The 72,089-nt window shown below is 42.4% G+C and overlaps 1 protein-coding gene across 2 annotated transcripts; it reads left to right on the top strand.

Annotated features, from left to right (window-relative positions):
• Positions 1-21,777: 21,777 nt before the first annotated feature.
• psmd5 (proteasome 26S subunit, non-ATPase 5) lies at positions 21,778-57,356 on the top strand. 2 transcript variants are annotated; one of them, XM_060841118.1, is made up of 11 exons: positions 21,778-21,968; positions 33,485-33,629; positions 34,373-34,486; positions 35,680-35,808; positions 42,158-42,267; positions 43,655-43,797; positions 47,477-47,668; positions 51,075-51,184; positions 52,631-52,687; positions 55,206-55,346; positions 56,666-57,356. In XM_060841118.1, exons 1-11 carry the CDS (start codon positions 21,793-21,795, stop codon positions 56,918-56,920), a joined length of 1,572 nt encoding a protein of 523 aa, XP_060697101.1. In that variant the 5' UTR covers positions 21,778-21,792; the 3' UTR covers positions 56,921-57,356. The 2 variants fall into 2 exon arrangements, with proteins under 2 accessions (XP_060697101.1, XP_060697102.1); XM_060841119.1 differs by lacking the exon at positions 52,631-52,687.
• Positions 57,357-72,089: the final 14,733 nt, after the last annotated feature.

Here is a 72,089-nt window from a genome sequence, read left to right as displayed (position 1 = left end):
GTAGGGATTCTCTGTGGATTCATTCAACTCAAAGATGAGTAAGTTCAGGGAAGAGAAAATTTGGAGCATGTAAAAAGTTGAATTCTGTCAATAATTCAACAACTGCTTACCTTCTTCACTCTTTCCTTTTCAAAATCTTTGTAAGCTTGATCAAGTTCTTTGATTAATTTTCTCCTATGCAGTGATTGGTTCAAAGCAGCTTCCCATAATTCCTGGAGATTCTACAAACAGAAGTTTGGACAAACTAAGATAAGTTGGGTGCCTTTTTTTAAAATTTCATATCCGGAAAGTCACGGAGAGAGAAGAAACGACACACAACAGGTTAAATCTTGTGCTGTTCCTGGATGTGGGAAGCAAAGTGGACAAGAAAGGTCAAAAATCAAGTTCCAAACAGAGAGATGTTGTGGAAGAAATTATAGACAGCTACAAAGATCCAGCAGCACTGGATTCAATAGATCTGACAGCAAGGAGTGGCATGGTGGCTCAATGGTTAGGGGGTTGGGGGTGGGGCGAAACTGAGGTTCCTAAAGATAGGCATCAGGAAGTCATTTTGCAATATTTGCATGACATGCATGCTCATTAAAAGGTCAGCTTGCTAGAATTAAATTCCCCCATCCAGTTAAGATCCGTGCAAGCAAACAACACTGACTGCCCAATTCCCAACTGCATATAACAGGCATGCAGCAAAAAGAGCACTGCAGTTGCTGGACTTTGAATTGACTCTTGCTACTTTGTTGTCTTTGGGAAGTGTTCATCTATGCCAAGCCATATTGAGATCAGGTCGGTTAGTCTAAAATGAATAGGGCATAAAGGACGACCAAGGGAGAGAAGCAGGTGTGCGATGGTCACAGGTCAGGGGCAGGTCAAGGGTGGACGTCTGTCTGGCCAAGGGAGGCTGGCTGGCATCCCACTCCAGGAGCTCAAACGATGCTCCTGATTTGCAGGGAATGATGACCTACATCTGTGTCCATAATTACAGCGCCAAGACTTTCAGACTCTGAAGGTAACAGTGGGCGTGTCAACTTCCTGTCTGATCCGAACACAACACGTGGTATCCACCCCATGCATAGCTGACAGATTTGAAAAGGAGAACATCCAAAAGTCATAAAGCAGGAAGTCATTATTCCACTGGCATTAAGTCATTACAAACAGGAAAGGACATTGAAGATAAACAAAGAGCTATTTACAGAATGTACTTGGAACAAAGCCTGTGGATACATTGGGAATCCTTTGTCTATCTGCTCCCCTTTCCCATCAATCCTCTTTCTACCATAGATGTATATTTTCCAGTGAGAGTCCATTCGACTACTCCAGATGCCCTTTCTCACCCATGCCACATGCTGGTGGTGGTTAGGGCAAAATTCTGAGCACCTTGAACCATCAGCATCACCACCGACCGCTGGAGGCGCCATTCCACATGCACATGTCACCAGCTGAGACAAAAGCCAACATTGTACCTAAGCAAGACACACTCTCTTTTAAGCCTGATGCTGAACTTTGACTATATAGTGGAAGCACCTGCTCAAAGTGTAGATTGTGAAAATAATACATATTTAATTAAAGATGTGACTGAATGATAAATACAGGCATGGTGGATTACTTCCCATTGTGTTGAATTGCCCTCGGTAAGAAGTAAAGCTTTGACAAACTACCATCCTACCCTGAGTAAGGAAAAGGGCAGGGGGAGGGGAATAAACCAACCAGAATTTGAAAAGGATTTTGTGTTTGGATATCAAGCAAACACAGGAATGGGCCTGACTATGATGCCTTCCATGATTTAATATATTCTTAAAACAACAGTCACAAATAAAATGAAGTCACAAAGTTTGTTTAAAATAGTCAAAGACCTTCCTTTTATAAGAAGGTCAGCTATCCTCCCTTGTTGCAAGTCCACTAGAACTGGAAGTGAGATGATTCGTGTGTGTGTGTGCGTGTGTGTGTGTGTGTGCGCGTGTGTGTGCGCGTGTGTGTGCGCGCGTGTGTGTGTGCGCGTGTGTGTGTGTGTGTTCACTAACCCCTTTTTAAATTGGAGACAGTCAATCTCAAACTATGACTGTAGATTTCCCATGAGCCAGTTATGAGTAACAGAGACAGGGGATATATAATAACAGATCATTCGTTTCAATAAAAGATTTCCATATAGCACAACCTACGATGTACTGTGAGGAATTTCATACCCTATTGTAAGGAATTGAACGAACTGAATTTGCCATTAGATTGCAAGAATTGCAATGCAAGTTCATCAAAATAATTTTTCCTTTAACATAGAACAAAATATATTGACATGTGTACAAAAGAAAATTGAAGTGATACAAAATGCTTTGAGAACTGTAGCTCTAAAATGAATATATGAATCTCTGTGGGTTTTTTCCCCCAGATCATATATGAATAATTTTACAGCAACAGATCACATCATTATTCACTTGCTAACATTTAGCAGCTGCCAACTAATTACAAACAGCAGAGAAATCCTCAGGGAAGTGAAGTCTACCATAACCACTATGTTTTCCAACAGTAATCAGCATACTAACAGGAAAACTTCACAAGGTTAAGTGCTTCATTTAATTTGATATTATTGGTTGCTGGCAGAGCGGAAAGCACAACTTATATTTACATTGAACCCAAAATATTCCAAGGCGGTTCACAAAAACATTATAAAGCAAAATATGATGCTGAGTTGTCCAACCAAACATTTGGTCAAATGGCCAAAGGTTTACTGAAAAAAATCATACAATCCCTACCATGCGCAAGCAGGCCATCCAGCCCATCAAGCCCATACTGACCCTCTGAAGGGTGTCCATTCACACATTTCCCCCAACCCCCTCACCCTATCCCTTTAACCATGTGTCTCCCCTAGGTAATCCACCTAGTCTGCATATCCCTGGACACCATTGGCAATTTAGCATTGGCAATCCAAATAACCTACACATCTTTGGGCTGTGTCTTAAAGAAGAAATACAAGGTAGAGAGCTAGAGAAGTAGAGGGAGACAATTCCAGAGGTTGGGGCCAGGCAACTGAAGACATGGCCACTATCAGTGCAGCCATTAATATTGAGGATGCAAAAGGGGTCAGAATATTTCACATTATTATGGGGTTGGAAAAACATTTCAGAGATAGGGAAGGTGAAGCACAGTGGGATTTAGGAACAAGGGCAACAATTTTAACTCACTTGATGAAGAGTCAAAGTGGGTCAGTTAGCACAGGGTTCTTAACAAAGGTGACTTGGTATCAGATAAGAAATGGGTAGCAATGTGTTGAATAACCTTGAATTGATAACATGTAGACTTTTGGAGACCAGACTGAAGTGTGTTAAAATAGTCAAGTCTAGAATAACAAAGGTGGCCAGGTGCTGACAGGTGGGACTAGATTGGATTGTGATATCTGGTTGGCATGGACAAGTTGGACCAAGGGGTCTGTTTTCGTGCTGTACATTTCTATGACTCTATTTCAGCAGTAGATGAACTGCAGCAGGTTGTTGGGTGATGTTACAGATGCTGAAAAAGGCAATCTTGTTTATATTGTAATACTAGGTATAAAGTTCATCTCTAGGATCAAATGTGACACCAAAGTTGCAAACGGAGTGATTCAATCTCATACAATTGCCAGGAAGAGGGATAGAATCAGTTGCTGGCACAGAGTTTGGAATACTGGTCTGAAACAATGCATTGAAGAATGTAACTGTGAAACTCAAGCCTTTGTTACCTCTAAACTTGACTATTTTAACACACTCCAGTCTGGTCTCCAAAAGTCTACATGTTATCAATTCAAGGTTATCCAACACATTGCTGCCCAGTTTTTATCTGACACCAAGTCACCTTTGTTAAGAGCCCTGTGCTAACTGACCCACTTTGGCTCTTGGTCAAGTGATGTCTTGAGTTAAAATTATTGCCCTTGTTCCTAAGTCCAACTGTACTTCACCTTCCCTATCTCTGAATTTCTTTTCCAACCCAACAATAGTGCAAAATATTCTGACCTCTTTTGCATCCTCAATATTAATGGCTGCACTGATAGTGGCCATGTCTTCTGTTGCCTGGCCCCAAACTCTGGAAATGTCTCCCTCTATTTCTCTACCTTACATTTCTTCTTAAAGCCACAGCTCAAAGCCACATACTTCCACATTAGATTAGATTCTCTAAAGTATGGAAACAGGTCCTTCAGCCCACTCCGACCCTCCAAAGAGTAACACACCCAGACCCATTCTTCTGCATTTACCCCGGACTAATGCACCTATCACTCTGGGCAATTTAGCATGGCCAATCCACCTGACCTGCACACCTTTGGACTGTGGGAGGAAACCGGAGCACCTGGGGGAAACCCACGCAGACACAGGGAGAATGTGCAACCTCCACATAGACAGACACCCGAGGCTGGAATCGAACCCAGGTCACTGGTGCTGTGAGGCAGCAGTGCTAACCACTGAGCCACCGTGCCATTGCTGAAGAAGTGTGTTGTTTGCCCAGGTACACTTAAGGTCTTCTATGTCTAAGACCAGGAGTACAGATTGAGTACAGATAGCAAGATCATTATTTACCTTGATAACTATGCTTACTTTCGATAGCTTAGTTTTCTATAAGTTGGGCCTTCTAAATAGGGGGTGCATTTGTTAGGCTTTTTGTTGTTTCCTGACACTGGCACGTCAGCGTAATAATCCCTAATAAATCCATTACTTTCTCTCACCTTGACCATTCCCACATTTGAAGCTTTCACCTCCACTCATCTTAAGTGCAAGGAATGGAGACTGCAGATATCATGGACAACTGATTTAGCCTCCACCACCAAATTTAGCATGACCACATTAACAGCAAACAGATAACACTTTTGTCTCTCAAAACTGCTATTTCAAGGTCATCCTGGAATGCAAAGATAATCCCTGGCAACTTTTCTTTTCTGCAAACTGTCTTCAAAATCCCTTCTCCTGTCTCCTCCACTCTCATGTCTAATAGGAGGTGCAAGGAGATCATGATTGTTTTTGTCATTGCTAAGATGAAGCAATTGATCAGGTACTTCTGCCCCTTCCCTTCTACCCCAGCCAACTGGACCTCTAAAGATCCTCCCAGCCATAGCGAAGACCTTACATATTTCCTTAATTTTTCTTCTATCTCCTTAACATTTATTAGAAAAAGATATTTGAAGGTTTCAGCACTCCTTGGTTTGGCAAGAAAGCACTAATTCTGCACCGAAGATAGAACACTTTACGTAACTTTCAAACTGCTGCATGATCCCTCTTGTTGACTATAAAATGGCATTAGAAATGAAGAAAGCTTAGAACGGTACCTCAAATGATGCAGAAATATCTGTGATATTTTCTGTCTTTGACCACAGTTCCTGAATGCTTTGGTAAGACTTCTCCATTTCTTGCAGTAGGTACTCTGCAGCTCCAGTAAATCGCTTTTCCAACTCCTGGGACAGTCAAATGTAAAGATTACTTCCGCCCTCAAAATATGTATAAGAAAATCACTACATTCAGGGTCAAAGGTGAGATGTTGGGACTACACATGTGAAAATATCCACAGAAGAGTAATAATGATCAGCTGCAGTTATTGGTAAATGAGTCAATCTGTTGTCAAGCTGTCATTGGCCTGGTTGTCACAAATGATTCACTGATTGGAACAGACTTTTATGTTTAAATGATTCTTCTAGTTCATTCTAGAGTTAGTTACAGTTACTTACACAGCTATGATAAAAGCTATTTTCTAAGTTTTTTCCCAATTCACTGACATCTGCGCTCTCCAAATCCCAACCATCAAGCTAATGCCTCTCCACTTATCAAGTCATTTCTGTAGTTATTAACCAACACAACCATACAGTGGCACTTCAGCGCAATAGTACCTAATAAAACCATTATTTTCTCTCACCTTGACCATTCCCACATTTGAAGCCTTCACCTCCACTTATCTGAAGTCCAAGGAATGCAGACTGGAACAGATATCTTGAACAACTGATTTAGCTGGCCACCACAAATTTAGCATGACCACATGAATAACAAACAGATAATTCTTTTGTCTCTCAAAACTGCTATTTCAAGGTCATCCTGGAAGGCAAAGATAATCCCTGGCAACTTTTCTTTTCTGCAAACTGCCTTCAAAACCCCTTCTTCTTGTCTCCTCCACTCTCACCTCTAACAAGAAGTGCAAGGAGATCATGATTTGATTTTGTTATTGCTAAGATGAAGCAACTGATCAGATACGTCTGCCACTTCCCTTCTACCCCAGCCAACTGGACCTCTAAAGATTCTGATGAAGGGCTTTTGCCCGAAATGTCGATTTTACTGCTCCTCGGATGCTGCCTGAACTGCTGTGCTTTTCCAGCACCACTCTGATCTAGACTCTGGCTTCCAGCATCTGCAGTCATTGTTTTTACCCTCTAAAGATCCTCCCAGCCATAGTGAAGACTTTACGTATTTCCCTAATTTTTCTCCTACCTCCTTTCTCCAAGTACATCTTGTCTAAGGAACCCTCCTCAATGTAAACTATTTCCTCTGTTTGGGAACTAACCACATCTCCACTACACTGCTCCTCCTCTTATGTCAACCAACCCTAAGAACATAAGGAACAAGAGCAGAAGTCAGCTCTATTATTTTTTGAATCTGCTCAGCCATTCAATGATATCATGAATAATCTTTTGCCTTAACTCTTTTCCTGCCTGATTCCCATATATATGATGCACTGAGAGAACAAACACTAGATTCGCTCAGCCATAAATACCCTTGACCCTGCCATCCTTGTAAACCCATCTCCAACCTCCCTTTCCTATCTTTGTCACCTCCCAAATCTGTGCCTATGTTTCCCCAAACATGCTGTTTGAATTACTCAAATCAGTTTTCCGCCCAGCTGTCATGGTTCCAAAAGAGTTTTATCAATGTTTCAGATGACATTCTATTTCACAGAATCACTGAATGATGACTACAGTCGGTTCTGCTAATAACATGGTAGTTCCATTCTCGTGCAACCCCATGTTATAAGAAAATGGTGTAATAGCAGCATGGGGCCTGAATCGTGTTATAACCATACACACTTTAAAAGTGTGTACTTTACAAACAGTGTTACCAATTCGTCAATCCTGTATAATGAACTCAACATACCCTTCCTTTCCTCTCTGCCGTCTTTGACATGGTTGACGACACTATTCTCTCTCAACTGCGAGAGTCTGCACTCTCCAGATTCTATTTTTATCCAAAATTGGATAATCCAAAAATTGAAAAATAGAAAATGCCACCGGTTTGGCAGCAGCTCCGAAGGAAAGAAAGCAAGATTAACATTTCAAGTTTGACATGATTCTTCATCAGCCTGCAGACTGATATTAATTCTGTTTCTCTCTCTGCAGATGCTGCCAAACCTGCTGAATTTATCCAATATTTTCCATTTTTATTTCAGATTTCCAGCAGCTGCAGTATTTTGCTTTTATTCCATTCTTACCTCCATACCCATAACTAAAATGTCATTTGTGATGGCATCGCTTTCCTTATTTGGGATCATAAGAGTATATGAATGGAAAATAAAAGGAACACACACCTTATCAATGGATTTATCTCAACAATATGCTACATGTCAGATCCCTATCACATACAGTATTAATCTGCTTTCCTAATGGAAAGAATAAAGAAATTGTTACCATACCCTGCTGATAGCAGCCAGTTCTTCTTCTAACTTCATTACTGCTGTCTCATGGTTTTGCTGCTTATTAGCAAGCAGATAGTGAATAATGTTGGAGCCTATCTTTGCAGGAACTGTCGTTTAAAAGATAAAAGACCATGTAACAACAAAACATTGTAAACATAATATCTTGCACGATATTTGTGGTTTATTCTTTTATAGAAAAGAGTTGATTTCAAAATGACTCATGACAAATAATTCAGTCATGTTGAAATGTAGTTATGCGTCAGAAATAAGAGAGAAGAAAAAAACGTGTGGAACTTACTCATCCACAGAATACTAGTTTTGAATTAATGTATCACTGAAATGAATGCAACTAATGGGTTCAAGAAACAGTTGGATAAAATTCCAGAAAGTGGGAATTGAAGGATATGGTGAAAAGTAAGGTTAGTTTTTCAGTAAGTTATGAGATGTAAAAGCCTTTCCATGTTGCTAAAAATATTATCTTCACAAAATTTCTTCTAATTTTAGTGTGCAATGACACTTTGTAATTGCTGTAGAGGTCCATGTATCGATCCACATGCTTTGTCATTTTGCATCAAATAAATCAGCTCAGTGAGAGGTCTTCTGCATTTTTTGAACTGTATTGATTATTGTAAGGTTGGATTATATCATTTCAATTACCTCCTTACCTCCGACAAATTCAAATTCAGTTCTTTAGGAAGGGCATTTTCAATTCCAGATGAGAGGCCAATAGGCTGCCTGCCCAGGAGCTATGTGGAAGGTCTGATCTGTCTTAAAATTCTATCAGCCTGCAGCTCATCTGAAAAGAATGGGCAGAGGCCACTCTCTTGTTTTGGGCCAATGAGGATTGAGGAGCCTGGAATCATAGTCGTGAAGTTTCTGGGTGTAGGGAAGGGGGCAATGTGGCAGAGTTGGACCAAACTTGCTTGCAGGATGAGCACTGAAGGATAAGTCTTACAGTCATCTTGCAGGACCTTCACTGGGTGCCTGCCAGCTTTTGTTGAACAACCATCACATGTAATAGGAAGCTAATTTGGACATTAATAAGACAGTAATTTGATTACTTTTATGAATTGGAGTCAGGTCAAGACAACTATTAAATAGCATTAAAATAGCCATGGGCTGGAAAGCTAGAGCATTCTTTTATATTAAAAGCACACACTGCACTGTGCCCCTGTGAAGATAGTGGTGGTAGTATCACAGCATCATAGAATTTTTGTGATGCAGAAGGAAGCCATTCACCCTGTCATTGTCAGAAACAGGGTAGTACACCATAACCTGTCATTTTCAGGTCATCATCCTGTTTCTATTACACAGGAGATGTCAATTTCTCCCGCAAGAAATGAAAAGCGATGGCAATAGTATGACACTATCACAGTTGAAAATCACACAACACCAGGTTATAGTCCAACAGGTTAAATTAGAAGCACTAGCTTTCGTAGCGCTGCACCTTCATCTGATAAAGGAGCAGCGCTCCGAAAGCTAGTGCTTCAATTAAACCTGTTGGACTATAACCTGGTGTTGTGTGATTTTTTTAACTTTGTGCACCCCATCTCCAAATCATGACACTATCACAGCACCTTCAGGATGCAATGAAAAGAAGTGAAAAACTAGCTATGAATTGTGAATTTCCTTCCTATCGAGACAAGTCTTCTATGTAAATACTGAATGACAATAGGGTCAAGTTTAGTATAACAGCAGACTGAAGGTCCTACATTCAGTGTTCATCTGTGCAATTACTGGCTTGTTACAACACTGTTTCAGGATCTCTAAGCTAAGGAAAAGGGAAAGCAGTCAGTTTTCCTGCTCAGGTTGGTCCTTCTTTGTAAGTCAGTCTGTGGACATCAAGTGAGAATAGAATCAGGCTCACCCTCTATGTCCACTCAGAAAAATGGCATACTGACTTAATTGTCTGGACACAAACATTAAGAATGCTGTTTGGGTGAAGAAATGCCAACATCAGTGGAAGAGCTTTTCTCTTGAAAATGCCTTTAGGGACTGAGGGGGAGAAAATTGGGGAAATGCCCATTTAAATTTCAGAATGCATTACATCAAAACATACTTACCAACCACGTCGGGAAGACCTTTCACCTCTCTCACTGCATTGTTCTTTTCGACAACTTCTTTAGGCTTAATGGTTGAAAGGACTGCATTTCTGCAATATCAGAAAGTGTGAATAATCTTTCCCAAAGCAAAATAAGTTACAATTGATAATGATAATAAAAATGAGCAAATATTAATCTGTTTCAAAAACCTGTCAATTTATAAAATAATTAATTTTGCCACTGTGAATTCTCCAGAAGTTTTGATACCTTGTTTTTCCTCCTATGTTTGCATAGTTTGCAATCAGTACCTATGCCGACTACTGTGTATTTAAGTTAGTGTCAACATTTTGTGGGAAAAAGAGAATGACAAAAAAGTTGGGAACCCAGATTAGGGAGACTGGATGCCGTCATGATCCTTATTCTGCCCAGAAACATTAACTTGTTTCTCACTCCATGATGCCTGAGCTGCTGGAGTATTTCCAGCACTTTTCATTTTTATTCCTCACTGGAAATGATTGACATCGCTGGTATGGACCATATCAGGTTCAGTAGCACAAACGCCTACTACTCTGTCATCTGCGGCTGCTTACAGTCAAAGCTCACAGGCTTGAGCCAAGAATTGGAATATTCCTACCTATAAAATCATACCTTAGTCTGAATTTGTGATTCTGAGAGAAATGAGGACAAGGAGGAAAAATGGAAAAATCATGAAAGTGGAAGGTGTTTCAGGCTAAAATTCAAATTTCATTAGATTAATAATCAGTGTGTCTCATGGAATCAACATATCTACTATCTGTAAGGCTAAAAGTTGTAATTATATAGCGCTGAGGGACAAAAACAGAAATTGCTGGAAAAGCTCACCAGATCTGGCAGAAATCAAAGTTAATGTTTCAGGTCAAGTGACTCTTCCTTAGTTCCATATAAAAACATATAAGACCAGCTATGATCTTATTGAATGGGGTAACAGACTTGAAGGACCAAAGACTTACTCTTGCTTCTAAGTCCCATGTTCCTGTTCCCTAAATAATATTGACAGGCCATCTAAGCCATTGTGTCAATTGCTGCTTTGTCTTCATTTGATGTTATCTGTTGCTGTTGGTGTCAACAAATGCAGATGGTCTCCATCAAAATTAAACTATCAGTCAAAGTGACAGACTGAGATTGACTCTATACTGTTACCTGTGTAGCACTGGATTTTCAGTGATGCCATCATTTAATAATCCTTCCATCCATGTACGCTGACGAGCTGAGAGAATGTGTCCTGTTGGTGTGTCCAAATGTCGAACAATGGGAATTCCCCCACTGTCAAGGGGAACTCCATGTTGCTGGGACTTTCTTCTTGCTTCCCCCAGTGTACGAACAAGTTGAACCTTTATAGAGGTAAAGATTGTTATAAATTGAAATGCACTTCGAGGTATGCAGGAATTGATACAATATCAAAAATAATTTTCTTCATGTTAAACAGGCTAATGATGATTTTAAGATTTGTTAGGATCAAGAAAAGAGATATTGTACTGCAATATGTTCTACTTTAGGACCCCAACTTCACTAGCTTTCTGTTGCAGACACCAACTATTCAATATTCTCTAACTGAAATTCAGAAGACATAGCATAATAACACAGAGGATGGAATTTAATGCCCTTCCCCAAGGTGAGTTTGTTGGCAAGATGGCATTTAACATGGTAGGAGGAAGGCAGGTGGAGACCCCTGCTTGTCTATGCCTTGGTTATAACCAGGGAAAGCCTTCCCACCCTAACATCAATTCAAGCCCTGAAGTGGGCAATTAAAGCTCATTTAAGTATTTTTAAAAACCTATTTGCTCGTGAGATGTGGTTAGATTAGATTACTTACATTAGATTAGATTACTTACAGTGTGGAAACAGGCCCTTCGGCCCAACAAGTCCACACCGACCCGCCGAAGCGCAACCTACCCATACCCCTACATTTACCCCTTGCCTAACACTACGGGCAATTTAGCATGGCCAATTCACCTGACCCGCACATCTTTGGACTGTGGGAGGAAACCGGAGCACCTGGAGGAAACCCACGCAGACACGGGGAGAACGTGCAAACTCCACACAGTCAGTCGCCTGAGTCGGGAATTGAACCCGGGTCTCAAGCGCTGTGAGGCAGCAGTGCTAACCACTGTGCCAACGTGCCGCCAGCAGCATTTATTGCCCGTCCCTAGTTGCCCGTGAGAAGGTGGGGTTGAGCTGCCTTCTTGAACTGCTGCAGTCCACATGCTATGACCCACAATGCCCTTAGGGAGGGAATTCCAGGAATTTGACCTAAAGACAGTGAAGGAATGGTCAGATTGGTGAGTGGCCTGGGGGTGAATTTGCAGGTGGTGGTGATCACCCATATCAGCTGCACTTGTCCTTTAAGCAGAAGCGGTCATGTGCTTGGAAGGTGCTGTCTATGGATCTTTGGTCAATTTCTGCAGTCCATCTTGTAGCTTGTACACACTGCTGCTAATCTGATTGAAGATTTGTAGCTCGGGTATCCGTTGTTGTGGTTCTGCTCGCCGGGCTGGAAGTTTTTGCTGCAAACGTTTTGTTCCCTGGCTAGGGAACATCATCAGTGCTGTTGGAGCCTCGTGTGAAGCGCTGCTTTGATGTTTCTTCCAGTATTTGTATTGGTTTGTTCTTGCCGCTTCCGGGTGTCAGTTTCAGCTGCAGTGATTTGTATGTGGGGTCCAGGTCGATGTGTCTGTTGATGGATGTTCTTGCCGTTTCCGGGTGTCAGTTTCAGCTGTAGTGGTTTGTATATGGTGTCCAGGTCAATGTGTCTGTTGATGGAGTTTGGGGATGAATGCCATGCTTCTAGGAATTCTCTGGCTGTTCTCTGTCTGGCTTGTCCTATGATAGTGGTGTTTTCCCAGTCAAATTCATGTTGCTGGTTGTCTGAGTGTATGGCTACTAGAGATAGCTGGTCGTGTCGTTTTGTGGCTAGCTGATGTTCATGGATGCGGATTGTTAGCTGTCTTCCTGTTTGTCCTATGTAGTGTTTTGTGCAGTCCTTGCATACTAAGTATCACTACCAAGGACACCAGCATACAAACTGGCCAAAGAACTACAACAAAAACTGAAACACCTAGTCAGCGGATCCAAACACTCCATACAATCAACACAGGAATTCTTGGACGTCATCAGGAATACACACATAGACAAAGAAGAAACCATGGTATCATTCAACGTGACGGCACTGTTCACTTCAATTGACAAAACCCTAGCCAGAGAAACAATAGCCAACCTACTGGACATACATAACAGAACACAGGAGGCCGAACCTATCAACAAGGACGGCATACTTAAACTACTGGACCTGTGCCTCACCACACACTTTACATTCAACAATCAGATATACGAACAAATCAACGGAACACCCATGGGATCACCAATCTCGGGACTCATAGCAGAGGCAGTTATGCAAAGGTTAGAACATACAGCCATACCACAAATCCAACCCAAACTCTGGATCAGATATGTTGATGACACCTTTGTAATCATCAAAAACACAGATATAGAAAAAACACACCGAATCATCAACGCCACACTCACAGGAATCCGATTCACACGAGAAGTGGAAAAGGATAGCCAACTCCCATTCCTAGACGTGTTAGTAGAGAGAACACCCAACGGAGAATTCACCACAAGGGTACACAGGAAACCAACACACACAGACCAAGTCTTATAAACTATGAAAGTAACCACCCCAAACACACACAAACGAAGCTGCATCAGGACACTATTCAAAAGGGCCACAACACACTGCAGTACACCAGAACTGCGAAAAGAGGAAGAGGAACATCTATACAAGGTATTCGCCAAAAACGGATACCCACGCAACTTTATCACCAGATGCCTAAGAGATAGACCGAGGAACGAGGACATGCCACAACCAAAAGGACTAGCCACTCTACCATACGTCAGGAGCATCTCAGAACTGACAGCCAGACTACTGCGACCCTTAGGACTCATAACAGCACACAAGCCAACATCCACGCTCAGACAACAACTCACTAGAACAAAGGACCCAATACCCAGCATGAGCCAAACTAACGTAGTTTACAAAATACCATGCAAGGACTGCACAAAACACTATATAGGACAAACAGGAAGACAGCTAACAATCCGCATCCATGAACATCAGCTAGCCACAAAACGACACGACCAGCTATCTCTAGTAGCCATACACTCAGACAACCAGCAACATGAATTTGACTGGGAAAACACCACTATCATAGGACAAGCCAGACAGAGAACAGCCAGAGAATTCCTAGAAGCATGGCATTCATCCCCAAACTCCATCAACAGACACATTGACCTGGACACCATATACAAACCACTACAGCTGAAACTGACACCCGGAAACGGCAAGAACATCCATCAACAGACACATCGACCTGGACCCCACATACAAATCACTGCAGCTGAAACTGACACCCGGAAGCGGCAAGAACAAACCAATACAAATACCAGAAGAAACATCAAAGCAGCGCTTCACACGAGGCTCCAACAGCACTGATGATGTTCCCTAGCCAGGGAACGAAACGTTTGCAGCAAAAACTTCCAGCCCGGCGAGCAGAACCACAACAACTGCTGCTAATGAGCAATGGTCAAGAAGAGAGTGGATGTTTATAGATGTAGTGCTGATCAAGTGGGCTACTTTGTCCTTGATGGTGTCAAGCTTCTTGAGTTTTGCTGGAACTGCATCCAACCAGGCAAGTGTGGAGTATTCCATCACACTCCTGACTAGCACCTTGTAGATTAGCGTGGTTCTGGAAAAGCACAGCAGGTCAGGCAACATCCGAGGAGCAGAAAACTAATGTTTCAGGCAAAAGGAATTCCTGATGAAGGGTTTTTTGACCAAAACATTGATTTTTCTGCTCCTTGGATGCTGCCTGACCTGCGGTGCTTTTCCAGCACCACTCTAATCTTGACCCTGATCTCCAGCATCTGCAGTACTCACTTTCACCTAGTGCCTTGTAGATGCCAGATAGGCCTTAGGAAGCCAGGAGTTGAGTTACTTACCGCAGTATTCCTAGCCTCTGGCCTACTCTTGTAGCCACAGTGTTCATGTGAGTACAGTTGAGTTTCTAGTCAATGGTAACCACAAGAATGTTGACAATCAGGGAATTCAGTGATTGTAAAACCACTGGTGGTGGTGGTTAGTTTGACTTTTTTTGGGTTCTGAAGAAGGGTTACTGGACCCAAAACATTAATTCTGTTTTCTCTCCACAGATGCTGCCTGACCTGCTGTGTTTTACCAGCAATTTCTGTTTTTGTTTCTGATTTCCAGCATCCATAGTTCTTTGATTTTATGGTCTCTAATTGGAGATGGTCACTGCCTGGCATATATGTGGCATGAATGTCACTTACCACTTGTCAGCCGAAGCATGGATATCTCAATCTGCTACATCCTGTGTTCTCCCTGTGGCAGATGGGAGACTCACAGTGCAGGAACTCTGAAAAGATTTACAAGCTTACAGGCGAGGGAGGAGGTCTCACGCAAAGGCATGACCAAGCCTGGAACTGGAACTGGAAAAGTGATGTGCACTGACAGCCTACCCACTGTCCTTCCTGTCAGACTCGCTGCTTCATCCCTTATGAGTACCATCCCATTACTCCCAAATCCCACATTAAGACAACTGTGTCGGAGTGATCCTGGGCCTCAGATGAGTGCATTACCAGCACCTAACACCACTCCCCTGGTGATGCTGATGAGCAATGCTCAATTCCTCTGATTGGATGCCAGCTCTTGGGGTAATTTGCTCTGAGTCCTTGCTCAAGGGGAAGGTCTGTTGACACTTAATTTTGTTGGACCTTCCCCAAAGGAGGTGACAGTGGGGAGCTCCAGCTGTGCTGCCCTTCACTGGGCAAGACGTTTTTCTCCAATAAACACTGTTGATAGTCTTTACAGCACAGGGACAGGCCATTCAGCCCAATGAGCACATCCCAGCTTCACATGAGCCTCTTCCCACCCTTCTTCATCCGATTCCCATCAACATATGTTTCTATTTCTTTCTCCCTCATCTGTCTGTCTTGTTTTCCTTAAACACTGTTCAACTCAGCCACTTTTTGAGTATAAAGTTCCACATTCTATCCACAACGACTTATAGACATAATCCTTACTGTAATGAAATATCCTGAGGCAGATAAAAATAACCAAAAACAACTTTACTAAAATGTATAACAACCAATTTTAGATGATTATTGTGCAAGGGTATGTGGAAAAAGCAAGAAATGTAATGATGGTCATGATGCTCCTTTAAGGAGCTGGACACGATGGGTCCCATGGCTTCCTTCTGTGCTATAACGCTTCTGATAAACAGTATAATGCCAATGCCAAAACGATTTTGAATATCTGATATTGGTATTAGCCAATGAGGCTGATCATTGTTAAAGTCCTTATGTCTTTACCTCAGCATCAAAGATTTGCCTGTAGACTTTTCCACTGGGTACAACACGGACTTCACCCATGATGAAATGGAGCAGTATTTAGTCATTTAGAATGATTCAGGCAAGAAAGTAATTTGTTTCTAAAAGGGAGGAAAGGCATATTATTAAAGAGGACTCTAAATTTAGAGGCAGGTTCAATTGTGTTCATTGTGCTGGCAAAAACAATACACTGTGCTAACATTTCATCAATTTTACATCTGGACCCATCCCCACAAAATAATCACAGCATCAACAGCACAGAGGTTTGTTAGTTCACCATATACACAACTTTATGAATGAACTGGGAGATCCATTCCCTGCTGAAGTTCAGGTCTGAGGCACACAAGTCGGATGACCCTGACTGTACAGGAAATCCAGGTATGACCTTTGCTGAGAGGCAAGAACAAACTAAGGTTGAGACCCAGACCAACCACATGGACACCTGTCATTTGTTGCAAAGCTTACATGACATGATGGGCTACAAAGTGAAGTCAAACACAATCGCAGGCAACAGTACATCCCTACCTGACAAGCTTAAGGCACTCTACTCTTGCTTTAAACAGAAGGCTAGTCCCAACAGCCTCACTGTCGCTTGCACCCACGGTCACTGCTGCAGATGTTAAATCAGTGTGAACCCATGTAAAGGAACTGGCCTGGATAGAAACCCCGCTGTGCACTTAGATCTGTGCACACTGCTGGCAGGGGTATTCACAGACATCTTTAATCTCTCCTTACTACAATCTAAGGTCCTCAATTGCTTCAAGAAGACCACCATCATCCCAGTGCCAAAGAAGACTCATGCAGTGTGCCTCAATGATACTGCACGTTAGCTCTGATGTCTATAATTATGAAGAGCTTTGAGAGGTTAGTCATGGCTCACATCGACTCCAGTCTCCCAAATTGCCTTGATCCTTTGTGATTCACCTACCAGCCCAACAGATATGATCTCCCTAGCCCTATACTTATCTCTGGAATATCTAGGTAACAAAGATACCTATCTTATGCTCGTATCTATTGACTACAGTTCTACCTTTAACACCGTAATTCCAAACAACCCATCTCTAAACTCCAAAACCTAGGTGTCAGCTCCCCACTCTGCAACTGGATCCTTGACTTCCCATGGACTGCAATCAGTAAAAGTAGGTAATAACATCTCCTCTGCCATAATCCTCAACACCAGTGCTCTGCAAAGCTGCGTACTCAGCTTCCTATTATATTCCATATATACACACCACTGCGTGACCAGATTCTGCCCCAACTCCACTTACAGATATGTTGACGACACCACCAATGTAGGTCTACTCTCAGACAATGACAAGACAGAATACAGGGAAGCGACTAAGTGCTTAGCAGCATGGTGAAAAGACAACAACCCCTCCATCAATGTCAGCAAAACCAAGGAGCAGAGTGGAGGGCACACCCTTGTTTGCATCAATGGCGCTGAGGTGGAGATGGTTGACAGCTTCAAGTTCCTAGGAGTGATGATCACCAACAACCTAACCTGGACCACCCATGTCGACATGACGGTCAAGGAAGCACAACAATACCTCTATCTCCTCAAGAAGTTAAGGAAATTCAGCATGTTCACAAGGAATGACTCTTATCAATTTTTATGGATGCACTGTAGAAAACAACCTAATGGATTTATTACAGCGTGGTACAGCAATTGCTGTTCCCAAGACTGCAAGAGTGTCATGAACACAGACCAATCCATCAGGCAAACCAGCCCTCCATCCACTGACTCCGCCTATACTTCCTGCTACCTCGGGAAAGCAACCAACAGAATCAAACATCCCTCCCTCCTGGTTTTACTCAAGCTGCACCTTCTTCCGTTAGGCAGAAGATACAAAAGTTTGAATACATGTGTGAACAGATTCAAGAACACCTTCTTCCCCGCTATTACCAGACTTTTGAATGGACATCTCAAATGTTAATTGTGATCTCTCTCTCTGCGGCTGTAACACTGCACTCTGTTCTGCTCCCCTGATGCATTTTGTGTGGAATGATTTGCCTGTATAGCTCGCAAAATAACACTCTTCACTGTTTCTTGGACATTTGACAACAATAAATCAATCAAACAATTTTAATGCACTGATTTGTCGGCAGGTTTTCAAGTTGGGATCTGTGGATCTGTGAGCGTCAACGAGGTTATCATCCTAAAGATTGCAATTTCTGTAGACTAATTTCACCTGATTGACAATCCAGCCACCCACAAATCCAGAAAGAGAGGATGTCTTTAGGGTGGGGGATATCTGAATGCCTACCTGAACTGGGCTGTTACTGTTACTTTACATTTATCTTGCATACACCACATCAATCTTAATAGAGACAATACACCATATGTATATAACAGCAACAGTACACATCAAACTCTTTTTAAAATGTATGCAAAACATAAGGATAGCCAAACATCTCCAGTTGATCAGGTAGACAGTGGTCATGTTACTGGTAATCTAGGTAGGTCCAGGTAGGTTTTGTGGCACAGTGGGTCATGTCCCTACTTTTTTTTGTGTTTTTTTTTGTTTTCTTTTTCCTTTACCCCCTAACTGCGGTAGTGCTTATTTTTCCCCAGCACACATGTCGGTGTGTGCAGCTGTAGGAAAACCAACAGGTGTACAAACCTTTATGTCCCTACTCTGTATCCAGAAGCTCTGGGTTCAAGTCCCACTCTAGGACTTTATGGTCATGGCATGTGCATTCATGATGTGGTCAAACAGGATAATTATCAATCTGCAAATCCTCAGCTATGACTGATGGTAAGAGTGAGAGGGTCTCCTGGTCAGATAGAACTGTGTATTAACGCAATAGGCACCATGTGTTAAAAATGACTTTGTCACAGACTGTTCTCTAAAGTCGATCTTAACCTTGGTTCAGCCAATTAGAGGAATAAAATGTAAGTGAACATGGCAAATATGACAAGACTAACAACTTCAGCTACTGCTCCCTAATGGGAATCTTACGTGATTCTAGAATTATGATCTGCTATGAATATCCCAGCCTTGCCTGAAACAGCAGAGCCAAGCAACTTTTAAAGCAGAGAAACTCCCAAAAAAATCATTCCGTGACGTATCTTTTTTGGATTGCCTTCCTGCAAAGAGGCTGAAAGCTGTCATCTAAAAGGGAAATTTCAAGCTTCGCTCCAAGTTATCATGACTGAAATGTTGCAAAGGTGTTTTTTTTTCATAACTCACAAAGCAGTGACTTCCTAACAGATGCAGAGCATGCAATCTAAGGAAACTTTTAGGCAAGTGAGGAGTAATAAACAGAATGATATTGCAATGATTGAGGCCATTCAGCCTCTCATGCCTGAGTTGATTCCTTGAAAGAGCTATTCAACTAGCTTCACATCCCTGCATTTTCAGGCATATATTTAACTTTCCCTCACAGGTTATTGTGAAGTCTGCATCCACCATCCTTCCAGGCAGAATACACAAGATTTTGAGGCAAACTGAAACCTGTAGGTTTGGGGGTAAGTGAGAGGAAGCAATAAAGAAGCCCATAATTTTTTTTAAAACACAGCAATTTGGCTGCTCTTTTTAAAAAAATTTGGCTGTTCTTATGTTTGGTTAGTTGGTACAGAAAGTCCTAAAGATTTTGTGTGCATATTTGCTGTAAAAACTGAGTATCCTTCAAACACTTGGACTTACATAACACGGGGTGTACAACACGGAAGTGGGCCATTTGATTTGCCTGGTCTATGCTGGCATTTTATGAACTGCAACAGCCTTCACCTTATGATTGTCAGTTAATCCCTTAACCACATCCTTCACCTTACCCTGTAGGTACTTCTACCTGGTCTCCCCTTAAAGGTATTTACTAATTAACTGGTCAGAGATATTTCTTACATATCTCTGGAGCAACTGGGACTTGAACCCAGGCCTCTTGATCCAGAGGTAGAGGGACACTATTCCTGTGCTACTCTTCAAGTTTGTTAACATTTCAGCCTGTTTTCATGTGAAAGTGGAACAGAGCTCCCTCCTGAAGTGCAACTATACTGTTGTCCACAACTGCTCCTTATAAGACGGAGTTCCACATTCTAAATTTATAACCTGACCTGAAACATTGATTCTATTTTTCTTTCTCTCTCATCCGTGCTGTAAGACCTGCTGAGTTTCTCCAGCACCATCTGTTTATATTTCAGATCTCCAGAAACCACAGCAGTTTGCTTTAATCCACAACCTAACCACCCAATGGATCAAGTACTTACTCCTGAATTCACTGTTAAATGCATTGATTTAGATTAGATTCCCTACAGTATGGAAACAGACCCTTCCGTCCAACAAGTCCACACCGACCCTCCGATGGGTAACCACCCAGACCCATTCCCTGACCCGACATTAACCCTGACTAATGCACCTAACACAACAGGCAATTTTGAAAGGCCAATTCACCTAACCTGCACATCTTTGGACTGTGGGAGGAAACCAGAACACCCGGAGGAAACCCATGGCAGGCACAGGGAGAATGTGCAAATTCCACACAGACAGTCACCCGAGGCCAGAATCGAACCTGGGTCCCTGGCACTGTGAGGCAGCAATGCTAACCACTGAGCCACAGTGCCGCCCACTCTGATGACCATATTGCATGGATGATCTTTTGTCTCTCCCAAGACTGGTAAGTAACACTATCTTACTTTTCCATGTGAAATCCTTCAAATATTTTCTAAGCCATCTATTCAGGGATGTTATTGCAAACCCTGGAGCAGTTTGGATTTGAACCCAGATCTCCTAGCTCAGTGATTTGAACATTACCACTACACCACATGAGCCCTGTCAAATCTTTCATTAACAATATTTTTAATTACCCCATTCAGCATTGTTATTACATACCTCTGGAGCAGGTGGGACTTGAATCTTGGTCTCCTGGCTCAGAGGTGGGGACACTACCACAAGAGCCCTGTTGCAAACTTTAGTTTAGTCCAAACTATAACTTTTCCTATATTCCTGTTCAGAAGTCAACAACCACTGGGGAACAAGCCAGCTAATTTGTTTAATAGATATTTCCCTAATTAACCAGTTTGAAGATGTTATTACGCACTTCTGGTACAAATGGGATTGAAACCCAGGTCAAAGAATCACAGTCATAGAGATGTACAGCACAGAGACAGACCCTTCGGTCCAACTCATCCATGCCAACCAGATATCGGAAATTAGTCTAGTCCCATTTGCCAGCACTTGGCCCATATCCCTCCAAACCCTTCATATCCATATACCCATCCAGATGCCTTTTAAATGTTGTAATCGTACAATCAAGAAAGAACCCACTCTACTCGTTATTGTAGATTTACAGCACGGCTGCACTTAAAATCAATTCACTTATCTGTTCCTGTGCTGCGAGCTCTCCCGCACAGGTTCCTCCAAGGTCAGCCGTGAATTTTGCTGTTTGTTAAGTTTTCCTAGATGCACTCCCCTGGCTCAGAGGCAGGGACACTACCACTCCACTACAAGAGCCCTGCCCAACCCTTCAGTGGATTAAACATCATTAGATCCACGAATATAAATCAGATATAGATGATTTACTCGGCCATTGCTGATGATCTGGAAGCCAGGGTTAGGTTGACCATGTCCTGTTCCTGGGATGAGCTTGAAGTTGCTGCCCCTCTGAGTTTGGCCGGTTGCCCCTGGTTACGGGGGAGGGGGCGGGGCCTTTTGTGCAAACTCTCGCGAGAGCTCCCGGCGGGCCATCCAAGATGGCGGCGTCCGTCAGTGAGCTGCTGCGGGAGATCGCCGAGCTGGAGGAGCCGCTGGAGGAACTGCGGAGCCTCAAGACCGCCGTCTACTCGCTGCCTCTCACTGCCCTGCGCGACCTGGCTGTTGGCCTGCGCTTCGGGGTCTTGTTCGCTCTGATCGACAACAGCGACGACAGGCGAGTGTCGGCTGTAGGAGGTGGGGCCGGGGCCGGGGCCGGGGCCAGGGCCAGTCTGGAGAGGGAGAGGGAGAGGGAGAGGGGAGAGGGGAGAGGGGAGAGGGGAGAGGGATAATAGAGTGAAGGGGAAAGGATTGGGATGAGGGAAGGAATGGGGGGATGGGGGAGGGAAAGGGATAGGGGGGATGGGGGAGGGAAAGGGATAGGGGGGATGGGGGAGGGAAAGGGATAGAGGTGAGGGGGGGAAGGGAAAGGGATAGAGGTGAGGGAGGGGAGGGAAGGGAAGGGATGGGGTAATAGAGTGAAGAAGAAGGGATAGCAATGAGGGAAGGGGATGGGATAGTGATAGGGGTGAGGGAGTGAAGGGGAAGGGAATGGGATGAGGAAAGGGAGAATGGGGATGGGATATGGATAGGGACAAGGGAGGGAAGGGATAGGGGTAATAGATGGAAGGGGAATGGGGATGGGATATGGATAGGGATGAGAGAGGGAAGGGATAGGGGTAGGGGTAATAGAGGGAAGGGGGAATGGGGATGAGATATGGATAGGGAAAAGGGATAGGGGTAGGGGTAATAGAGTGAAGGGGAAGGGATTGGGATGAGGGAAGGGGACGGGATAGTGATAGGGGTGAGGGAGTGAAGGGAAAGGGGTGAGGGAGGTGGTGGTGGTGAGTTGAGATCAAGGGAAGATGAGACCAAGGGGATCAAAGGAGAAGGGTTTGTGAAAGGGGGGGGGGTGAGGTGGGTGGGAGAGAGAAGATTGCAGATCACAGGCAGTGAGGAGTGCAGTTTGTTGGATATAGGAATGTATTGGAGATGTCGGGGACAGAGGTGAAGTTGAGGAAGAAAGATGGGAGCTTGGGAATTTATATTATTTTAATCAACCTATTTGAACATGTTATGATCCTACCTATGGGGCAAATGACACCTTCTGAACCAGTGTGGCCACTACTCTTATACTGAAAGCACTCAATGAGGAGAGTTCATAAATTAAATAACAACTGAAAGAACTGCAGATGCTGTAAATCAGAAACAAAAGTAAAAATTGTTAGAAAAACTCAGTTGTCTGGCAGCATCTGTGAAGAGAAATCAAAATTAATGTTTTTGGTCTGGTGATCCTTCCTCAGAATCGCAGTTTATATACTGACCAATTTGTGACCAACGTGTTCTCAATTTGCAGACTAATTTTGCTATTTTGTATTGTTGTGATCACCTCTCTCTGGAGACGGTGCTCACAACAGGTGTTCAGATAACTGGTAGTTTTTTCCAAGTTTATCTTAAATGTTGAACTTGCATAGCAAGTGCGTAGTATATGCAACATAAAGCACAACTGAAGGGACAAGGCATTTACAAGCTGGCAGAATGGTGTGGGTGGTATTTAATATGTAAGACAGTAAATGGGTGTTTTTGAGATTTGGCTATGTAAGTTGTAATCAATTCCAGCAGCAGCAATTAGATGTGAGAGACCCATGGTGCAATGTGTGAAGATGTCTTTGTGACCTTGTTAGTGCTTGTTCTGCCAGCAAAATAACTGAAGTCAATTATTGCCTGTTTATACTGTAAGCTTCAGGCCTGTTGATTCAGACATAACTGCATTTGTAATTTAAAATTAATCTTTATTCATGGGCTTTGAATATGCCAGCAAACAGCAATGTAATTATAGCAGTGAAAGGATATTACACTCCCTAACTGCTGTAGACAATTAAACAAAAAATAATTCATGGAATGTGGATGTCACTGGTTGGGCTAACATTTATTACCTTCCCTCGTTGCCCTTGAGAAGGTGGGGGTGAGCTGCCTTGTTGAAGTGCTGCAGCCCATTTGATGCAGGTGGACTCTCAATGCTATGAGAGGGTTCCAGAATAGTGGCTCAATGATGTGGAAGAAATGGGGGTGTGGTGGTGGAACTACACCTATGTCCATCTAGATGGGAGTCATAGTCATAGAGTCAAAGATGCACAGCACAGAAACAGGCCCTTCAGTCCATCATGTACATGTCAAGCAGATATCCCAACCCAATCTAGTCCCACCTGCCAGCACCTGGCCCATATCTCTCCAAACCCTTCCTATTCATATATCCATCCAATGTTGTAACAGTCTGCTTGCTCAGGTCCGTGATTTGAACTGGTTTAAACAGATTGAATAGATTTGGGGGTATGAAAAATCCCAGGAGATTTAAGCACTTGTAAGTTAGTGTCTTAGATCTTTAAATAAAATGTGGATGAGACAAACTTTGTTTAATTTTGGTGACTTGTGGTTGATTAAATTAAAAGTGAGAGAAATGGCTCTTAAAATTGCTAAAGAGGTTCTGGGATTTGAAGATGTTTCTCAAATTTGCCAAGAAAGTTTAGAAGGAAAGAAAAAGGCCATGCTTTTAGAATTAGCAAATAAATTAGATTTGGGTTTAACTAAGGACCAAAAATAAACCTGAAATTGTAAGGGAGTTACTCAAACACTTGCATGTGTCGGAGAAACAGACAAGTGCAGTAGAAGTAGAAAAACATAAATTACAATTGACGAAAATGGAGTTAGAAGATAAAGAGAGAGGGAGGAAAAAGAGAGAAGGTTCTTGGCTGAGCAAAGGGAGAGAAGAAAGGGAAAGACAAAAATAGAGAATTTGAAGTTGAGAATTTGCAACTTAGTCAGCAAAGTCAAGTTGACAGGATGGAGATTAAAAGAGAAATAGGGATAGGTATTATATATAATCTGCCACATTTTGATGAGAAAGATGTTGAAGCCTTCTTTATTTCATTTGAAAAATAGGCAGATGGAGTGGTTTGAGAATTTATGGGTAATGCTAGTTCAGACTAAACTGATAGTGTGGCAAATAGGTCTGCCTGTCAGATGAGTGGTCAAGTGATTATGTAGAGGTTAAACAGGCTATTTTAAGGGCATATAAATCATATAGATAGCGGTTCAGAAAAACAGAGGATGAGCCAAGTCAGACTTGTATTGAGTTGGAAAGAATGAAACATAGTCATTTTGATCAATGGGTGCGTACTTGGAAAATAGATAGCAAATTTGAGGCTCTAAGAGAGAGAATTCTGCTGGAGGAGTTTAAAAACTCACTTCAAGAGATGGTAAGAATTCAGGTGGAGGAAAGAAAGTTCAGGAAGTGAGAAGGGCAGCAGAATTAGCAGAAGAGTACATGTCGGTGTACTTCCGGCCAGAATTTCGTCCTGAGAGGGATAGAAATTGGGAGAAGGGGGGATCCTACACTACAAAACCAAGAGTAGAGAGCACTGGTAAGAATTTACCACAGGTTGAAGAAGCCCAAATGGGTGGACAGGAGGTGAAAGGCCTCTGGTCTTTTCACTGTAATGCATTGAGACAGAGAAAATGACAGTGCGTGTGGTTTCAGAAGGGCACTGGGCAAAGGTGTTTTCACTGCCAGAAGGTGGGGCATGTAAAGTCACAGTTAAAGGCAAAGATGGGGAAAGATGTCGTAAAGGAAGCTAAGCAAGTGGCATTGGAAAGGAGACCCCAATAAGAGCTGAGGAGCTGCAAAAGAGTGCACAGCCTAGGCAGGGGCTGGGTATGGAGTTAGTACCTGATTTCTACAAAGAATTTGCCTCTGTGGGTAAAGTTTACTCAGAAAGAACAGGGGGAGAAGGACAAGAAGTTATAATTTTGAGAGATACAGGATTAAGCCAGTCGTTAACAGTAAGGGATGAGCGAATATGCACTCTTTCTGATCTGTTACCTGCAAGTGAGGTAACTTGTGGGATAGATGGACAGAAATTTAGCATTTCCTGATGTAAGGTCCGGTTGGAGTGCCAACTCAAGACTGGGGATGTCACAGTGGGAATGATTGACAGAGTGTCAGTTCCAGGAATTCAGTTTGATCTTGGGAATGATTTGGCAGGATCCAAGGTGGGAGTGACACCCCTTGTTGTGGAGAAGCCCAAGGAAGACCAAGAAACTCAGGAGTTAAAACAGAAATATCCTGGTATTTTCCCCAGACTGTATGGTAATCAGATTGCATTATCATACGTCACAGCACGAAGCAGAATGTAAAGAGACAGATGAATGGGTTGAGGTTCAGTTAGCGGATACCCTGTTTGACGTAATGGAAAAACTTGAACAAGGGGAGGGTCAGACAGAAGGCAGAGAATATTCTAGAGGGTTATTACCTAAAAGACAGAATTGTAAGTCGGAAATGGAGATCACGGTAGGTTAGTGCAGAGGAGAAATGGGCCGAAGTGCACCAGATTGTGTTGCCAGCAGCATACAGACAGGAAGTGTTACGGTAGCACATGAACTACCTGTAGGAGGTCACCTAGGGGTACAAAAACATTTTTTTATTGGCCTGGAATGTACAACGATATGGTGAACTTTTGCCATACGTCTCATACATGCCAAATGGTAGGTAAGCTACAGGCGATAATAAAACCAGCACTTTTGCTGCCAATTCCCACATTTAAAGAACTTTTCACATGGTATTTAATTGATTGTGTAGATCCCCTCCCAAGAACTAAAAGTGTTAACCAGTACTTGTTAATCGTAATGGATGTGTCTACCAGATTTCCGGAGGCAATTCCATTATGGAATAACAAAGCAAAAAGTGTAGTAGAGGAGTTAGTAGCTTTCTTCACACAGTATGGGCTACTCGGAGAAATTCAGTCAGACCAAGAGTCAAAATTTTACTACTAGGCTGTTTGAGGAGGTTATGGATAGCTTCGGTATACAGCATTTAAATCCAGTGTGTATCATCCTGAATCCCATGGAGCTTTAGAAAGGTGGCATCAGACCTTGAAGACCATGTTGAGAACATACTGTTAGGATTACCCAAATGGTTGGGATAAAGGTTTCCTATTTGTATTGTTTGACATTAGAGATGCCCCAAATGAATCTACCCTGTTCACTTCCTTTGAGTTAATGAAGTGAGAGGCCCTTTGAAATTAATTAAAGAAAAATTGACAGGACCAAAGTCGGAGATCTCTCACTTTAGATTATGTCCCGGAGGTGAGGGAGAGATTAAATAGAATAGGTGAGTTAACTAAACAGTACCTAAAGAGGGCATAATGTAGAATGAAGCAGGTGGCAGATAAAAGCTCTGAGACTCCGATGTTTTCCCAAGAGGATGACATGTTAGGACTGTTACCAGTGATTGGAGATCCCTTCAAAGCCAGGTTTAGTGGTTCCTATCAAATTGAGAAAAAGAGTCAGGTGAACTATCTAGTAAAGTTGGCAAATAGGAAAAATGAAGGAGTTGAGTATGTCACATGAACATATACTAAAGAGAAAGAATTGGAGAAACAGGTGTTAGTTACTGCCCCACAGAGTGAGGAATCAAATCCAGATAATGTGGATTTTGATGTGCCTCAAAATAGATCAAAAAATGAAGTCCTTGAGGAGTGGGCTAGATTAGGAAGCTACCTGTCTCACGAGCATAGAATGCAGCTGAAAAATTTGTTACTGTGGTATTAGGACACATGTGAGAATCAGATGGGGAGGACTAATGTTATTGTACATAAAGTAGACATAGGAAATACTGCTCCGATAAAACAACACCCCTATCGGCTAAATCCTTTCAAAGACAGACAGGTCCAGATGGAGGTGGAGGTCACGCTTGACGAGGACATTACTGAATCAAGCCAGAGCGAGTGGAGTTCACCGATCATCTTAGTTCCCAAACCGGATGGGACTCGATGATTCTGCATGGATTATCGGAAGGTCAACGCTGTTACAAAATCGGACTCCCATCCAATCCCTAGATTGGAGGACTATATCGAGAAAGTTGGACAAGCCAGTTACATCACCAAGTTGGACTTAAAGGTACCTGCCAGTAACCCCACATTATCAGAGTCAGCGAAAGAAATTTCTGCAATTATAACTCCAAATGGGCTATATCAGTTTAAAGTGATGCCCTTTGGAATGAAGAACGCATCCGCCACATTCCAAAGACTCTCGAACAGAGTTGTGGCTGGGTTAACAAACTGAAGTCTTTTTGGATGATGTAGTGATCTCTGTTAAGTCCTGGAAAGATCACATGTTACAGTTGGCAGAGCTGTTTGAATGACTATGTGAAGCAAAACTGCTGATTAAATAAAACAGAATTTGCATAAGCAGAGGTGACATAACGTCGGTCAGGGAAGGTTGACCCCACGGGATGCAATGACGAAGGCCATCGAGGAATTTCCATGACCAACCTCAAAGAAAGAGTTGCTTTGATTCTTAGGACTCAGCGGATTCTATCGGGAGTTTATTAGATTAGATTCCCTACAGTGTGGAAACAGGCCCTTCAGCCCAACTAGTCCACACTGACCCTCTGAAGAGTATCCCTCCTTGACCCATTCCCCCTAACTAACGCACCTAACACTACGAGTAATTTAGCATGGCCAATTCACCTGACCCGCACATCTTTGGACTGTGGGAGGAAACCAGAGCGCCCAGAGGAAACCCACATAGACATGGGGAGAATGTGCAAACTCCACACGCAGTTACCCGAGGCTGGAATCGAACCGGGTCCCTAGTGCTGTGAGGCAGCAGTGCTAACCACTGAGCCACCATGCCACTCCAAACTTCAAATTTCAAACTTCAGCAGTGTAGTGGCACCGTTAACCATTTTTCTGAAGAAGAACACAAAGTTTCAGTGGACAGAACCATGCCAGGAGGCATTCGACCATTTGAAATCGATATTAACCTCCAAACCAGTTTTAGCTGCACCAAACTTTTCAAAACCTTTTAAAGTCACTATCGATGCTAGTGATATAGGAGTTGGAGCTGTACTCCTGCAGGACGATGAGGATGGGATTGAACTGCCAGCTGTTGATCTTCTTTGAAAAGTAACCATCCACCAGATGAAATTCTCCACGGTTGATTAAAGTTTGGTACTGGCCTTACAACATTTTAATGTGTATATCATGAACAATGTGTCAGAGTCAGTTGTGTACACTGACCACAATCTGCTTACATTCTTAGAACATTTTAAAGACAATAATATGAACTATTTAGTTAGTCTTATATTAGAGTTTTAAATTAAAAATCATACATGTTGCGGGTCAGAAGAATGTCATTGCAGATGTGTTATCGCAGATTTAACTGAGTTTAGATGAAATTTGTCTTTAAATAATCTTATACAGATATATGGGAAGTAGTTAAGGTGAACTTAGTTATCTGTATGTTAGGGTAATGTGTTTAAAAAGTCTTTTCATTATGATAGTTCATTTTTTCTTAAGGAGGGGGAGGTGTTATGAAGATGTGGGTGAACTTTGAGAGTAAAATCTAGCAGTGACAGCACCAAGTGCTCTCAATAAGACACAATGTAACATGTGCTCCAGCTACTGGTTGCCTGTTAACGACAAAAACAGATTCGAGTTAGGCCAATCAGTTTAAATTTTACCCTGAAAAATACCAAATTCCAATCAAGTTTGAATTGAGTATATTGACAATCTTGAAAGCCAATGACACAATCCCATGCTTTGGGATATAAGACTGGGGAAAATTGAACAGTTGGGAGGAGAACTGCCACCATGCCAACAGCCATAGATTGCTAGTCAGAACTGAGAGGTACCTGTCTAGAGAAGTAGTTTCCCCAGAGAAAAACCTCAACACCGAACAGCCAGTCTAACAACGAAGATAAAGAGAAGATTCGACTGCTGGCTGGTTTTAAAATTTTAGTTTTTCTGTAAATCTTAATTGGGAGTTTTATCGGACTAGTATTATAAGAGGGGAAGGTAAAAGATAGAGGAAGGAGTTATGCATAATTGTTAGTTATTATTCTGTTATACTTTTAGAAATGAAGTTGTTAACTTTACTTCAAATAGTTCTTGGCCACTTGAATATTTACAGCTTGCTGCACGGGATAAACCTTTTCTGTGTTGTTGGTTTTAAATTAAGCAGGAGGATTTACCTCGTGTCGTTACAGTGGTGCCATTGAATGTCCAAGAGCAAACATTCAATTCTCTCTTATTGGAGATGGTCAGTGCCTGGCATTTATATGGCACAAATGTTACTTGTTTATTTCAGCCCAAGCCTGGAAGTTGTCTAGGCCTTGCTGCATTTGAAAATGACCTGCTTCAGTTTGGAGGAGTAGCACATAGTGCTGAGCATTGTGCATTTAGTGAGCATTCCCACTTCTGACCTTAGGGAAGGTCATTGATGAAGCAGTTGAAGATGGTTGGCTCCATTCCTGCAACCATATTCCTGTGTGCCAGATATAACACCAGGCAGAGGAGAAATTTCCACCTGTTTTCCATTAACTCTGGTTTTGCTGGTTATTTTGTAAGTCTGATGCCAAGGACAGTCACTCTCGCCTCATCTTTAGAATTCCAATTAACTTTATCCATGTTTCAGCCAAGGCTGAAATAAGGCCAGGAGCTGAATGGGCTTAGAGGTACCCAAACTGTGCATAGGTATGCTTTTACTGTTAAATAAGTGATGCTTGAAAGAATAGATCAGAACCCCTACAGTATGGAAACAGGCCCTTCGGCCCAACAAGTCAACAACACTGAGCCTCCAAGTAGTAATCCATCGAGACCCATTCCTTCTGTCCTATATATATACCCCTGACTACACATTCCTGAACAATATGGGCAATTTAGCATAGCTAATTCACCTAACCTGTGCATCTTTGGACTATGGGAGGAAACCAGAGCACCCGGAGGAAACCCACTTAGACACTCAAAGAATGTGAAAACTCTACATAGACAGTCGCCCGAGGCTGGAATTGAACCCAGGTCCCTGGCGCTGTGAGGCAGCAGCGCTATCCACTGAACCACCGTGCCTCCCAAAGCACTGTTGATGACCCCTTCCATCATTTTACTGATGATGGAGAGTAGACTGTTGGGGTGGTAATTGACTGGGTTAGATTTGTTTTGTTTTTCTTATGTACAGGGCATATGAGTAATTTTCCACATTGCTGGGTGGATGCCAGTACTGTAGCTGTACTGAAACATCTTAGCCAGAAGCATGCAAGTTCTGAAGCATGAATCCTTTGTACTATTGCTGTATTGTTGGCGCGACCCATCCACTTTGCAGCATTAGGGCCTCCAGCTGTTTCTTCATATCCTGAGGAATTAATCTAATTGACTGAAGACTGGTTTTTAGCAATGGCAAGACGAATCATCCATTTGGCACTTTTGACTGAAGATTGCTGCAAATGCTTCAGCTTTGACTTGTGCACTGATGTGTTGGGTTCTTCCATCATTGAGGATGAAGATATTTTTTGAAGCCTGTACCTCCAGTGAGTTGTTTAACTGTCCACCACTATTCACCACTGGGTGTGGGAGGACTCCAGAGTTTGGACCTGATCTGTTGGTTCTGGAATTGTTTTGCTCTATTTTATCACTTGTTGCTTATCCTGGCATGCATACAGTCCTGTGTGTAGCTTCACCAACATGGCACCTCTTTTTGGGTATGCCTACTGCTACTCCTGACATGTCCACCTGCACTCTGGTGTAGACCCCCTGGCTTAATTGTAATGGGAGAAAGGGCTATGTCGGGCCATAAATTTGCAGGTTGTGTTTGATGGCCCACAGCACCTCTTGTATGCCTAGTCCTCATTTACTAGGTCTATTCAAAGTCTATCATATTTAGCACAGAGATAGTGCTCCACAAAACAATGGAGGGCATTTTCAGTATGAAGATGAGACTCTCGATAAGGACTATGCAGTGATCACTCTTACTCATGCCGTCATGGATAGATATATCTGCGACAGGCAGATTAGTGTGAATGAGATCATTAGGTTCTGTTCGGTTCTACTGGTTCTTTACCACCTGCCACAGACTCAGTCGAGTAGTCCTTTTTCTTTAGGACTCAACCAACTCAATCAGTATTGCAGCTGCTGAGCCACTCTTCGTGGTGGACATTGTGTTTCCCCAACCACTGTCATCCTCACTGAGTGGTGATCAACATGGAGGAGTCAATATTCATCAGCCAAGCAGGTGGATGGATAGTACATGGTAAGCAGCAGAAGTCTTTCTCTCTGTGATGACGTGAGATTTCATGGGATGGGCGTCCATGTATGGACTCCAACTCGATTGCGACTTCTTCCTAACTTTTGCCCCACTGTGTGGCCATCTTCTGCTGGGACTGTCCTGCTGATGGGACAGACACACTCAGTGATGGCGAATGTTTAGTCTGGAGCATTGTGTGGAAGGCAAGATTTCACAGAATCTCTACAGTGTGAAAAGAAACCCTTCAAGCCATCAAGTTTGCGCTGACCCTCCTACCTAGACCAAGCCCCTTGGCCATCCCTGTAACCTGTGAGGCAGCAGTGCTATCCATAGAGTCACCATGCCACCTACAGTATGAGTATGACTGAAAGTTGAAATATGATTCCACGGATCTAACTCTTAGGCTGTTGCCTGAGTAGATTGTCAGGCAGCTCTCCCAATTTTGGTACTAGCCCCCAGGTATTAATGAGGAGAACTTGGCAGGGTCAACACAGTTAAGTTTGCTGTTGTTTTTGGTGTCTTAGTTGATGTCAGGTGGCCTGTCCAGTTTCATTCCTTTTTTTTGAGATCTCTGTGATTAGCTGTACCTAGAGGTTTTTTTTTCACTGGAGGTTTCATCCAACTTCTTGTTTGTTTCTCTTTTACACCGTTGCTGTGTACTGCAGTTCCCTCCTGGTCACCTTTTTACATGGACTTCATTATGCAACTCTGGTCTCGCTTGTTTGATACACTTCAGTCCTGGTAGTAAAAAAAAATCAATAACCATCGACTACCTGTCACCGAGAACCCCTTTCCACACCTTGAAAAAGACGTCTGCTTTTGGAAGCTATCCAGTTATTTCACATATTGATTGACTGCACGATATTGTGGTTTTAAACTAAATCATTTTACTAATCACAAAGATAAACTTTCACCCGGTTTTAATATGCTCAGTGGCCTTTTGATGAAGCATTGACATTATTATATTGTCAAGCTCCATCAGATTGATTCTTTCTATACTGGTTTCTTGCATTCATCTCGTGATCTTTTGAAAATATCTCTCAGTTGCAATTTGTGGAACCTTCCTGTCCATAATTAGCAGTAATATCTGCATAACAATAATTATACAACATTTCAGGTCATCTTACTATGAGCAATACTGTATAAAGGTCTTTATTCCAATTGCTTGTATCAGTTGGAGACTTCATTTGCTACAAATTTTAATCATTATATTTATTGTTTCCTGAGTTTACAAGTTTCTACTCAATTGTAAATCGTAGCTTGTTTTTAATGAATGCAATGATTTTGGAAAATTGACTTTAATTTATCGCATTTAATAATCTGTGCTGGGCATAAGAAACTCAGCTATATTTTGTAAAACACTCGGAATTTAACCCACCATCCATTGTGTGACCCAATCCTTAATGTCTTCTGGCCATTCGGGAACAGACAGTAAATACTTTCTTGTCACTACACCCAAATTCCAAGGGCACAGGAAGCTCAAAATGATTCTACTGGGCATATAATATTGTTGCATTTCCCAAAGATTTGTGCTTTTTTACCAGTCAACTTTCCACGCACATTGTCTGTCCAGTGCAATTTTTATTTTATCAAAATCCAATTATCCTCTTTGTTCAGGGAGCAGATTGATACATCTGTTGCGATTCTTGATCGACTTCTGCAAGCTTTGGATCCGGTCTACCTGGCTCAAAATTTCAGAGTGGAACTGCAAAAAGGACTTCAGCATTCAGATGATAATGTTAAAATCCTGGCAATATCCCAAGTAAGGTGGAAGTCTGATTTTTGTTTTTTTTTTGTTCAATTGCAACGACCCAAATCTGGTTATTGCCTGAGCTTTCAGCAACTTACACTTTTGGGCCTTCATTGCTTTTTGTTTTCCATTTCATAAAATGTCTGGTGAAATTAAAGTCAATATGCGCACCCGCAAACAATGACTGAAGACTTTGAATATAATACAATAAAAAACCATATTCGATGTTATTTCAGACAAATTAGTTTAATTCAGTCTAAAGTGATTTGTCATCATGCACTGAAATTAATGACAAAGGCAAATTTTCATATGTATTGAATTTTTCATGATATTCACCATGCAAACAAGCATTTTTGGAATTTATTTATTTGCTGGATATTGGTGTTACTGGCTGGACTCAACAAGCCTGTGCTGCCTTTCTACTAGACCTGAAAATACAAACATATAGATGATTAGAGTTGATATGGGCCCCGCCCTCCATGATTGATAATGGATATGTGAATGTATTTTTGTTTTTAGTGTCGTTTTTAGTGTCATTCCAAAAGTTTAACAACAATGCATTGAGCATTTTATGAAAATTTGCAGTTTGAAATGTGCTTAATGAAGAAGTCCACAAAGTCAGGGTAGTGTGCTATGGATGGCACAAACTAAATCTTGTTTCAAAGTTGAGGCGCAACTGCATGTTGACAAAATGTCTGTCTTTTTCAGTTATAATATTGTTCCTATTGGTCTCTTTACACTTAACTTTTTTCCAGATTGGACGAATTGTTGAAAATACAGACGCGGTGCCAATAATTCTCAGCTCGCCCGAGTTGCTCAAAGAGATGATTCATAGCATTGGTGGAAAGAAAATATCTGTTGCTAAAGAGGTGAGATACAAGCCAAGTGATTACTGAGGTACTCTGAAAGCCCTTTGGTGTCCTGCATTTCACCACAAGGGGCAGTGTTGTCTGCTGGCATGTTATATTGACAGCCTATGTCAAAAATACATTTTTTAACGAGACAAGCATGTTACTAATTCTTTGAAGTCATGGACATCTACAACATAGGAGGAAGTCATTCGGCCTATTTTGAGTCCTTATGGGGTATTTATTAAAGTAAATTCTGAATAAATCCAATACGGTATTGTCCTTCTGCACTCTGTAGTTTCCTATGCTAGTAAATGTTAACACACTGCAAAGTAATGATTTGGCCGAAACTGCTGAAGGAGATTTGGTAGGCAAGTTGACAATCAGGAGGTTGACATCTGAAGGTAAACCCACTTGAGCATTTTGTTGCAGCTGAATTAAAAGATCTGGGGACATTTTCAATAAATATAGGATCAATGATTTATCTTCACTGGTCACATATGAGACTAATCTTTCAAAGAATAATCCTGATTATTGCATTGCAACTTGACTGGTGCCAGTTGCATTTTTAATCAGTTTTTGTTTTATTTCCTGTTTCTGTTGGTACGTAATCTTTGAACTTTGTATGATAACAGAATGCTTCCATGGTGGACACTTGCCACTCCAATGGCTTTTCTACCCTTGCTCTGCTATGTCTTTACTGATGCCAAGTCCCATTCACTCATCAGTCCTGCCCTCATGGACAGGATGCATGGCTCCTAGTCGAGCAAATTCTAGATTTTAAAATTCACTTCCTTGTTTTCAAGGCCTTTCAGTACCTTATACCTCCCTAGCTTCAAGCTCTCCAGGCCCACAAACCTGAGGTACTTGCACTCATCCAACTCTGAACCTCGGAGTATCCTGTATTTTGAGTGCTTGTCATTGGTGGAACTCCAGAATTCCATCCTTAAACCTCCCCACCTCTTGTCAGACACTTTATGCAATCTAACTCTTTGACCATTCCTCCTCATATATGGATCCATGTCCAACTTTGTTACATAATGCTCCAGTGGAAGTGCCTTCAAATAATCATTACGTTAAAGTTACTGTGTAAACACATGCAAATATTTTTGGCATTATATGCACGCTTTTCTTGTCTTGGGTGATATTTTCTGCAACAATCAAGGGGACAAAAGACAAAAGTAATAAATTTATTGATATTTCTTTCTCACCAGGCAATCAAATCCCTTTCAAGAGTTTCCCAGAGTAAAGCTGGACTTGATGCATTATTTATGACCAACATGCTACAAGATTTGAAAGATGTCATGGCTACCAATGATGTGGTGCGATACAGGGTCTATGAGGTATAGTGCATTTACTAGAATTGTGTACCTTGTGTATTCTCCTTCCAATAATATTCATCACCACCTATATCTTTTTTTTTGTTTTTAAAAATATATATTCTTTTGATTTTTTCACAACTAATTTTGGACCCTTCAGCTTATAGTTGGTGCCAGTGGTTGTCTTTATTAAATAGCACACGTCACTTATTACTTTTCATCATTCATTGGTCATTTGTCTGTCAGTTCACTAGATGTGTACAGCTCCCTTTTTAGATTGTCATATATCAACACTCTGTTAAGTAGATGCAAAAAAAAAGTAGGTGATTTCTTAAAGTTTATTTTTGTTTGTAACTGGAGTTAAAACATTTCCTGAATGCTGATAACATTGACTTTCCAAGCTTGATAAGAGGACAGGGAGAGGACTTTATAGAGCTACCTTGAGAGATGTTCTCCGTGAACAAAAGCACTAGTGCAAGAATTCAAATTTAGCTAAGAAAAGTTAAAATACAGAGAACAAAAATCCTCATTCTGAGGATAATGAATGTGAAACAGTTGGAGTGGAAATGGAGGGTTTCAAAAGTGATACGTTCAAAATAAATTCAGTCAAGATCAGTGAAAGAAGCAGGCTCGATGGATGGAAATGGTTTTGCTGCATATTTCTGTATATCACACCCTCATGTTTAAATACTGCAGAAGCTTTGCTCCTTCCAGTTTCTGTGACTACCTGTGTTCTTCCAACTCTCTTATCTCCCACTTCCTCTGCTGCATCGTAACCTGTAGGCTGGAATTCTCTCACATCAGACATATCTTAAATCTAGCTCTTCATCTAAATTTTTGGCCCCTGCATAATGCTCCTCGTTTGATTTAACATTGATTTTTGACTGATTTTGCTTCTGTTGAGGGCCTTATTTCTAAATCTTGTAGTATAGGTTCTTGCAATAGTCAGAACAAGTAGGGACATTCTTTGTTTGCACTTTCTGCCTGTAACATTGTAAGCAATATAAAGAGGTGAATTTGGAACAATGCTTCAGTGTGGCAGAATGTCAGAGGTTCCAACTAGTGCTCACAACCTTTGGATTGAAGGGAGCTTCTGCATTGGTTGGTGTCACAGGTGCATACAGTTTAGTGCAGATAAAAATACCTTTGCTTTCGTAATGCCCCTCTTGTTGTGATCTTGCATCTAAAATGATTTGAGTCTTCTGTTTGTCAAAGTTTTCTGTTCAATCTTGCAAAAGAAACTATTGGCTATATTGCAGCTGTTCGCATGCAGATTTTTGGCGTTTTCCTTTTTTTTTAAGCTGTTCCATGGGATGTGGATGTCCCTGACATCAGTGCTTTTTGTTGCAAGTCCCTAAGTGAACTGACAGACTTAGTCATAACGATGTACGGCATGGAAACAGACCCTTCGGTCCAACTTGTCCATGCTGACTAGATGTCCCAACCCAATCTAGTTCCACCTGCCAGCACCCGGCCCATATCCCTCCAAACCCTTCCTATTTCTATATCCATCCAGATACCTTTTAAATGTTGCAACTGTACTAGCCTCCACCATTTCCTCTGGCAGCTCATTCCACACACACCACCCTCTGCGTGAAAATGTTGCCCCTTAGATCTCCATTATATCTTTCCCCTCTCACCCTAAATCTAGGCCCTCTAGCTCTGGACTCCCCCACCCAGGGAAAAGACCTTGTCTATTTACCCTATCCATGCCCCTCATGATTTTATAAACCTCTATAAGGTCACCCCTCAGCATCCAACGCTCCAGGAAAAACAGCCCCACCCTATTCAAACTCTCCCTATAGCTCAAAACTTCCAATCCTGGCAATATCCTTGTAAATATTTTCTGAACCCTTTCAAGTTTTACAACATCCTTCCGATAGGAAGGAGGCCAGAATTGCATGCAATATTCCAACAGTGGCCTAACCGATGTCCTGTACAGCCGCAACATGACCTCCCAACTCCTGTATTCAATACTTTGACCAATAAAGGAAAGCATACCAAACGCTGCCTTCACTATCCTATCTACCTGCGGCTCCACTTTCGAGGAGCTATGAACCTGTACTCCAAGGTCTCTTTGTTCAGCAACACTCCCTAGGACATAGAACATAGAAAAATACAGTGCAGTACAGGCCCTTCGGCCCTCGATGTTGCGCCGACCGAAGCCTACCTAACCTACACTAACCCAATAACCTCCGTATGCTTATCCAATGCCCGCTTGAATGACCTTAAAGAGGGAGAGTCCACCACTGCTACTGGCAGGGCATTCCATGAACTCTCAACCCGCTGAGTAAAGAATCTACCCCTAACATCTGTCCTATACCAACCTCCCCTTAATTTAAAGCTGTGTCCCCTAGTAACAGCTGACTCCATTAGTGGAAAAAGGTTCTCACTGTCAACCCTATCTAAACCCCTAATCATCTTGTATACTTCTATCAAATCTCCCCTAAACCTTCTTTTCTCCAATGAGAACAGCCCCAAGTGCCTCAGCCTTTCCTCATACGATCTTCCTACAATACCTGGCAACATCCTGGTAAACCTCCTCTGCACCCGTTCCAATGCCTCCACATCCTTCCTATAGTATGGCGACAAAAACTGCGCACAATACTCCAGATGAGGCCGCACCAGAGTCTTATACAACTGCAACATGACCTCAGGACTCCAGAACTCAATTCCTCTACCAATAAAGTCCAGTACGCCATATGCCTTCTTCACAGCACTATTTACCTGGGTGGCAACTTTCAGAGATCTGTGTACATGGACACCAAGATCCCTCTGCTCATCCACACTACCAAGTAGCCTACCATTAGCCCAGTAATCCATCATCTTGTTACTCCTACCAAAGTGAATGACTTCACACTTAGCTACATTGAACTCCATTTGCCACCTTTCTGCCCAGCTCTGCAACTTATATATATCCTGCTGTAACCTGCCACATCCTTCTTCGCTGTGCACAACTCCACCGACTTTCGTATCGTCCGCAAACTTGCTCACCCAGCCTTCAAGCCCCTCCTCCAGGTCATTTATAAAAATGACAAACAGCAATGGTCCCAAAACAGATCCTTGCGGAACACCACTAGTAACTGCACTCCAAGATGAACCTATACCATCAACTCCTACCCTCTGTCTCCTTCCAGCCAGCCAATTCCTAATCCAAACCTCTAATGCACCCTCAATGCCATACCTCCGTAAATTTTGCAGTAGCCTACCATGGGGAACCTTATCGAACGCCTTGCTAAAATCCATATACACTACATCTACTGCTTTACCCTCGTCCACTTACTTGGTCACCTTCTCAAGGACCTTACCATTAAGTGTATAAGTCTTGCTAAGATCTGCTTTCCCAAAATGCAGCTCCTCACATTCATCTAAATTAAACTCCATCTGCCAATTCTCAGCCCATTGGCCCATCTGATCAAGATTGCGTTCTAATCCGAGGTAACCTTCTTTGCCGTCCACTACACCTCCAATTTTGGTGTCATCTGCAAACTTACTAACCAAACTAATTACACATCCAAATCATTTTATATAAATGACGAAAAGCAATGGCCCCTGCACCAATCCTTGTAGCACTCTGTTGGTCTCAGGCCTCCAGTCTGAAAAGCACCCCTCCACCACCACCACCACGCCACTATGTCTTCTATCTTTGAGCTAGATCTGAATCCAAATTGCTAGTTCTCCCTGTATTGCATGAGATCTAACCTTGCTAACCAGTTTCCTATGGGGAACCTTGTCGAACGCCTTACTGAAGTCCACATAGATCACGTCCACCGCTCTGCCCTCATCAATCCTCTTTATTTCTTCTTCAAAAAACTCAGTCAAGTTTGTGAGACATGATTTCCCACGGACAAAGTCATGTTGACTATCCCTAAGCAGGCCTTGCCTTTCCAAATACATGTTCATCCTGTCCCTCGGGATTCCCTCCAATAACTTGCCACCACCGACATCAGGCTCACCGGTCTACAGTTCCCTGGCTTGTCCTTACCACCTTTTCTTAAACAATGGCACCACATTTGCCAACCTCCAGTCTTCTGGCACCTCACCTGTGACTATCAATGATACAAATATCTCAGCAAAAGGCCCAGCAATCACTACCCTAGCTTCCCACAGAGTTCTAGGGTGCACCCGATTAGGTCCTGGGGATTTATCCACCTTTTGTGTTTCAAGACATCCAGTACTTCCTCCTCTGTAATATGGACATTTTTCAAGATGACGCCATCTATTTCCTTACATTCTATATCTTCCATGTCCACCTCCACAGTATATACTAATGCAAAATACTCGTTTAGTATCTCTCCCATCTCCTGGGGCTCCACACAAAGGCCACCTTGCTGATCTTTGAGGGGCCCTATTCTCTCCCTAGTTACCATTTTGTCCATAATGTATTTGTAAAAACCCTTTGGTTTCTCTTTAACTCTGTTTTCCAAAGCTATCTCATGTCCCCTTTTTGCCCTTTTGATTTCCCTCTTAAGTGTACTCCTCCTGCCTTCTAAAGATTCACTCGATCTATCCTGTCTATACCTGACGTATGCTTCCTTCTTTTTCATAACCAAACCCTCAATTTCTTTAGTCATCCAGCATTCCCTACACCTGCCAAACTTTCCTTTAACCCTAACGGGAATATACTGTCTCTGGACTCTCGCTATCTCATTTCTGAAGACTTCCCATTTTCCAGCCGTCCCTTTACCTGCGAACATCTGCCTCCAATCAGCTTTTGAAAGTTTTTTGCCTAATTCCATAAAAATTAGCCTTCCTCCAATTTAGAACTTCAACTTTTAGATCTGGTCTATCCTTTTCCATCACTATTTTAAAACTAATAGAATTATGGTCGCTGGCCCCAAAGTGCTCCCTCAGTCACCTGCCCTGCCTTATTTTCCAGGAGTGGGTCAGGTTTTGCACCTTCTGTCGTAGGTACATCCACATACTGAATCAGAAAATTTTCTTGTACACACTTAACAAATTCCTCTTTATCTAAACCGTTAATATTATGGCAGCCCCAATCTATGTTTGGAAACGTTAAAATCCCCCACGATAACTGAGGTCTCCTTACAAATGTATTTCTCAATTTCCCACTGACTATTAGGGGTCTATAATACAATCCCAATAAGGTGATCCACCCTTTGCTATTTTTCAGTTCCATCTAAATAACTTCCCTGGATGATTTACCAGAATATCCTCCTTCACTACAGCTGTAATGCTATTCCTTATCAAAAGCGCCACTCTCCCTCCTCTCTTGCCCCCCTGCTGTCTTTCTATCCTTCCTGTCGCATTTGTATCCTGGAACATTAAGCTGCCAGTCCTGTCCATCCCTAAGTCACATTTCTGTAATTGCTATGATATCCCAGTCTCATGTTCCTAACCATGCCCTGAATTCATCTGCCTTCCCTGTTAGGCCCCTTGCATTGAAATGAATGCAATTTAATTTATCAGCCCTATCTTGTTCTCTGCTTTGTCCCTGACTGTTTGTTTGAGTCACTTCTTTTCTCAACTGTACCAGTCTCAGATTGATCTCTTTCCTCACTATCTCTCTGGGTCTCCTCAACACCCCCAATCTTACTAGTTTAAATCCTCCCGAGTAGCTCTAGTAAATCTCCCTGCCAGTGTATTAGTCCCTTTCTAATTCAGGTGCAATCCTTCCCTTCTTGCACAGGTCACTTCTAACCCTGAAGAGATTCCAATGTTCCAAAAATGTGAACCCTTCTCCCCTGCACCAGCTCCTCAGCCATGCAATCATCTGCTCTACCCTCTTATTTATTTTCAGAGGGTAGTTAAGAACCAATCGTATTACTTTAAGTCTGGAGTAAGACCTGGTAAAAATGTTTCCCTAGCATTAGTAAACCAATGGGCTTTCACAACAATCAATGACAGGTTTCATGGTCACTAATACTAAGGTTAGTTTGCAGTTCCAGATTTTGTATTCCATTTGGATCGCACCGGCTGTCGTTCCACCTACTCTCAGTCATCGATTTGTGCCACTCGTAATAAACAACAAGGAGTTGTGTTAGCTTTCCCTCTTCTCTGCCTGTCCCTTTTGATCTAACTCTCAAACTGGGCTGCACTAAACCTTCACTGTATGCAGCTGTCATCAATAATGTGGGAGAATAGGCCAGTGAAACTGACGTGGAATCCCTGGTGTTCGGAGTTATTTAGTGGCACGGTGTTATATATATATCGTTTACAGCTTCAGAGTATGACCTTAGAGTCAATCAGCACACTATTGTATGCTAATCTAGAGGGAAAAAGGGCTGCATTATTTAATTTGTTGAATTGCTGTTAAGAAGTGCAACTTAAATCTATGGCCCTAAATAAATATGACTATTCCACATCCTAGTTTGACAGCATCATTAAACTGCGTTGTGTCATTGCCTTGCAGCTAGTGGTGGAAATCTCATCCGTGTCGCCCGTCTCCTTGGATTATTGTGGCAACAGTGGTTTGATCACTCAGTTACTCTCTGAGCTCACAGGAGATGATGTTCTGATCAGGTGAGAATGTTCAAAACCTCAGATGTTGGTATCTGTTCCTTGGATGCATGATTGTGCCATCTTTCTTGGTTGTATTGAGTCATTTTCTCATTCTTGGCCTGAGCTTCGGAGTGATGGAAATCTACTGTCTTTACCTGGCCTGGAGGATGTATGTCTGCAGATCCACAATTGGAAACTGAGTTAAAGCAGGGCCCCATGCCAAGTGGAAGAGGAAATGGCAATGTGAGCGTGACTTTGGCTTGTTTTGCCACAGTTGTGTCTCCTACTCTCATAGCAGCGCTGACAGGAAACAGAACAAATTCGTCCGATAACACCAATGGACCAGTAATCTGGAATCTCAGGCTAATGCTGCAGGGACATGGGCTCGATTCCCAAGGGAGTTAGTGAAATTTAAATCTGATTAATAAATCTTGGCTCAGTAAAATTGACCATTGATTGTCAAGTTTGATCTCTGACGTCCTTGAGAGAAGGAAGTCGGCTGTCCTTGCATGATCCAGCCTATGTGACTGCAGGCCTACAGTAATGTGATTTTTAACTATCCCTCTAAAACAGCTTAGTCAGCCTCTTGATTCAAGGGCAGCAAATGCTGGTCTTGCTGGCGGTGTACACAGTCCATAAAAGAATAAAGGAACAGAAATTGTTGCTGAGGAGAAATAGAACCATCGGTCTGAAGGTTTTTCTGGCACCATGCAAACTCGCAACATGGAACTGTATCACCATTTTGTCACCTTTAGGCAATCTCACTGCAAGGGTGGGAGGATGGGAATGATGCATTGGTGCAGCGGGGGTTAATTTATGACTCTGGCAAATGAGATACGTTATTGGGCCAGATTCATCATGTCTCTGACCTGGGAGCGTTTGCTTGCACTTAGTACCCAAAATAGAAAAATGTTTTCCTTAAATTGCGAATCTTCTTGCCTTTCTAAGATTGCCCTCCGCTTTCTTTGCCCCTCCTTTCACCAACCTGTATGGAAACATATGCAGCCTGTTGACCCATCACCCCATTCCCATTCCTCAATTTTGAAATTCTCACTTTTTATTTTCAGACCTTTCCATTGCCTCACCACTCCCTATTTCTGTAGCTTCTAACAACACAACCTACCAAGTTCTTGACACTGCTCTAAATTGGGCCTCTTAACAATCCTCCGCTTTTGTCACTCTTCATGTGGCCTCACTTGCCTAGGCCATTTCTCTCTCTCGCGCTCTCTCTCTCTCTCTCTCTCTCTCTCTCTCTGTTAAAAAGGCTAATTGACCAAACCTAAGTACTAAATTGCGACACAGCTCATGTGAATCACGTTCGAATGTTTAATTGAATTAAAGGCACTCTGTAAATAAATGTTGCAGTGCCTGATTCAAAGAATTAAGAGTCTTTTTGGTTCACTTTCAGAGCGACTGCTATAGAGATGGTTACCGGACTTGCTCAGAGTCAGCATGGACGACAGTATCTTGCTCAACAAGGCATCATTGATAGAATTTCAAATATGATCATTGGTGCAGAGTCAGATCCTTTCTCTGGCTTTTATCTACCAAGTAAGTAAAGGGAATATTTTCTCTGTCAATCCAGTGATAAGGCCGATCAGGGATAGCATAGGGAATTTGTGTGGAGTTTGAGGAGGTAGGGGAAGCCCTAAATGAGCTTTTTGCTTCTGTCTTTACGAAAGAAACAAACTTTGTAGTAAATGAAACCTTTGAAGAGCAGGTGTGCATGGTGGAATGGATAGAGATAGAGGAAGCTCATGTGCTGAAAATTTTGTCAAACATTTAAGATTGACAAGTCGCCAGGCCCGGACCAGATTTGTCCTTGGCTGCTTTGGGAAACGAGAAATGCAATTGCTTCGCCACTTGCGAAGATCTTTGCATCCTCGCTCTCCACTGGAGTCCTACCTGAGGACTGGAGAGAGGCAAATGTAATTCCTCTCTTCAAGAAAGGAAATAGGGAAATCTCTGGCAATTTAAGACCAGTAAGTCTCACATCTGTCTCCTGCAAGGTGTTAGAAAGGATTCTGAGGGATAGGATTTATGACCATCTGGAAGAGCATGGCTTGATTAAATGCAGTCAACACGGCTTTGTGAGGGGCAGGTCATGCCTCACAAACCTTATCAAGTTCTTTGAGGATATGACTAGAAAAGTTGATGAGGGTCGAGCTGTGGATGTGGTGTATATGGACTTCAGCAAGGCATTTGATAAGATTCCCCATGTAGGCTCATTCAGAAGGTCAGGAGGAATGGGATACAGGGGAACTTAGCTGTCTGGCCAACAGAAGACAGCCAACAGAATTGGCTGGCCAACAGAAGACAGCGAGTGGTAGTAGAAGGAAAATATTCTGCCTGGAAGTCTGTGGTGAGCGGTGTTCCACAGGGCTCTGTCCTTGTGCCTCTACTGTTTGTAATTTTTATTAATGACTTTGATGAGGGGATTGAAGGATGGGTCAGCAAGTTTGCAGATGACACAAAGATTGGAGGTGTCGTTGACAGTATAGACGGCTGTTGTAGGCTGCAGTGTGACATTGACAGGATGCAGAGATGGGCTGAGAGGTGGCAGATGGAGTTCAACCTGGATAAATGTGAGATGATGCATTTTGGAAGGTCGAATTTGAAAGCTGAGTACAGGATTAAGGATAGGATTCTTGGCAGTGTGGAGGAACAGAGGGATCTTGGTGTCCAGGTACATAGATCCCTTAAAATGGGCACCCAAGTGGACAGGGTTGTTAAGAAAGCATATGGTGATTTGGCTTTCATTAACAGGGGGATTGAGTTTAAGAGTTGTGAGATCTTGTTGCAGCTCTATAAAACTTTGGTTAGACCGCACTTGGAATACTGCGTCCAGTTCTGGTCGCCCCATTATAGGAAAGATGTGGATGCTTTGGAGAGGGTTCAGAGGAGGTTTACCAGGATGCTGCCTGGACTGGAGGGCTTATCTTATGAAGAGAGGTTGACTGAGCTCAGACTTTTTTTCATTGGAGAAAAGGAGGAGGAGAGGGGCCCTAATTGAGGTATACAAGATAATGAGGGGCATAGATAGAGTCGCTAGCCAGAGACTATTTCCCAGGGCAGAAATGGCTAACACAAGGAGTCATAGTTTTAAGCTGATTGGAGGAAAGTATAGAGGGGATGTCAGAGGCGGGTTCTTTACACAGAGTTGTGAGAGCATGGAATGCGTTGTCAGCAGCAGTTGTGGAAACAAGGTCATTGGGGACATTTAAGAGACTGCTGGACATGCATATGGTCACAGAAATTTGAGGGTGCATACAGGAGGATCAGCGGTTGGCACAACATCGTGGGCTGAAGGGCCTGTTCTGTGCTGGACTGTTCTATCTATCTATCTATCTATCTATCTATCTATCTATCTATCTATCTATCTATCTATCTATCTATCTATCTATCTACCTACCTACCTACCTACCTACCTACCTACCTACCTACCTACCTACCTACCTACCTACCTACGCCTGTTTGAGGAGAGTTTTGATCACTAGTCTCCATATTATCTACTTTGATTCAGAGATGACCTTCCTTTGTTTTACTTCTGAGTGCTTTGAGATGTTCTATTGTATTAAACATGCTATCCAACTACAGGTTTTGTTGTCAGTATATTACTAGCTATGATTTAAAAGCTGCAACTCCATAGAATTCAGGTAACATCTTAAAGTTTGAACAAATTATTCACATCACTGTTTTATTCAAAAGACTCTAGTTTAGATTAGATTAGATTCCCTACAGTGTGGAAACAGGCCCTTCGACCCAACCAGTCCACACCGTCCCTCCAAAGAGTAACCCACCCAGACCCATTTCCCTCTGACTAATGCACCTAGCTATGGGCAATTCAATGTGCCCAATTCACCTGACCTGCACATCTATGGAATGTGGGAGGAAACCGGAGCACCCGGAGGAAACCTGCGCAGACACTGGGAGAATGTGCAAACTCCACACAGACAGTCGCCTGAGGCTGGAATCGAATCTGTGATCCTGGTGCTGTGAGGCAGCAGTGCTAACCACTGAGCCACGTAGCAAAGTTTAATGTATCTCCAAGCAGTACTCACTCGCCTATGAAGGGGAAGAATTAACCAGGATTCCTGTGACAGGAGTCTAAAGTTTCCTTTTAGCTGCACTCTGATATTTCCTCAAACAGCAAAACTAAACAAGGAACAGACAGATGGGATTGACTGAAAACCCATCTCATTCACTCCTGCTCTTTAGGGAAGGAAATTTGCCATGCTTACCTGGTCTGGCTTATTCGTGACTCCAGATCCAGAGCAATGTGGTTGCTCCCTAACTGCCCTCTGTAATGGCCGGGCAAATCCAAGCGCCCTTCAGGAGGACAAGAAGTGCTGGCTTTGCAAGTAACAAGCAATACTCCCCCTTTTTTAAGAGGTATGGTTGTACAGTAATCTGAAAGGGACGGTGCAGTGCAGCAGGTGCAGCGAAGAGAATTAAGGGTGGCATTTTGGTTGCCCGTGTGTGTGTGTGTGTGTGTGTGTGTGTGTGTGTGTGTGTGTGTGTGTGTGTGTTGGTAGGTTCTAAGAAGAGAATGGGATTATTTCACCTGCAAGGAGCGGTAGATGTTAGGAGAATGTCCACCTGACAGAAAATTCCAGAACTTGGAGACAGCACTGTTTCAGAATAAAGGGCCATCCATTTAAGATGGACATGAGGAATTTCATCTCTGACATTCACAGATCTTTGGCATTGTTCCCCTTGGAAAGCAGTGACGCTGGTTCATTGAATATGTGTAAGACAAAGCTCGATGGGCTTTTGATTTGCAAGAGAGTCGCAGGTTCAGTGGGGGCTGGCAGAAATATAGATTTAGCTCAGATCAGCCATGATACCGCTGAATGATGGAGAGGGCTTGAGGGGCCAAATGGCCCACTCCCTTGTAATTCATGTTGGTTTGTAGAATCAGCTTGTTGCTATTGATTTACTGTTTTACCACAGGGTCATTTAGACTGAGTTTCCTCAGAGTGTGGATCAGTGACTTCAGGAAGAGAGGGAAGCAGGGGGAATTCATTCCTTATGGTTCAGATTGGAATTCTTCTTGGCAACCTCCTGTAAAGGACATGTTGAGATTGGTGACTGGGAGTAATGGATGTGTTAAATCCAGTCATGCTGTGTATTTGAACACCAGAATGTGCACTCATCTGCAAGTATTTTGCATTGTCTTGTTGTACTGGTATCTTGTTCATTCCTTGCTCTAAGCTTGTTTTCCTTTTAGATTTAGTGAAATTCTTTGGAAATTTGGCAATGGTTGACAGTCCTCAACAGATCTGTGAGCGTTACCCTGCTTTTATTGAGAAGGTGTTTGAGATGATCGAAGGGCAGGAGCCAACCATGATTGGAGTTGGTCTCGATACCATCGGAATTCTTGGATCATGTGTTGAAGGAAAGCAAGTCCTGCATAAAACGGGTAAACCACATTACTTCAGATCCCAGCTGAACGATTCAAAGCTGAGATGAATATTGTTTATTTTTTAAGTTGTGTAAGGTTCCATATTAGTCATTTTTCTAACTAACTAGAATTCCAGTTATAGTTCACTTTTGTAATGCTGATGTGCAGGTGCTGTGTAGCTGATTTATTCTCCCTAATGCTGGGGAGTTTTGTTAATACCTTATTTACCAAACGCGTCATCCATATTACTTCAGTAATCGAAAGGTTAGTTAATTGATTTAGGTTGGTTTTCCTCGCAATTGCATTTTAGCCTTGTTTACCATCAATTTTCTTGTAGCTATCCACTTCTATATCGAAACCACTATGAAGCAATTACCGAATGAGAAAATAATCTGCTTTTCAATGGTGCTCTGCAGTTATTCACAGCAGAATCATCGAGTTATGGTGATGTACAGCATGGAAACAGACCCTTCGGTCCAACTCATCCATGCTGACCAGATATCCCAACCCAATCTAGTCCCACCTGTCAGCATCTGGCCCCTATCCCTCCAAACCCTTCCTATTCATATAACCATCCAGATGCCTCTTAAATGTTGCAATTGTACCAATCTCCACCACATCCTCTGGGAGCTCATTCCATATATGTGTGAAAAAGTTGCCCCTTGGGTCTCTTTTATATCTTTCCCCACTCCCCCTAAGCCTATACCCTCTAGTTCTGGACTCCCCCACCACAGGGAAAAGACTTTGTCTATTTACCCTATCCATGCCCCTCATGATTTTATAAACCTCTGTAAGGTGACCCCTTAGCCTCCGATGCTCCAGGGAAAACAGGCCTAGCCTATTCAACCTCTCCCGATAGCTCAAATCCTCCAACCCTGGAAACATCCTTGTAAGTCTTTTCTGAACACTTTCGAGTTTCACAACATCTTTCCGATAGGAAGGAAGCCAGAATTGCACGCAATATTCCAACAGTGCCTAACCAATGTCCTGTGCAACAGCAACATGACTTCCCAACTGCTGTACTCAATACTCTGACCAATAATGGAAAGCATACCAAACGCTGCCTTCACTATCCTATCTACCTGCGACTCCACTTTCAAGGAGCTATGAACCTGCACTCCAAGGTCTCTTTGTTCAGCAACACTCCCTAGGACCTTCCCATGAAGTGTATAAGTCCTGCTAAGATTTGCTTTCCCAAAATGCAGCACCTTGCATTTATCTGAATTAAACTTCATCTGCCACTTCTCAACCCATCTGATCAAGATCCCCTTGTAATCTGAGGTAACTTTCTTTGCTGTCCACTACACCTCCAATTTTGGTGCCATCTGCAAACTTTCTAACTGTACTTCTTATGCTCGCATCCAAATCATTTATATAAACTATGAAAAGTAGTGGACCCATCACCGATTGTCACAGGCAACACTCCACCACCACCCTCTGTCCTCTTTGAGCCAGTTCTGTATCCAAAGGGCTAGTTCCCCCTGTATTTGATGAGATCTAACCTTGCTAACCAGTCTCCCATGGGGAACCTTGTCGAACGCCTTACTGAAGACCATATAGATCACATCTACTGCTCTGCCTTCATCGATCCTCTTTGTTACTTCTTCAAAAAACTCAATAATGTTTGTGAGACATGATTTCCTATGCAGAAAGCCATATTGACTATCCCTTACCTGTGCATTTATTTGCTTCCAGCTCTGTCCCTTTGCTCTCCTCTCCTCGTCACTTTTCTTTGAAAATGCTGACTTACCCTGGAGCATGATGCAGATGTTGGTGGCTGTCTTCTGTTCCCTAACCTCAACTTGCATTCATTCCGGTGAATGCAGTCTGTGCATTTGAACAGGTTATCAAAGTTAAATTTTCCTCATCCTTTTGCATCTGTGCTCGCGCTTTTCGGTGAAGCCTCACAGGATGGTAAAGGAAAACACGACCTGACACAGAAGCCCAAGGGTTTCGATGGAAAATAATCGCCTTGAAATGTCAACTGTTTCTCTGTGCAAATACTGCCTGAACTCCTGAGTATTCCTAGCATTTTTTTTAAAAAGGTTTTATTTCTGAAATGTGATCTATTGTTTCCCTCTGTTTTTCAACCTCATAAACAGCTTAGAGAAACTGTGTTGCAGTAAGATTAAAATCAGTTAACTCCGTGTTGGCTAATGATTCAAACTTGTTCACTATTTTTTAAAACTTTGCAACAAATGAGTTCCTGCTGAATATTTTTAAGTTTAACACTAATTACTTGTACATTTACCTTAACTGCATTCTGTGTATCGTACTTGAAGGCAGCATGTTGGGGTTTTTTATTCTTCTTTGGGAACAAGACACTGTTGCCAAGGTGGAATGGTGGGGATCAATTTTAAGAACAGTGCACTGTTTTGGGAGTCATAGTGTGGGACAGTTTTGAGGTTCAGCCGGATCAGGGAGATGTTAACATATATTATACGTGTTTATCCGTTGTTGCCAGAAGGAGCTCGCAGTGCATCTTGTAGATGGCAGTGATGGCTGAGCTAGTCCGCATGTTACAGGAATGGTTCGCTCTGGACTAGCTAAGGCAGTGCGTATAAATGTGAGTTGGCTGTCCAGTTCCTGCGAGAAAACAGTCTGAAAATTGCTCATGGTGAATATTGCTTTGAGACTGGGCTTCAGGAACCAGGAGTTCATCTGAGGGTGTAAAATCCCCCCCACCCCACTCCACCCCAGTGTGTCCTGAGACACAGAAAGTGTGGTCACTGAATCATAATCAGACTTGACAGGATCAATTGTAGCACCTTATTTGCTTCCCCTGATTAGTTAAGCATGCAGTTGGTGTCACACTTCACTGGGATAGCATGCTGGAGGTGGAGTCCTGTTTTCTCCAGAGTTGTTATAAAGTTAAAGTATTTATCCAAGTATTCAAGTCCCCAATTTAATTTTCAGATTGACTCAGGCTAACAGAAAGCATGGATCAGGTTTCTGTGGTTAACAAGAACTGCTGTTTTTTTTTAAACAGCTGAGCAACTGTGAATTGTTGACAAACTCTGCGAGTTAAAGTTCTAACCTCCTCCTTAAAGTTATTCTATGCATAGATGCCAAAAACATTGGTGTTACGGGTGGAATGGAAAATAAAGCAGCATTGAAAACAGTTCAATGGCCCAGTTCACAAGGTTTCCTGTGATGGACCTTTTTGCTTGCTATGACCTTCATGGTGTGGTTGTGCTGTAGGAAAGTCATGCTTCTGGTTTGGAGTTGATAAGCATTTGCCTGTCTCTTGTTTTTCTTCTCACAGAAACTTGTCTGCTACAGAGCTTTTGTTGCATTTGAGCACTTGCCCACTCTACTTGTAGCTCAGTCTGACAAGACACATCATTTCTTATTCCTCTGATATCATACTAAAGTGCAGGATAGAAATTTTAAAGTCATTTGTTTTCCCAAATGTACTGTTTAGGTCGCAACTTCCAGGAGGTTCTGAGAAGACTGGGTTCCATCTCGTGCAATGCTTCCACCGACTTGCGGGTGCGCTGCCTCGATACAATCGCTTCTCTGCTCTCTCTGCCGGTAAGAGCCCAGGGAAAGCTTTCTTAGAAAAAAATGAGACAAAGTGCAAAAAATTCTGGATTTGATACTCCATTTTTTAAAAATATCTGCTGTGGGGAGGGAAGGAACAACTTTTGAATTGACCCTCGTGGTCAAATAAAAGTATGGCATTTATTCCCACCAACAAAAAGCACTTATAGCTGTTTCAAAATGCATTAAGAAAAAAGTAGCAAAAATGAATTTCTCTAAGCATGTTTTCTGTATTTATTTTTTTACTAAAATGGTCCACATCTGCCCTATAGAATAATACCATTTAATTTTTAGGAAAAAATGTCCTTTTCAGAATTGCCCATTATTTAAATAAAAGTGCACTGAATTCCCATTGCCCTGAATGTTATGCAGGAAGGGGAGTTGATAGCGTTGTAATTATATTACAGGCCTAGTAAGCTAAGGTCCCACACAAATTCAGGAATAATTGTGGTCCCAGCACAGACCCCTGTGACACTCCACTAGTTACAGATTGCCATCCTCAAATTGTCTCCTTTATCCCAAATCTCTGACTTATCATAGAATCCTTTACAGTGCTCCTAAGAGCATCCCACCCTATCCCCTGAACCGTGCATTTCTCACGGCTAATGCATCAAGCCAACACATTGCTGGACACCACAGGGAATCTTACCATGGCCAACTTACACACCTTTGGGAACAAACCAGAGCAGAATCCCACACAGATACAGGGACAAAATGCAAACTCCACACAGACAGTATCCCAAGACTTCTATTCGTTTGCCAGTCTTCTATACCTGCTAATATGCTGCTCCAACAGGCCCATAGTATTGTGTTTGATTCTTGGCTGCTGTTTAACCCACTTGATTTAAAGGAATTTGGGTATAAGCAACTGATGCTAATCCATCCAATGAAGCTTACATCCCATCAACAAATAAAATTATAAGGGGGCCTTGCCATGTTTTGATCGTTCTCTGTCAAAGCCCGCTGCTGTACTGAGCCTTAAATGTACTCATTATAAGCAGCCTAGAAGCTTGCTTTTTATGTGACATTTCACCTTCAGAGTGATGTGAAAGGTGAGTGGTATGTATGTGGTTGACCTGACTGTCGCTCTTCAGGTCACTGTCAATTTGGTTATCTCTTTCAGTCAATCGAGCAACCAAGCCTGGGTATATGAATAGGGAAGGGTCTGGAGGGATATGGGCCAGGTGCTGGCAGGTGGGACTAAATTGGGTTGGGATATCTGGTCGGCATGGATGGGTTGGACCGAAGGGTCTATTTCCATGTTGTACATCTCTATGACTCTGACTCTATAAGTCACTTCTTCGTTACCCATTCAGTAACTGAGAAGGAAGTGATATTGATTTTAAACTTATAAAAACAGGAGAAAAGATACAGACTGTTTGACAGTTCTGTCAAATTGGAAAGCAGTAAAATTGCATTTTTACAATCTAAAACCAGGACAGAGAGAAGAGGAGAGTGCAAGAGAGAGAAAATGGAGTGACTGGGCAACTGCAGGTAAAAGTCTTCTGTAAAGTGGTTTGTAGCGGTGTCTGAGCTCTGCAGTGATACAGTAGCTATCTCTGCTGTTTTGAGTAGTTTAATCACTAATATTATAACAGTGATTTTCGTTTGTAAATTGGAAAGAAAGCCAGGAACTGAAGTGTCATCCGTTCCAAAAAAACCTGAATGTTCACAAACTACTTTTCAAATTTCTATGATTTAGCTTTTACTGTCCTGTGTTGAATTCTGGTCACCCAGGTGTTTATTAAAGTGTACCAGCCATCAGGTGTCTTCTGCTGCCAACATCAATACAATGTCCTCCTTTTGTGCTGACTCCTCCCCCAGATTGTATGTATTTCACATAAATCCTTGTTGTGAATTATATTGGTCCATTATGATCCTAATAAATATTTGTAAGAGATCCTTGGCTTCATAATCACAAATAATGGGTGGCACGGTGGCTCAGTGGTTAGCACTGCTGCCTCACAGTGCCAGGGACCCGGGTTTGATTCCCACCTCAGGCGACTGTCTGTGTGGAGTTTGCACATTCTCCCCGTGTCTGCGTGGGTTTCCTCTGGGTGCTCCGGTTTCCTCCCACAATCCAAAAATGTGCAGGTTAGGTAAATTGGCCATGCTAAATTGCCAGTAGTGTTAGGTGAAGGGGTAAATGTAGGGGAATGGGTCTGGGTGGGTTGCTCTTCAGAGGGTCGGTGTGGACTTGTTGGGCCGAAGGTCCTGTTTCCACACTAAGTAATCTAATCAAGCTGGTTTGACTGGGCAGAATAAAAGTATCTCAATAAAGTTTCCAATAGCTTGTGAGCTTTGTAGAAAACCTTAGCTTCCCAGGGAGAAATCCATTTCTAGTTCCTGTATTCTGGAGATCAGGTTGATCAGACATACCTACTCCATGCCTGACTGAACATCCTTTGTGGAGTTACAGAGCTGGGAGTGGACATTTGAAGTCTAATGGATCATGTGTCTGCACTGCTCAGTGGTTAGCACTGCTGCTTCACAGCGCCAAGGACCCGGGTTCGATTCCAGCATCTGGCGATTGTCTGTGTGGAGTTTGCACATTCTCCCCGTGCCTGCATGGGTTTCCTCCAGGTGCTCTGGTTTCCTCCCACATCCCAAAGATGTGCACGTTAGGTGGATTGGCCATGTTGTAGTGTTTAGGGATGTGCAAGCTGAGTGGATTAGCCATGGGAAATAGTTATAGGGTAGGGGGATGGGTCTGGATGGGATGCACTACGGAGGATTGGTGTGGACTTGGGGGCTGAATGGCCTGCTTCCACACACTGTCGGTGTTCTGTGATTCTCGTGGAGTTCCACAGTTACATATAACTTGGGGATTATAACCAACGAATTCCATAAGGATGTATAATCAAAAAAAAAATCTTTTCGGTAATGCACTAAGTAAACATGCTTTAGACAGTAAAGGCATGGGTGTTATCCTTGGTTTTTGGGGTAACTACCCGAAATGAGCTGGGAGGACAGAAGGTCCCTTTGGATCTTTCGGAAAGATATTGCTACATTGTGTTTCGTTGAGAGAATTTCTCTGCGTCCACACTGTTTGCTTTCAGCCTTGGACTTGTGGGCTGAAATATTTTGCAGGTTTACTTGGAAAGATCTGCCTTGCCTCTTCAATGTATTTCAATACTTCTTACTTAAACCCCCTGAATAATTGATTTAAATTTGTGCGGAAGCTGCTTTATCAATTCTGAATGCCTGTTTAGTACCTTACGCTGGAAGGTGATTGCATTCTAGCATCTAGAATAAATCTTCGGTCACTTTACCTTTGACCTGTGTTGATGATCTCAGTTGCCTCTATGTGATATATTTGTATGAATAAAATTCTCACAATATCTACAAAGATGAATCTGCGTTCTGTACAAGCTGTCAGTCAGCAAAAGTGCACTCCAGCGCATGTGAGTTCCATCTTTAGGCAGTCTGGACTATGGAGGAAGTCTGATTCACAGCCTTGACCTGCACAGTGGTGATGTCTGATACCGTGGTGGGAGGTGGAGTCCCCTGAGTGCTCCAAGGCATCCCAACGTTTGGGTAAAATGAGAGGTTCTCAGCCTTGGTCGTTCAATTATAACATGATCCAGCTATAATGTGGTTTCATTTTCTTTACCCCAACATCCACAATATATCAGATTTTGACTACATTTATACAATATAGTCTGTAAAGCTAATGATATTTGCAAGAGTTGAATGTAATTCTTAAGACTAAAGGGGTCTAAGAATATGGAGTGAAAACGGAAATGGGGTACTGATCATGTTGAATGGCAGATGCAGGCTTGAAGGTCTAAGTCATCTACTCCTGTTTTGTTTCTGAGTCTTACCCCGTGGAATGTTGTCCATTTTAAAACTAGAAACCTGCTATAATCGATGGGCATTCTCCTGTCTCTGATCTGTGAACTTCTTTCAAACATGCTCATGATTACCTCTACTGCTACAGTGTTATATATTCAGCCAAAGCCATTTGATCTTTCTTTTACACCTTTGTTTTACTTTGTCATCGATTTCACAGAATGATCAACAGACAGAGGACCTTCTAGCAATGACAGAGACCTGGTTCCACACTCTGCATAGCCACCCAATGGAAACATTTTGCAATATGAGCTCTCAGCCATTCCCAGAAATTCATATTGGCGCATTGAAGATCTTCACCGTGAGTCTTTTATCATTAGCTTGAAAAATCCAATTTCTTATTTATCATAGTTTACATCCTGACTGAATGTAAAATTCCATAAGGCATTGCATATTTAGCTAAACTGTATCACTGGCTGATCCGGTTAAGTAAATATAGACATGTTTGTTTGTAAACACTTGCGTATTTCATTGCATGTTTGCAACTAGACCAACCATATCAATACCATGGCTGCAAAAGCATGTCGGAGACTGGGAATTCTGTGAGGAATAACTCCTTTTCTGATTCCCTAATGCCAGTATGCCACAAAGCATAAGTCAGCAAGGTGATGAAATTCTCTTCACTTGCCTAAATGAATGCAGCTCTGACAACCCTGAAGGATCTGGATACCATCCAGCAGTAACCAGCCTGCTTGATTGGTGTTTCATCCATCAATCTAAATTCATTTCCGTTACCACCAATGCACAGTGCATACAGTATGCACCATCTAGATGCGCTGCAGTAATTCAAGGCTCCTTCATTAGTGCCCTACAAACCTGTGACCTCTACCATCTAAAGGCAAGGGCAGTAGAAGCATGGGAACACCTTTTCAAGCCACTTCCCATCCTGACTTGGGACTGTATTAATGTTGTGGTACTGTCACTGGGTTAAAATCCTGGAGCTGCCTTCCTCTAACAGCACTGTGGGACTACCCAAACCACAAACTGCGTCAGTTCATGAAAACAGCTCTCTGTCACCTTTTTGAATTGAGCATGAAGTACTGGCCTCTCCAGTGAAGCCCACGTCCCAGACAAAGAATTTTTAAAAAGTGGAAACTTTGGAATTACAAATCAAATGCCAGTGAAAACGCAGTCTTGAGCATGCAAACATAATTCTTTTGAAATGTTATGAAATCTGTTGTGCAAATCACTTTATAAATGCTTGGTTGGTTTGAAATTTTTTTTGTGCTGAGATATTACTTTAAAATATTATAGTAATGTGTTTAAGGAAGTCTTGGGGTTTTACATATTCTGCTGCTGAATGCGACACTCACATTGTTTCTCACATTTCTTTTGAAATAACCTTTTAAATGTATCAGTTCCTCCTATATTCATTGAAGTTGAAGATATAATTTGATCAGCAGATTTGAGTTTTGCAATTGTTCCACACCCCTTTCTTTCAAATCATAATTTTGTAAATAAAACATCAAATACAGGAAACACTCACCAGTTTGGTAGTATTTGTGGGGAGAGAGAGAGAACGTGATTGAAAGGTAAAACATGATATTCCCTTCTCAGCCTTCCCCTTTTATTTCTGTCTTTGTTACTACAATCTGTTAGTTCTATCATTTCCATTTATAGGCAATCGCTAGCCAGCCCTGGGGTCAGAGGCTGATGATCAGCACCCCAGGATTTGTGGAGTACATTGTCGACAGGTCAGCTGAACCTGACAAACCTTCAAAGGATGCCAAGTTCGAGTTGGTAAAAACACTTGTGGATTCCAAGACAACAGCTGAAATCTTCGGGAACCAACATTACCTCCAACTCCGAGCTTACCTGCGGGAAGGCCCTTACTTTGTGAAAGCAATTGCAACTGTCGCTGTGGATGGAGAGTAATCGACCAAACTTGATCATTAAAAACACTGTTAGCAGAAAAAAATAAGTCTTTAAATTAATTATTAACCCACTTTTGTATAGACTTGCCCTGAGGAGCATGGCTTCAAATGAGCGTTTTAATCAAATGGAATTTTCAAGCTGGCTGATCACCTCATCATTTCCTGTTAGCTTCCAAGCTACATAAAGGATGGTACATAATGGAACTTAATCTGTTATAAAAGCCCTGACCCATTGAGATTTCAGGCCAGAATGGTATTTTTTCTTGTAGGTTGTCCACATGACTCTCTCCAAATGAAAACTAATTATTTAGTGAAAAGTAGCTTTTAAAATTTGTAAAGTCTGCTGTTTGCAGGTTTTCGTTCACAAAGTTACTGGAAACCTTTCACAGCAGCTCCCACGTGTGCAGCACGTTTCAATTAAAATGAGACTTTTGTAACCTGTGACTACCCGTCTCTTGTTTTAAGAGGATAGTGGAAAGCACTGCATTAAAGTTTCCATGTCTGACTCGATTTTGTGTACTTCCTGCAGCCAGGGAAGCTGCAACTTCCAAGGCAAGTAAGTGCCAATCCTGTAGGAAATTGTCTTATTTTGGATTCGGGGGGTAGGTGAACCAGACCAGAGGAAGGGTTTTAGGCCCGGTCTGACAGGGAATGGAGTGGGGTGGTCACTAAAAATAACATCACTGGCCGGCAACCTGATTTCCTGAGACCATCCCATCTCCGGGTTCTTTACCCAGATGTAGACGAGAGAGGCTGGATTTTCCAGTCAGCCTTCAGGCACACGGCAGGCAACTAGTTCCATTCCCTAATCTGGCTGATAGCGGCTGCCTCCAAGTTGGTTTCATGTTCTGGCAGAAGTTGTGGAGTGGTTACCTCTGTTCTGTGGAGCCCTCTCCTTCACTTACCTGACAGTGTCCTACAGTTGTTTTAAAGCTTTCAGGCCTTCTGTAGGCCCTGCAGCTTAGAGAGCCACCAGCCACCGGTCATTAGACAGTGAGACACCCTCTAGCCAGTTCACTGGGTGGGTGTAAGGTGGAACCATGGGAATGTGTGTTTCCCTCACAGACGTGGGGTGTGGGAAGATCAGCAGGGAATGTTCTGTCCTGCGTTTCTGCAGACCACAGTTAGTACGTCCATTTGGCTTTTTCGAAGTCCAAGGATGTTTGTAGTATATGGACATTTGCAACCTGGATTCCACCAAAGTAGAAATTGTTACGCCATGGGATAAACCCCTCTGCTAATTTATAATCAGCAGCACAGAAAAGATGTATCTGTGCAGTAATCTGTGAAAATTCAAGAGGTCAAGAACTATTTAAAGTAAAAAATTAACAACTTTATTTCTTAAAGTATAAAAGAGCAAAACTATTTACAGCTCCTTCCTCTACCTGTCTTTTACCTTTCCCTTTCCCGATTTAAGTTTTGTTGTGTCAATCTTATCTTAAAACCAGGCTGCTTTCTGTTCTTCTCTGTATACTGGTTGTCTTTTCTTGTGGATTCTGCTTCACTGGTTACTGATCGATACATTTTGTGAGCTATTTTTTCAGCAGTTTTTACATGCTGGTGGAGTGGCAGTTCTTCTCTCAACTGTTCAATTTTCCCTGGTCTTATATACTCAAAGCATCGGATTGTATCATTTGGCTTTTAAGATTGTCAATATACTCAATTCAAACTGGGTTAGGATTTGGTATTTTCTGGGTACAATTTAAACTAATTGGCTGCATTTGAATTTGTTTTTGTCGTAAGCAACCCAGCCAGTGTTATCTGTTCTGAACCCAATGTTGCATTGTAAAGTCTCTAGCACGAGGTATGCTTGCCAAGTCCATCACTCTTAAAGGTACAGTACACTTCAATACCTACATGACACCTCCCCCCTTAAGAAAAAATAAGAAAGTAATTAACCATCATAATGAAAAGATGGCTTTTTTTCTGTTTTTAAACACATTACCCTAACATACAGATAACCTTAGTATAAGTTCACCTTAACTACTTTCCATATACATTAACTGTTACATATACATTAAATAAATACAAATCTCATTTAACTCTATCAGCTAAATCAGCAATAACGCAGCTGCGATTACATTCTTACAACCTGCAACATTTAATTTAAAAATTATTTTAAAAATTTAAAATACAAGTCTAATATAAGACTCCAATGAATAGTCTCATATTCTTGACTTTAAAGTGTTCTAAGAAAGTAAGTGGATTGTGATCCATGTACACAACCATCTCTCTGACACATTGTTCATGACATACACATTAAAATGCTGTGAGGCCAGTACCAAACTCGATAGTTACTTTTGATTGTGGAGTATTACCTCTGGTAATAGCATGCTAATAGCAAGGCTAATAGCATGCTGGCCTTCATAACAAGAGGGATTGAGTATAGAAGCAAAGAGGTGCTTCTGCAGCTGTACAGGGCCCTGGTGAGACCACACCTGGAGTACTGTGTGCAGTTCTGGTCTCCAAATTTTGAGGAAAGACATTCTGGTTATTGAGGGAGTGCAGCGTAGGTTCACGAGGTCAGTTCCTGGAATGGAGGGATTACCTTACACTGAAAGACTGAAGCGACTGGGCTTGTATACCCTTGAGTTTAGAAGACTGAGAGGGGGTCTGATGGAGACATATAAGATTATGAAAGGATTGGACACTCTGGCAGCAGGAAACATGTTTCCGCTGATGGGTGAGTGCCGAACCAGAGGACACAGCTTAAAAATACAGGGTAGACCATTTAGGACAGAGATGAGGAGAAACTTCTTCACCCAGAGAGTGGTGGGTGTGTGGAATGCTCTGCCCCAGAGGGCAGTGGAGGCCCAGTCTCTGGATTCATTTAAGAAAGAGTTGGATAGAGCTCTCAAAGATAGTGGAATCAAGGGTTAAACCGATTTAGCCCACTTGGGGTTACAAACACAGAAATTTCTTTCGCCACCTCTGATAAAGGTACCTGCCAGTAACCACGCATTAAATCCATCTTGGTGATGTAACTGGTTTATCTGACTTTCTTAATTCAGTCCTCCAATCTAGGATTCTATGCTCGTGAGACAGGTAGCTTACTAACCTATCCTACTCCCCAAGGGCTTCTTAATTTTTAATCTATTTTGAGGCACATCACAATCCGTCTCGTTTGGATTTGATTCCTCTCACTGCGGGGCAGTAACTAACACCTGTTTCTCCAGTTCTTTCTCTCTATCGCAATACGGTTTTAACACATTCATGTGACATACCTGATACCTTTTTTTCCATCTGGCATCTTTACCAGGTAATTTATCTGACAACTTTTTCTCAATTTGACAGAGACCACTGAACCTGGCTTTGAAGGGATCTGCTATCACTGGTAATGGTACATCATCCCCTCGAGAAAATGTCAGAGTCTCAGAGCTTTTATCTGCCATCTGCTTCATTCTACACTATGCCCTCTTTAGATGCTGTTTAGCTAACGCACCTACTCGATTTAATCTCTCCCTCACCTTCGATACATAATCTAAGTTTGAGATCTCCAACTTTGATCCTGTCAATTTTTCTTTAATTAATTTCAAAGGGCCTCTCATTTCATGACTGAATATTAACTCAAAGGGAGTGAACTGGGTAGATTCATTTGGGAGATCTCTAATGGCAAACAATACAAATGGGACACCATTATCCCAATCCTTCAGGTAATCCTGACAGGATGCTCTCGACATGGTCTTCAAGGTCTGATGTCACCTTTCTGAAGCTCTCTGGGATTCGGGATGATACGTGCTGGATATAAAGTGCTGTATTCCTAAACTATCCATAACCACCTTAAACAACCTAGCAGTAAAATTTGACTCTTGGTCTGACTGAATCTCTCTGGGTAGCCTATACTGTGTGAAGAAAGTTACTAACTGCTGTACTACCCTTTTTGCTTTGATTCTCCATAATGCAATTGCCTCTCGAAATCTGGTAGACACATCCATTACGGTTAACAAGTACTGGTTAACACTTTTAGTTCTCAGGAGGGGACCTACACGATCAAATATAAACCATGTGAAAGATTCTTCAAGTGCAGGAATTGGCAACAAAGGTGATGGTTTTAATACCACCTGTGGCTTACCTACCATTTGGCATGTATGAAACATATGGCAAAGTTAACCATATCCTTGTGCATTCCAGGCTAATAAAGATGTTTTTGACCTTAGCCTGAGTCTTTCATACCCCTAGGTGACCTCCTGCAGATAGTTCCTGTGCTATCCGTAACACCTCCTGTCTGTATGCTGCCAGCAACACAATCTGGTGCACGTCCGCTAACTGAACCTCAACTTCATCTTTCTCTTTACTTTTCACTTCGTGCTGTGACTATGAAAGTGCGATCTGGTTACCACACAGTCTGGGAAAATACCAGGATATATCTGTTTAAATTCCTCCGTTTCTTGGTCTTTATGGGTGGCACGGTGGCACAGTGGTTAGCACTGCTGCCTCACAGCGCCAGAGACCCGGGTTCAATTCACGCCTAAGGAGTTGGCATGTTCTCCCCGTGTCTGTGTGGGTTTCCTCGGGGTGCTCCAATTTCCTCCCACAGTCCAAAAATGTGCAGGTTAGGTGAATTGGCCGTGCTAAATTGCCCATGGTGTTAAGTGAAGGGGTAAATGTAGGGGAATGGGTCTGGGTGGGTTGCTCTTCGGAGGGTCGGTGTGGACTTGTTGGACCGAAGGGCCTGTTTCCACACTGTAATGTAATTTAATCTAATCTCCACATTCCCACCTTGGATCCTGTTAAATCATTCCCAAGAACAAACTAAATTCCTGGAACTAACACTCTGTCAATCACATCCAAGGAGCAGGAGAATCGAAGTTTCGGGCATAAGCCCTTCTTCAGGAATGGGGGTGTGCCAAGCAGGCGAACCTAAAAGGTAGGGAGGAGGGACTTGGGGGAAGGGCGTTGGGAATACGATAGGTGGAAGGAGGTTAAGGTGAGGGTGATAGGGCAGAGAGGGGGTGGGGGGGGAGAGGTCAGGAAGAAGATTGTAGGTCAAGAAGGCGGTGCTGAGTACGAGGGTTGGGACTGAGATAAGGTGGGGGGAGGGGAAATGAGGAAGCTGGAGAAATCTGCATTCATCCCTTGTGGTTGGAGGGTTCCTAGGTGGAAGATGAGGTGCTCTTCTTCCAGGCGTGTGTTGCCATGGTCTGGCGATGGAGGAGGCCAAGGACCTGCATGACCTTAACCTCCCTCCACCTATCGTATTCCCAACACCCCTCCTCCAAGTCCCTCCTCCTTAATCTTTTATCTTAGCCAGCTTGGCACACCTTCCTCATTCCTGAAGAAGGGCTTATGCCCAAAAGGTCAATTCTCCTGCTCCTTGGATGCTGCCTGACCTTCTGCGCTGATCTCCAACATCTGCAGTCCTCACTTTCACTCTGTCAATCACTCCCACTGTAACTTCCCCAGTCTTGAGTTGGCACTGCAAACTGATCTATCCCACAAATTGCCACACTTTCTGGTAACATCAGAAAGAGTGCATGTTCGCTCGTTGCTTACTATCAATGACTGATTAGATCCCGTATCTCTCAAACCTATAACTTCTTGTCCTTCTCCCCCTGTTCTTTCTGAGTAAACTTTACCCACAGAGGCAAATGCTTTGTAGAAATCAGGTACTAACTCTATACCTAGCCCCTGCCCAGGGTTTGCACTCTCCTGCAGCTCCTAGGCTCTTCTTGGGGTGAGCTTTACTACTTTAATGCTACTGGCTTAGCTTCTTTTCCCACATCTTTTCCCACAGTGCCTTTCTTTATTGACCAGCACTGTGGTTTTACGTGTCCCACCTTCTGGTAGTGAAAACACTTTTTCCCAGTGCCCTTCTGAAGCCCCCAGCACTGTAACTTTCTCTGTCCCACTCCATTACAGCGAAAACACCTGTGGCCCTTCACCACCTGTCTACCCATTTGGGCTTCTTTAACCTGTGGTAAAATCTTACCAGTGTGCTCGACTCTTGGTTTCATAGTGTAGGATCTCCCCTTCTCCCAACTTCTATCCCTCACCGGACGAAATTCTGGCCGGAAGCTTGCCTTATGCACCAACATGTACTCATCTGCTAGTTCTGCTGTCCTTCTCACTTCCTGAACTTTTTGTTCCTCCACATGAATTCTTACCATCTCTGGAAGTGAGTTTTTAAAGTCCTCCAGCAGAATAATCTCTCTTAACACCTCAAAGGTCTTATCTATTTCCAAAGCATGTACCCATCAATCAAAATGGCTATGTTGAATTCTTTTGAACTTAATATAAGTCTGACCGGGTTCCTTCTTTGTGTTTCTGAACTGTGGTCTATATGGTCCTGTACCAATTCATAAGCACTTAAAATAGCTTGTTTAGACTCTTCATAATCTCGTGACCCCTTATCTAACAGTGCAGCAAATACCTCACGAGCTCTGCCTATCAGTTTAGTTTGAACTAGCATTACCCATAAATCCTTGGACCACTCCATCTTCATAGCCAATTTTTCAAATTAAATAAAGAAGGCTTCAACATCTTTCTCATCAAAATGTGGCAGAGTTTTGACATACTACCTTCTCTTTTAATCTCCATCCTGTTAACTTGACTTTGCTGACTAAGTCACAACTTTTCAAGTTCAAATTCTCTTTTTCTCTCTCCCTCTCCTCTCTCTTTCTGTTTCTTTTCTCTCTCTTTCCCTTTTTTTTCTCTCTCTCTGTTTATCTTTTAACTCCATTGTCCTTAATTGTAATTTGTTTTTCTACCTCTACTGCAGTTGTCTGTTTCTCTGATATACCCCTGTCACCTATGTGTTTGAGTAATTCCCTGACAATTTCAGCTTTCCTCTTGTCTATGGTTAAACCCAAATCTAACTTATTTGCTAATTCTAAAAGTATGGCCTTTTACTTTCCTTCTAAACTTTCCTGGAAAATTTGAGAATCATCTTCAAATCCCAAAACCTCTTTAGCAATTTTAAGAGCCATTTCTCTCACTTTTAATTTAATCAACCACAAGTCATCAAAATTAAACAAATTGTCTCACCTATTATTATTTAAAGGTCTAGGACACTAACCTGCAAGTGTTTAAATCTGCTGGCAGTTTTCATATATCCAAATCTATTGAATTTGTCTAAACCAGTTCCATTCCCGACGACGAGCTCCCAAGCTGTTACGACATGGGGTATACCCCTCTACTAATTTAAAACCAGCAACATAGAAAGCGTTTATCCCATTCAGTAATCTGTGAAACTTTGAGAGGTCAAGAACTATTTCTTGGAGTAAAACAGAGAATAATAAGCTAACAAGTATTTACAGCTCCTTCCTGTAACCTATCTTTTACCTTTCCCTTCTATAACACTAGTCTGATAAAACTCCTGATTAAAATTTACAAACCAAAACTTTTTATCTCAAAACCAGGCAGCTTTCTGTTATTCTCTGTATTCCTGGCTTCTTTTCTTCTTGGGAATTCTGCTTCACTGGTTACCTTGATAGACTGGTTACCTTAAGAGAACTATTCTTCAGGCAATTTTTTTCAAGCTGGTGGCATGGCAGTTCTTCTCTCAATTGTTCAATTTTCCCCAGTCTTGTACCCACCAAAGCATCAGATTGTGTCACTGGCTTTTAAGCTTGTCAATATACTCTATTCAAACTTGATTGGAAGTTGGTATTTTCGTGGTATAATGTAAACTGACTGGCCGAATTCAAGTTTGTTTTCGTCTCATAGCAACTCAGACAGTGCTGTCTGTTCTGAACCCAAAGTTACATTGTAAAGTCCCCAGCACTCTGTGAGCTTGCCAAGTCCTTCACTCTCTTAAAGGTACAGTATACTTCTACACCTTCTTAACAAAATTTACCACAAAAGGTTCTGAAAACAGGTTAGAAACTGAACCTGCTGCCACTGAATAGCCCACCAGGCTCTGAGCAATGAACTAAATCCAGTAACATTGGTTTACTGTTGCCAGGTTGTGCTGTTTAGCAGGTAATGCAAGGGAGGGAGGGCAGGGATTCTTGCTGTTAACAACTGATAATCTAAAGCACTTGTTCATTGTGAAGCCCTGTGTGAAAATTAAAATCTTGGATTCCTCCTTCCTCCAATGATTTATTGTCCCCCAGCTACTTATTATGCCTTGCCCATGTTGTGTGAAATGTAGCCGCCTTCTGTCAATAGCTGCAGGGTATGGTGACTGTGTGCAGGGTGGTGGAGTTAAGGTCACGTGACTGTGACTGGTAAAGCAGGCTGGAATAGTTTGTTGCCACTCCTCCTTGTGATGCTCTACAGTAATATTGCTGCAAACTATTTCTTTGTCCGGGTACCTTTTCTCCAATCTCCTCCCACCCAAAATCATTTCACATTTCTGACCCTGTTCTTGCCAAGTTTCACCGTCTATGACATTCCCTAACACTGACTAAACTCTGACATGAAAAAGTTATATATTTCTCATGCAAATAATCTTTTAAATGGTGTGCCCTGACGAATCTTCTGACTAGCCTAAACCTAACGTGTTCCATACCTAATTGAGAGCGACCTTTACTGTATTATATTGAAACAACACCTTTTTAATGCCACCTTCTGAAATGTGAGGGTGGTAAGTGGTATTTCCATTTTTGCTGATCAATACCCACTATTCAGTATTGATGTTAGTGAAAGGGCATTTTATTTGGGTTGAGTGTGTGGACCGGAAAAGCACAGCAGATCAGGCAGAATCTGAGGAGAATTGGCCATACTAAATTGCCCGTAGTATTGAGGGACGTGCAGGTTAGGTGAATTGGCCATACTAAATTGCCCGTAGTATTGAGGGACGTGCAGGTTAGGTGAATTGGCCATACTAAATTGCCCGTAGTATTGAGGGATATGCAGGTAAGGTGAATTAGACGGGTAAATATAGGAGAGGGGGAATGGGTCTGGGTGGGTTTTCACACTGTGGGGATTCTATGGTTATTGAAGGTGGCAGGACAGGATGGGATAGCAGTATAGGAGAAGGAATCAAAACGTGTGGAGCTGGAAACATAGAGCTGGTCAGGCAGCATCCGAGAGTAGGAAAGTTGGCGTTTCGGGCATAAGCCCTTCGTCAGGAATGCTCGGTGGACAGTGTGATCGAGCACCTACTCGGGCTGGAGCAGGCCGCATTCCTGACGAAGGGCTTATGCCTGGAATGTCAACTCTCCTGTTCCTTGGGTGCTGCCTGTCCTGCTGTGCTTTTCCAGCACCACACATTCGACTCTGCTCTCCAGCATCTGCAGTCCTCACTTTCTCCACATTGTATTTGGGTGCAAAGACCAGCATGGCACCATAGTCTGCTTCCTCCCAATTGTTTAGATGTCACCACGGAAAGATAGGCACTTGGAGTAGTGCAGGAGGCTTCCCACACCCATAACTCTGTACGCAAGCAAGCAGCTCAACTTTCAACAGGAGAGAATGTACATTTTGGTGCTTTTAGGAAATTGTTGATATCTGGAAGAGAAGCAATATGCAGCTGTAAAGCATTTTCCAGAATAAAGTTTAAAGTATCAGCCTGTAAAAGCTTCATTTCTGACTCACCCACAAATGCAGCATGAATCTACGCAGCATACAGATGACCTTAGTGTGCACTAGAGGCTGGAGGTAAAATCAAAGCTGGGCATTTTGTTATTGGTTAACTAATCTGGACTTTTGATTCTTAGATAATATAGTGAAATCAGTGTCTCTAAACCATTTTAATATCAAATTGGAGAGATTGTCAATATTTGTATTCGAAAGTGTACTTTTTAAAAAATTCATTTTTGCATAGGAGGGATCTGGGCGAATAGTCCAATGTCTGGAGGTATGAGTGGGCTGTGGCATGAAAATGTGGGATCTTTGCTATTTCCTGCAATCCATTTGAGATCCAAATCAATTTTGCCTCAGTGGTGTGGGCCTGCATCCAGTACTTCTCAGGGACAGACACACAAGCCTTAATCACTAGCTGCTGGTAGCTGCTTTAACATTTCACTTGACAGAGCTGTCAGAGGAAGACAGTGGAAAGGTTGAATAATCTCTTAAACAAGTTAGACATGATACCACCTTCAAAACTTGAGAGTCCTAATTCCAGTGTAAATTGATTGTCGTAGAGTTGGTTCTGTTCCCTAATCGTCCAGCAATGGTCACATCATTGAATAGGTCTTTATTGATTCACAGCATGTGGGCATCGCTGGCTAGGCCAGCATTTATTGCCTGGAGTTAACATAGAACATAGAAAAAGACAGCGCAGTACAGGCCCTTTGGCCCTCGATGTTGCACCGATCCAAGCCCACCTAACCTACACCAGCCCACTATCCTCCATGTGTCTATCCAATGCCCGTTTAAATGCCCATAAAGAGGGAGAGTCCACCACTGCTACTGGCAGGGCATTCCATGAACTCACGACTCGCTGAGTAAAAATCTACCCCTAACATCTGTCCTATACCTACCACCCCTTAATTTAAAGCTATGCCCCCTCATAATAGCTGACTCCATACGTGGAAAAAGGTTCTCATGGTCAACCCTATCTAAAACCCTAGTGTTAAGAGTAGGCCAGACAAAATAGGGCAGTTTCCTTCTCTAAAGGGCATTAATGAATCAGGTGGGACTTCTTTGGCAGTGGTTAAATAGTCATCATTAGACTCTAAATTCCAGGTTTTTAATTGGACTTAAATTTCCAGCATCTGTCATGATGCGATTCGAGTCCACAGAATATTACCTGGATCTCTGGATTAATAGTCAAAAAGTGTGTTGCTGGAAAAGCACAGCCAGTCAGGCAGCAGAAGAGTCAACGTTTCGGGCACAAGCCCTTCATCAGAAATGAACCCAACATTCAGGAATCATGTTCACAGTGGATCCCCTCACAATGTTCTCCAATCTGTTCGACATCAAGTGACACTCTGGTGAAATGCTTCACCAGTAGAATGTTACCTCAGTAATCTTGACCAATTCATACATGTGAATGTAGCAGGCACCTGATCCCCTTTCCTTGAACCATTACTCCATTTCAATTTTGATCCATTTATTGTGTGTACAGAGATGTGGCTGGATAATGTAACTACATACTGGCATGTCCCATCCACTTCAAGATTATGGTGTTTGTGTTTGTATGGCCGGTGGCACGGTGGTTAGCACTGCTGCCTCACAGTGCCAGAGACCCGGGTTCAATTCCTGCCTCAGGTGACTGTCTGTGTGGAGTTTGCACATTCTCCCCGTGTCTGCGTGGGTTTCCTCTGGGTGCTCCGGTTTCCTCCCACAGTCCAAAAATGTGCAGGTCAGGTGAATTGGCCATGTTAAATTGCCCGTAGTGCTGGGTGTAGGGGAATGGGTTTGGGTGGGTTGCACTTTGGTGGGTCAGTGTGGACTTGTTGGGCCGAAGGGCCTGTTTCCACACTATAAGTAATCTAATCTAATTATGAAATTTGAACAGTTGAGTAGGAACTGAGGAAATTCAGTCCAAACGGGTAAAGTGTTGCCAGGAAACTTGTCAGAGAAGTGTTGTCATTTGTGGATATTTTAATCGACCTGTTCTGTGATGTTATTACAAATCTCTGGAACAGCTGGGACTTGGTTAGATAGCACAGAAACAGGCCCTTTGGCCCAACCTGTCCACACTGATAATGTTCCCAAATTTGTGGGCGGCACGGTGGCACAGTGGTTAGCACTGCTGCCTCACAGCGCCAGAGACCTGGGTTCAATTCCCGACTCAGGCGACTGACTGTGTGGAGTTTGCACGTTCTCCCCGTGTCTGCGTGGGTTTCCTCCGGGTGCTCCAGTTTCCTCCCACAGCCCAAAGATGTGCAGGTCAGGTGAATTGGCCATGCTAAATTGCCCGTAGTGTTAGGTAAGGGGTAAATGTAGGGGTATGGGTGGGTTTCGCTTCGGCGGGTCGGTGTGGACTTGTTGGGCCGAAGGGCCTGTTTCCACACTGTAAGTCTAATAAACTAGTCCTGCCTGGCCCATATCCCTCTAAATCTTTCCTGTTTATAAACTTATCCAAAATGCCTTTTAAACTTTGTAACTGTACCTGCATCCACTACTTCCTCTGACAGTTCATTATGTAGATGAACTACTGTGTTTATAAGAAACTGCCCCTCATCTTTTTTAAATCTTTGTCCTCTCACCTTAGAGGTATGCGCCTAGTTTTGAACTCCCCCACCCTCGGGTTGAATCAGGCCTCCAGGCTCTGAGGTAGGGACACTGCCACTGCACGCTAAAGTCCATCAAATGTCATTTATGTATTTGTCTCATTCAACGTCCAATGATCATGCTCACAGTAGATGCCTTTAGTAATGATGGCATACTGTGTTTGGTTTATCATGGCTGCTGACCTTGTGATCACATCAGTGGCTGAATTGTAAACTATTCCCTTCAATGTTTTGTTTTCACAAGGAAAAACTAGAGAGCACCAGCCGAGCTGTTTGGTCTCCTCTGCTTCTGCCAACAATGTGTGAGGGCAGGACTGTCAACCTAATGTGCAGGATTATTCACGGGAGTGGCCGAATGACTCTGGGAGCAGAATTCCTGGCTGATGTTTTGGGAAAATTTGGTGTCCCTGTCTTGGCTACAATCTCTCCTGGGGAAATAAATTTTTAATGATACTTGTCTCTGACAGGATCACAATGAGCTTTTATAAAACTGGAGCAGACTTTAACATCATTAAATTTTCTGCTCCTGGAAATAATCCTGATCCCCAGCACCTCTTTCACAATCTATTAGGTGCAGTATCCATTTTAAAACTATTTGTTGTTGGTCGGACCAGTGTACTTGGTATGTGAAGAAAAAATGTCTATTTCCATAAAAGAGAATATATTGTTACTTCTGTGATAGAAACCACACTCTAACATTGGTTTGTCGATAGGCAAATTGTCCAATGTTTTCACCTTCATAAATATTGTATTACTGCATGATTTTATAGCTCTTTCCCCATTTAATGCCTGCATTGTGGTGACTAGAGTTGTACATTGCACAGCATCCTGAGCTTGGTCCGTTCATCAAGTATCTTAAACAGTAAGTTATGGAAACCAAGTGCACATTAAAGGCACCAAGCCTCCCTTTAAACAGTAATTTCCAGTGTTTTTGCTTGCAGAAGTCAAGGCATTTAAAATAATGGAGCTGTATGTATTTGATGCAAAGTGCAGAAAATGTCAAATAATTAACCCACTGAGTAGCTGTTACCATGAGAAAAGACATATGGTTGTCAGTAGGACATTTGACTACTCCAGCCTGTTTTCCATTCAATATTCATCCACAAGACGTGGACAAGATTGGCTGGGCCAACATTCATTACCCATCCCAATTGCCCAGAGGGCAGTTAAGAGTCAACCACTTTGGGTCTGGAGTCACATGTAAGCCAGACCAGCTAAGGACAATTGTTTGCTTTCCTCAAGGATATTAGTGAACTAGATGAGATCTTCCAACAGTCAACAATGGATTCATGGTTATCATTAGATTATTAATTCCAGATTTCTATTGAATTCAAATTCGGTCATCTGCCATGACAGGTTTTGAACCCAGTCCTTAGGATATTACCTGGGTCTCTGGATTAATAATGTAGTGATAATACCACAGGCATCATGGCTGATCTGATTGTGCCTTAACCTCACTCCCCTGCTCTTCCTCCATAATCTTCGATTCCCTTCTATATCTAATCATCTTGAAACTCAACTTGAATCGATTCAGTGACTCAGCCTCCTTGCCTGCCCTCTGGAAAAGAATTCCAAAGGGTAACAGCCCTTGACAAGATATAGTTTCTCCTCACTTCACAACCTCTTGTTTTGTCATTCAATGCGATTAGGGTCAATCTGTGACTTGGCTCTATTTCCAACCTTTCCCTTGTACTCCTTAATTTATGTGGGGAACAAGTACCTAGCTCTCGGGTGTAAGATTTTCAGTTATTTTAGTTTATTGCCTCTTGTGGAAGAAATTCTGAAACTCCTGCCATCGTTTTGCAAGCAGAAATGTTTATGTTCAGTCCTGAAAGATCTTAATTTTTAAGACTGTGCCTCTTAGACCAGGACTTGACAACCACAAAAATAGTGTCACTCTATTAACATCTGTTTCCCCTCAATATTTTGAAGATTTGAGAGGTCGCATAGTTACCATCAAAGTCTCACCTAAGTTTCAGTTGCATTATCAGCTCAGTTGCACCTTTTCTTTTCAAAGAAAGATTTGCAGGATTATTAATATTCTGTACTTCTGTTGGATAAATTGTTAAAGTAGTGAGCCTAAACTGTAGTCGCCGAAGCAACAAAAGACACATAGGAGTCATCATTTTTGTTTTCTTCAGGTATTTTCCTAATCAACCTGTTCAGAGATTGTATGTTAGGACTTCAATGTGGGCCTCCTGGCTCTGAGGTAGGTATGCTACTACTGCACAATAAAGGCCTTCATTACATTTCTTCAGCATCAAGTTTAGAATTGGACCACCTCCTCTCCTTTGTGAATAAATTTCACCCATTGTAATATTCAAGAGTTTTCATTGTCAGTTAAACTGATAACTTCCTGGTGGTATAGTTAGGCACAACATATTGGACGCCTTGTAACTAAAACTGAACGTTGCTTCATAATTGACTGTTTGCACAGACCCAACAGAAACATATCATTTTCATTTGTTCTTGTTTAAGGCTAATTGGAAACAATTTTTTTGATATCTTTCACCTCAGTTCATATTTTTTGTGGCTTAAAATCTGCATTTCTCACTTTAAGAATTTAACTGTATATGAAGAGCAAGTTATCCATTTTGACATTTCATTTTTAGTGTACGTTTAATTTCTCAGACCATAGTAAGCAGAATGTTCCCTCCTTGACCTCTTCCTCGCTCTGCTAAATTAGATGCTTTTTTTTAAACATTACTCATTACCTACACTCTTTACTTCACACATGTGCAATTCTAAACATGAGGCAGTATTCCTTGACTGAGATTAAGTTAGAAGAGTACCCGATCACATCATTATCTTGTCATAGCTCGGTAACCCTTTGCAATCTAGTGTGTTCTCGGTTTTCATATTCTGCAATTATTCAATGGAACTCTAGTTACTTAGACTAGACATCCTCTGCCTTATCCTCTCGGCCCCTCTCACCTCTCTGTCCTGGTATGGCCCGGCTGTCACATTCTGTCACATTGGCAGAACTCCCATGAAATGTCAAGACACTATGTTACATTCAAGTTGTTAAACATTTGCGAATTTATTATCTTGTAGTTTTTGCATAAATTGATTGACTTTTGTTCATTGTTTCATGAATGTCCTGGC

The sequence above is a fragment of the Hemiscyllium ocellatum genome, chromosome 21, assembly GCF_020745735.1.
Source record: "Hemiscyllium ocellatum isolate sHemOce1 chromosome 21, sHemOce1.pat.X.cur, whole genome shotgun sequence".
NCBI lineage: Eukaryota > Metazoa > Chordata > Chondrichthyes > Orectolobiformes > Hemiscylliidae > Hemiscyllium > Hemiscyllium ocellatum.
This window is presented reverse-complemented; position numbering and strand designations above follow the sequence as displayed.

What these genes read in the sequence shown, in the direction of transcription:
- psmd5 (XM_060841118.1), top strand. Translation starts at nt 21,793, where the DNA reads ATGGCGGCGTCCGTCAGTGAGCTGCTGCGGGAGATCGCCGAGCTGGAG. An exon ending in ATCGACAACAGCGACGACAG is followed by an intron (nt 21,969 to 33,484) that starts GCGAGTGTCGGC and finishes CTCTTTGTTCAG; the next exon opens with GGAGCAGATTGATACATCTG. An exon ending in GCGCATTGAAGATCTTCACC is followed by an intron (nt 55,347 to 56,665) that starts GTGAGTCTTTTA and finishes TTCCATTTATAG; the next exon opens with GCAATCGCTAGCCAGCCCTG.